Source organism: Schistocerca nitens, chromosome 6, assembly GCF_023898315.1.
Source record: "Schistocerca nitens isolate TAMUIC-IGC-003100 chromosome 6, iqSchNite1.1, whole genome shotgun sequence".
Lineage (NCBI taxonomy): Eukaryota > Metazoa > Arthropoda > Insecta > Orthoptera > Acrididae > Schistocerca > Schistocerca nitens.
The window spans coordinates 422,177,886-422,249,974 of record NC_064619.1 but is presented as its reverse complement, the minus strand read 5'-3'; positions in this window follow the sequence as shown (position 1 = coordinate 422,249,974).

The following is a 72,089-nucleotide window of genomic DNA, read 5'->3' as shown; positions in this document are numbered from 1 at the left end:
CACTCCTGGAAATTGAAATAAGAACACCGTGAATTCATTGTCCCAGGAAGGGGAAACTTTATTGACACATTCCTGGGGTCAGATACATCACATGATCACACTGACAGAACCACAGGCACATAGACACAGGCAACGGAGCATGCACAATGTCGGCACTAGTACAGTGTATATCCACCTTTCGCAGCAATGCAGGCTGCTATTCTCCCATGGAGACGATCGTAGAGATGCTGGATGTAGTCCTGTGGAACGGCTTGCCATGCCATTTCCACCTGGCGCCTCAGTTGGACCAGCGTTCGTGCTGGACGTGCAGACCGCGTGAGACGACGCTTCATCCAGTCCCAAACATGCTCAATGGGGGACAGATCCGGAGATCTTGCTGGCCAGGGTAGTTGACTTACACCTTCTAGAGCACGTTGGGTGGCACGGGATACATGCGGACGTGCATTGTCCTGTTGGAACAGCAAGTTCCCTTGCCGGTCTAGGAATGGTAGAACGATGGGTTCGATGACGGTTTGGATGTACCGTGCACTATTCAGTGTCCCCTCGACGATCACCAGTGGTGTACGGCCAGTGTAGGAGATCGCTCCCCCACCATGATGCCGGGTGTTGGCCCTGTGTGCCTCGGTCGTATGCAGTCCTGATTGTGGCACTCACCTGCACGGCGCCAAACACGCATACGACTATCATTGGCACCAAGGCAGAAGCGACTCTCATCGCTGAAGACGACACGTCTCCATTCGTCCCTCCATTCACGCCTGTCGCGACACCACTGGAGGCGGGCTGCACGATGTTGGGGCGTGAGCGGAAGACGGCCTAACGGTGTGCGGGACCGTAGCCCAGCTTCATGGAGACGGTTGCGAATGGTCCTCGCCGATACCCCAGGAGCAACAGTGCCCCTAATTTGCTGGGAAGTGGCGGTGCGGTCCCCTACGGCACTGCGTAGGATCCTACGGTCTTGGCGTGCATCCGTGCGTCGCTGCGGTCCGGTCCCAGGTCGACGGGCACGTGCACCTTCCGCCGACCACTGGCGACAACATCGATGTACTGTGGAGACCTCACGCCCCACGTGTTGAGCAATTCGGCGGTACGTCCACCCGGCCTCCCGCATGCCCACTATACGCCCTCGCTCAAAGTCCGTCAACTGCACATACGGTTCACGTCCACGCTGTCGCGGCATGCTACCAGTGTTAAAGACTGCGATGGAGCTCCGTATGCCACGGCAAACTGGCTGACACTGACGGCGGCGGTGCACAAATGCTGCGCAGCTAGCGCCATTCGACGGCCAACACCGCGGTTCCTGGTGTGTCAGCTGTGCCGTGCGTGTGATCATTGCTTGTACAGCCCTCTCGCAGTGTCCGGAGCAAGTATGGTGGGTCTGACACACCGGTGTCAATGTGTTCTTTTTTCCATTTCCAGGAGTGTAGTTTTGCGCCTCGAATACGCGGAGCTCGTACGACGAAGATTTGGTAGGTTTGGTCGGCTGGTCGAAGTGATCTGGAAATAAAAGACGGCAGAGGAAAAGTATGGTGCGAAGATTTGTTGATCACTATGTTTACTTGACGTTCCCATAATCGACCAATGTTGCAATACTGTCTCTGGTTGGTCATATAAACACTCCTCAAAAACGATTCTAAAAATCCGTTTCCACATGCCGATTTTAGCTCTCATATAAACCCACAGCCATGTTTCAAACGTGATAGGGTTGTCAAGTTACGTCATGTTTTCCAACATCCGGCTAATGCGGACGGAGTTACTCATTGTGCAATGAAAGAGAAGCAGGAACATTACACTCAGCATGAAGCTGTCTACCTCAATATTTAAGCGAAGAAAAATAGCGATTGTGCTGACTAAATCAGAAACTGGAACTGTTTTCCAGGCGGAATATTTGTTGAATTGGGCTAGAAAATCCGCTTCAGACCTTAACAAGTACCGACAGCGAAAAACTATTTACGAAATTAGGTTTCCGTCTTTAGGAAGAATTTCTAAGAATGGAGAAATACATCTGACCCTCGTATCACTCGTTAACAGTATTCATTAAAAAGCAGGATACAAGCGCGAGAGAAGCTACAATACCTCACGAAAGTCTGACAGCAAAATAGCGACTTCCTCGCTAGTTGAAGTGACTATACCAAATATACTGTACGCATCTATACACAACTAAAATAGGTATTGACGTACAGGGTGGCCACAAAGTCCCGTTACCCTCTACAATTAACAACATAAACCCCTACACTTAAATAACAGGAATAACAGGTCTTTAGAGGTGTTATCTTGTAATATGAACCATTATTTGTCCGAAATATCCGTCTACTCACCGTCATTCTCATGGCAAAGGATTATACGCCGCCAGGGTCTGTGCGACATTTTGCGGAGCATTGTTGGTGTAACTTAAGTGACAGCTTGTCTCACAGCATCTTTCTGGCCGTCAGCGGTATCGTAAGACTTTTGTGATACGATATCCTCTATGAACACCAATAGCGAATATCACATGTGGCGAGGTCCGGGCTTCGAGGTGGCCAGGCAAGGAGTTCATAAAGGGTATCGTTTCACAGAACCGTTACCAGACCACTGACGACCTGAAAGATGCTGTGAGACAAACTTTCACTCTACTGACACCAGCAATGCTCCGAAAAATGTCGCACACCTGGCGGCGTAACATCCTTGACCATGAGAGTGACGGTGCACAGGCTGATACCTCGAATAAGTAATGGTTCATATCTCAAGAAAACTCCTCTAAAGAACTGTTGTTCGCGTTATTTATTTAAGTTTAAGGGTTTATATTGGTTATTATCGGAGGTAATAGGACTTTGTGGCCACCCAGTTCTTTAAAAACACCTACCTTCTTTCCCCTCCTATAGCTGGTCCTGGGAAAATTTATATTTTTAATAACGGCATGCCTGTCTCTGGCAGGGTCTACAGCTTTGTATTTTGCTACGAATAATGTATTCAACATTGCTCTGTGGCTTACCGTCATTGGCTTCGGATTTCATGCTCTTAAAACAAGGCAGTTTTTTATCTGCTCGACTAACATTCTCCAGTAATTTGCAATTGTTTTGTCTGACATCGCTCGATATAGCGTCGCTACAAAGATTGTCCTTACAGCTGATGTTTTGCCTGTACAATCCTGCAGAAGCTCAGTACACATACTCAAGCATGTGGTATGTTGGTATGCTTGTAAAACTGAAAATCGATCAAGGCTGAAGCAGCTATACAACTTGCTTAAACGTAACATCAGGAGTACAAGATTTCGCCTACGTTGTCAAATTTAAAAGCAGCATGGGATTAACGACCACCCTGGGAATAAGTTTACAACAATCCTATGCCTGATAGACGGGCAATAAGGCTGAATGCTGCAGATCGTCGTGTAGACAGTGTCTACGGACAACTAGACTGAACGATATGAATGATGGACACCATCGAACTGATCGGATCTTACGAGCACGGTGTACTACCAACACATTACGACAGGAAACTATGGAGCGACTGGCTATTGGCTTTGTTTTTAACATCTACCCATAGGGAAAGAATTATTGTCGTAAGCCTCCATGTAAGCTCTAATTTCTCAGATTTTCTCGTTGTGTTTATTTCGCCAAGACGCATTTGACACTGCTCCTGCATGCGAGTAATATTGACCTGAAAATGCCGGTGCGCACATAGATCGTCTGGCGCAAATGGTGATTACTCTTCGTATTTGCCTGTATACTACTACTTTTCTCTCTTCATATACACGGTGATGAAACACACTTTTCACACACCTTGTATGTATGTCTAGTGTGTAATGACGCTCATTTTGGCATAAAATAAAACGAAGTAAATAGGTTGCCAAAGGGCCGAAGACGAAACGATAGCTAGTTCGAATTTTATGCGTACTATGTACGATCGACACTGGGATGGGCATTGGCTAGAATCTGATGTAAAGGTTAACTTTGCACAGGTATTCAACTAAAAATCCCAAATTAGTCACAGTGCAACAACTTCCTAATGCGAGAAACGCATTACCTTCTTAATCAGAATGAGAGTCTGACAATTTCCTGCTCATCTGTATAATATACTAATTAAAGGAGCCGCCCGAGCTGTACTAATGAAATGCTAGAATGCGATCTAGATAATTTAATATTGTGTTAAAAATGTAGAAAGTAGCAGAAAAGTTACGTCACACCAATAAATTGGAAACAACAAAATGTGTGTTACTCGCGCAAACGAAGTTGACACACGGTGTGGTGGCTGATGGGAACGTAAATAGAAAATGCTTTCACGGTCGCTCCCATCAGCCACCGCGTCGAGTGTCAGCATGGATGGCGCGAATTGTCATTGTTTAATTCATCAAAATGTAGAATATCTTCGTCACTGCTATTTTCGTTGCAAAAAATCAAATATTGTGATAAATATTGTTTATCAACACCTAACAGAGAATATATTAAGTGGTTTACTTTACATTGCTACAGATCCGTACGTTGTCAAAATCGTGATGTGTAAATGTAACAATTAATGTACTTGAAACACGTACTAGTATGTAATACATGTAGGCCCGTATATCATGGTAACAAATTAAACAGCTTCTTCCGCTATCCTTTACTGAATTGCAAATCGAAACGTCAAGAACAGAATAATAACTGTCTTGAGCACACAAACCGGCGGAACCCAAAATTTTACTGAATGCTATAACATGTTAGAATATAGAGATAAATCTGGAAGATGAATGATAAAGTTTTTCAGTATTTGACCTATAAAAAAAATACAATAGAGTTCCCAATATTACAAGTATTATAAGAAAAACAGCATAGCAACTTGAAATTTTCAAACTATACTTGAGACACAAATTTCCAAAGAGAGGGGACTGAATAACAAAATTTTCCACAGTTTTGTTATTGCCGAAAAAAATAGGGCTTTACAAATCTATTTTCGATGGTTCTCGCTTGCCAGTGTCGTAGTATGGTGGACGCCAACAGAATTATTTAAGAATGACTTTTACCTTTTTCGGTGCTGCGATCAGGTTTGAATTTATGACAGTAAATGTTCTGTCTCTCTAATATCGAAATTTGAGCAATTTCTAAGCTACGAGACTCACCTATGTATTTGAATGATGTTCTGTATCCTCTGCTTGCACTAACATTTTCCAGTATCTGACAAGGCTGGCAAGCACAAAGCGTTCCATTCGCCTTCGGGGATTAATATAACGGTGTAGTTTTCCCTCTTGAACAACCATACGGCTACTACGCAACTTGCGATCTTGCCAAAAGGAGATACCTGGCTTCTTTAACTTCCACCACCAAAAACCAAGGTTCTAAAAGGGGCTTTCCAAGAGAGTGTTGGAACTATCATATCGAAAACTGACAAACTCCGCTATGCTTTTAACAGTTGATAAAAAATACGGATGCCATTGTTCGTAAGAAATGTTTTATAGCAGTGACCATAATACTTCGACTTAATTTTTTTACAAGGAAACCTCCCATTTAAGTACATTACAAACATATAGCTAGCTAGTTGATGTTCATGGAGTGAAACCTCTCAAAGTATTGCCAGTCACTCACTTTCAGCCGACTGTCAAAGCGTTGACAAATGGCGGTAGGCAGCACTGATTTCAAGGCTGTTACGTGTCATGCGAGATAGATTATTGTTGGCATTAAATGTTCACTGAACAGGCTTACGAGCTATTGTAATGATGAACTGAAAACTTTTTAAACTATATATAAAATAGCAACTTACTGCGCCTGAACTTCATTGTGAAGAGGCTGGTGATGACTTCAGTTTTCAGGAGTCGAGTTTGCTGGAAGTAATTAACGCGCGCAACGTGTTTTCTGGGACGTACCGGTACCGATATCAGATATTCGAGCTACAAGAGTTCCGTTTTTTTCGCGAAAGACACTGTCAGTTCCACCAGAGGGTAAACAAAAACAAGGTGCAGTCTGTTCTGTCAACACAACAATTAAAGATAGTTATTAAATATGGTTCTCTTCCCGTTCAGCAACTGTCACTGAATCTGTTTCACAGTTTCTATCTGATTGGTAGACAATACTTCTCTCGAAGTGCGGAACTCAGGCGTGCAACAAACAAAGATTGTTTTCACATTGTGTTAGCATGATACAGGTGACACCTATTGAGCAAAAAGTCAAATTTCCGATGTTGCTGGTGATATGGAAAATGATTTGTTTAAGGGTGCTCTTATTAACTTTTTGAAAAGACTTTCTGGGGAACATTAAAAGTATTTTGTTACACCAGTTATAGTTATTATAGATTCTTTTTTGTGTTATTTCCATCTCACTGTTTGTAGCCTTTCAAGGGAAATGCCATAAGTCGTCGCTATTGCTGATCAAGAAATGACAGGCAGCCTGACTTTCCAAGGAGAGATTGAGACGCGAATACAAAAGCAAAAATAACATACTTTCCCCTGTTACTGAAACGTGCCCGTAAATTAGGTCATTTATATAAGGTCAGTGTAAAACAGATCAAAAATAATTTGCTCTAAAATTACATTGCATACAGAATGGAAAACGTTCTAGTGGGAAAGGTTTTATACAGCGTTACAGTTTATCGAAACATTTTGAGTTTTGTATGTTGCAGCGTCTAGATACTGAAGACTGCAGAACCCAACCATACAACTGTACGCGAAAATTCCGACGTATTTCATATATTTAATCACAATGTAGAAAGTGAGTTGATGAGAAATTTAAATTACTTTCTTCATCAGTATGAAACAGAAGTATGAAACTATATGATCGACAAATCGCCCAGTGATACAATTTACAATCTTTCTTCCTACTGCCAGTATATTTTACATTAAATAAATGCTTACACAACGATGTAATTAGTGAAAATTTCATCAGACTCGTTTTGATCCAAGGCATGTAGCATCCAGGCAAACCCAGTGACATATCATAATGATCTCAGTTATCATCTATCCGTAAGTGCTTCAAAGCACAGTCCTCTGGCTAATAAAAAAAGCAGTTAATTCGTCGTCCAAAATGTGTTTCTGGCCTTACTTGCCCCATCTTCACTACTTCTGTCACCTGAAGTCTCTCTCTCTCTCTCTCTCTGAATTGGTTCCGAGTAGTAGGTGCTTTTAATTATTATCAGCTGTAATTATTGCTACCAGCTTTGTACAATTAACATATACATGACACAATATTTCTTGGTGCTATCTTATTTTTGAGGTGTATCATGATGTGTGTTGCTGGAACTGAAGTCTTCGTTTGGGATGGTTTTGTCAAAATGACGGTTTTCTGTGGAAAGGTCACAGATGTTGAGATCCAAAGTAATAGTTTAGGATGACACAGTTTGTGTTTGATGGGACTAGGGTGATATAAATGAATACTGGGTAGTTTGGTCTTCCAAAATTCCTGTATCAATTTTGCATGTTGTATAAGTGGTTTGCGCATTTAATTCGTCTGATTGTTTTGTATGTTTGTATCTTTATTTCTAAATAGTTCTACTAGTTATCTGGACTTTGGTTCCTATTCTAATTTTCTGAACCATAATGTGGAATTTAAGCCTCTAATACATTCTGTGGTTTTCCACCAGTGCATGTGTGCCAAGTTTGATTTCCCGATTCTTAAATTGTCACAGGATATGCATCCTTTTTCAGTGTATAGTTGTCTGCAGTGCTTTTATAAATATCTCTTAAGTACTGAAGACTGATTCGTGGTATTTTAGGTTTCTGGTATTTTTTCCAATTAGTTGAATTTTGATATATGAGGGATGTTGCTCTCATATGTCTTGTACAATTCAAGTTTGTTCTGTGTTTGGATACACAAATGTGTCATGTTTTACACTTTGAAGAATTTTAATCAAATTCAACATATACATTTTGAGTTACTTTTATTATTGTTTCTTTAGTTTTTGTTCATTTATAAAAAGCAATATATATTGTCAATATCTATCAAAAAGATAAATGGAGCCTTCTGTCTACACCATTCCTTTCTTTTAACACAGAGTGATTTGAAGGCACATCACCAATTTAATATCTGTTGAATCACTTGAAATGAAATCACTATGTGAAGGTAGAAACATGTTCTATCAGTTAGATTTTTGGGAACTTTTTCAGAGAGTTGTGACTCCAAGTAGTATCACAGGCATGCTGAATATTGGAATACTTTCAGTGTAATGTGCCTGTAGGTAAGCCTGGTATCCTTATGCCTCCAGAAATATTACATTATCAAGAGTGCAGTGATGTTATTTGTAGTCACACTATTGCAAGTAGTAAGGCAGCTCCTCAGATAACCACCCTTCAAGAATGTCTCTAGGTTCATTCCAATGCATTTAATATTAGCACCATTGCAGCAATTACAGCAGAAGCTTATACCTCCCCTTTTTTTGGGAGTGTTTTAAGTAGCCTTCATCTTGTCTCTGGGTTATGTGGTGTCACTTATCAGTACCACCCCACGGGTGTCAAAGTTGGCAGTGGAATTGCAAATTTCCTTGAGACGCTGACGGCAATTGTCTAGGATCTGGTGAACCCAATGGTGCACATCCTCTTAGACACACTTCCAGTGGCTTTGGACTATGAGCATCCTTTGCCACCGCAATATAGGACAGCTGGTGGCAGCTACACAGTACGTGATGGTACAAGGACACTGCTTAGCCATGGCCTGTGACACCATCATTCGTTCCTTAGTTCAGAGAGCCTCTTCTATGTTAACATAGAGTGCTGGACTCTATGTCTTCCTGCACTATTTGTAATGGGTCTTTGTATGCTTGAATAAATACAAGTTAAGAAAATCTGTGTATTTTGTTAATGTGTTTGCTACTAATTTCTGCTCCTGTCCAGCTTTTCTAGTGTCAGTTGCCGCACCACTCTGTAGCCCACATGTTCTTAATGTTGTGTATGAAGTCGTACACAATGGGTTATGGCTATCTCGTGTCAACCATATATTTACATACCAAAAATCCAGCTGCACTTATCGCTGTTGGAATATAAGTTCTAACCTTTTTCATATAACAACACCAGTTCTTGGTGATGATTATAGGAATATTCTCAAACTTTCACTGGCTGAAAACTTGGTGACATCTCTTATGCCCCCAAACTACCCCTACTGGGTTTGCACAGCTTTTCAGAAGTGAGGGAACAGTTGGTTAAGTCTAAAATCAATCCATATAAACTCTTCCCTTCCTCTCTCTCTCTCTCTCTCTCTCTCTCTCTCTCTCTGTCTCTCTCTAGATCTCATTGTTGTTATGCATTGTTCAAATACCTAGAGAGAATATGAGTTTCCCTGTAAATTGCCAGTGCTATTTCTTTGTATTGTTTCATACCAGACTAAATGTGGAGTGACCGAATCTCATTTGTGCTACTTCATTGCCATGTTACAAGCTAGACTAATTATAGAGCAACAGATCTCATTTCACTGGATTGCCTCTCTAGTTGATTTGAGACTTGCATTGGATCAGTATGTCCCACACTCCCTTCCCTCTCCAAATCCCTATCCCTGAAGTCTCAAAACAAAGATTGGGCAAAGGCTTGGTGAATGATAACTTCCACAATGCGGTCTGGACACACATGCTGATGTCCACTCAAATGAATAACAAACCAAGATGGCCTCAACATTGGATAAGTTAATCAGTTCTGCCTGCTTTGCACTAAGAAATCTGTTTCAATGTGAAACTGCCTGGCAGACTAAAACAGTGTGCAGATCAGACTTTAGACATGGAACCTTTGACTTTTGCGGGCAAGTTGCTCTACCAACTAAGCTGTCCAAGCATGACTAATGACCCACTGTTACATTCCCGCTTCTGCCAGTACTTCAGCTCCTTCCTTCCAAGCTTCACAGAACTTCTGCTGCATACCTTGCAGGACTAGCAGTGCTGGAAGAAAGTTTCAGTCAGTGCATATTTTGCTGCGGAGTGAAAATTCATTCTGGAAACAATCTCGTAGGCTGTGGCTAAGCCATGTTCTTTCTTCTAGGAGTGCTAGTCCTACAAAGTATACTGGAGACTTATGGCAAATTTGGAAGGTAGGGAATGAGGTACTGCCTGAAGTAAAGCAGTGAGGGTGGATCATGAGTCAGACTTTGATAGCTCAATCAATGAGAACTTGCCTGCAAAAGGCAAAGGTCCCCTATTCAAATTTGGCCAAACACAATGTTTTAATATGTCAGAAAGTTTCAAATCACTGCACACACTGTTTCAGAGTGAAAATTCATTCTCTCTCATTGTCATGATTACTAGCATACTTTCACTTCACTCATTACTGCCCAACACACAATCTAGAATAACCCAGGTGATGGCAAGAAGTATTTATTGTACATACGTTTGCAGCAAGAATATTGTATAAAATTGATAGCCAAATATCTTACTAAAGCATCTTCAGGAACTTTGGGATTCTTACCTTACATTGATACCAACTATCTCTACAGATGATGAAGAAATTGGTGAAATGTATGATGAGATAAAAGAAATTATTCAGGTAGTGAATGGAGACGAAAATTTAATAGTCATGAGTGACTGGAATTCGACACTAGGAAAAGGAAGAGAAGGAAATGTAGTAGGTGAATACGGATTGGGGCTAAGAAATGAAAGAAAGCCGCCTGGTAGATTTTTGTACAGAGCATGACTTAATCATAGCTAACACTTGGTTCAAGAATCATGAAAGAAGGCTGTATACATGGAAGAACGCTGGAGATACTAGAAGGTTTCAGATAGATTATATAATGGTAAGACAGAGATTTAGGAACCAGGTTTTAAATCGTACGACATTTCCAGGGGCAGATGTGGACTCTGACCACAATTTATTGGTTATGAAGTGTAGATTAAAACTGAAGAAACTGCAAAAAGGTGGGAATTTAAGGAGATGGAACCTGGATAAACTGAAAGAACCAGAGGTTGTACAGAGTTTCAGGGAGAGCATAAGGGAACAATTGACAGGAATGGGGGAAAGAATTACAGTAGAAGAAGAATGGGTAGCTTTGAAGAATGAAATAGTGAAGGCAGCAGAGGATCAAGTAGGCAAAAAGATGAGAGCTCTTAGAAATCCTTGGGTAACAGAAGAGATACTGAATTTAATTGACGAAAGGAGAAAATACAAAAATGCAGTAAGTGAAGCAGTCAAAAAGGTATACAAACGTCTCAAAATTGAGATCGACAGGAAGTGCAAAATGAATAAGCAGGGATGGCTAGAGGACAAATGTAAGGATGTAGAGGCTTATCTCACGAGGGGTAAGATGGATACTGCCTACAGGAAAATTAAAGAGACCTTTGGAGAAAAGAGAACCACTTGTATGAACATCAAGAGCTCAGATGGAAACCCAGTTCTAGCAAAGAAAGGAAAGCAGAAAGGTGGAAGGAGTATATAGAGGGTCTATACAGGGGCGATGTTCTTGAGGACAATATTATGGAAATGGAAGAGGTTGTAGATGAAGATGAAATGGGAGATATGATATTGCGTGAAGAGTTTGAAAGAGCACTGAAAGACCTAAGTCGAAACAAGGCCCCGGGAATAGACAACATTCCATTAGAACTACTGACGGCCTTAGAAGAGCCAGTCCTGACAAAACTCTACCATCTGGTGAGCAAGATGTATGAGACAGGCAAAATTCCCTCAGACTTCAAGAAGAATATAATAATTCCAATCCCAAAGAAAGCAGGTGTTGACAGATGTGAAAATTACTGAACTATCAGTTTAATAAGTCACAGCTGCAAAATACTAATGTGAATTCTTTACAGACAAATGGAAAAACTGGTAGAAGCCGACCTCGGGGAAGATCAGTTTGGATTCCGTAGAAATGTTGAAACACGTGAGGCAATACTGACCCTACGACTTATCTTAGAAGAAAGATTAAGGAAAGGCAAACCTACGTTTCTAGCATTTGTAGACTTAGAGAAAGCTTTTGACAATGTTGACTGGAATACTCTCTTTCAAATTCTGAAGGTGGCAGGGGTAAAATACAGGGAGCAAAAGGCTATTTACAATTTGTACAGAAACCAGATGGCAGTTATTAGAGTCGAGGGACATGAAAGGGAAGCAGTGGTTGGGAAGGGAGTGAGACAGGGTTGTAGCCTCTCCCCGATACTATTAAATCTGTATATTGAGCAAGCAGTAAAGGAAACAAAAGAAAAGTTCGGAGTAGGTATTAAAATCCAGGGAGAAGAAATAAAAACTTTGAGGTTCACCGATGACGTTGTAATTCTGTCAGAGACAGCAAAGGACTTGGAAGAGCAGTTGAACGGAATGGACGGTGTCTCAAAAGGAGGGTATAAGATGAACATCAACAAAAGCAAAACGAGGATAATGGAATGTAGTCGAATTAAGTCAGGTGATGCTGAGGGAATTAGATTAGGAAATGAGACACTTAAAGCAGTAAAGGAGTTTTGCTATTTGGGGAGCAAAATAACTGATGATGGTTGAAGTAGAGAGGATGTAAAATGTAGACTGTCAATGGCAAGGAAAGAGTTTCTGAAGAAGAGAAATTTGTAAACATCGAGTATTGATTTAAGTGTCAGGAAGTCGTTTCTAAAAGTATTTGTATGGAGTGCAGCCATGTATGGAAGTGAAACATGGATGACAAATAGTTTAGACAAGAAGAGAATAGAAGCTTTCGAAATGTGGTGCTACAGAAGAATTCTGAAGATTAGATGGGTAGATCACATAACTAATGAGGAGGTATTGAATAGAATTGGGGAGAAGAGGAGTTTGTGGCACAACTTGACTAGAAGAAGGGATTGGTTGGTAGAACATGTTCTGAGGCATCAAGGGATCACCAATTTAGTACTGGAGGGCAGCGTGGAGGATAAAAATTGTAGAGGGAGACCAAGAGATGAATACACTAAGCTGATTCGGAAGGATGTAGGCTGCAGTAGGTACTGGGAGATGAAGAAGCTTGCACAGGATAGAGTAGCATGGAGAGCTCCATCAAGCCAGTCTCAGGACTGAAGACCACAACAACAACAACAACAACAACAACCTTACATTGCCAAAAAGTTTACTCCCTAATAGCACTTGTGGTTAATGATAAGAGTGAATTTAAGAGGAACTGCAAAATTCACCATCACAATACTAGAAGTAAAAATAATTTTCATGTAGACTGTGTGTTCTTGTCTGTACTTCAGTATGGAGTTTGATATTCTGGTGTCAAAGTGTAAAGCAGGTTTCCAGTAGACATCAGCCAAGAAACTGGAAATCCCCAGACAGAGCAATAGAAAATTTCATTAGCCACTATATTGATCCACCCCAGAGGATGCCTCCATATTATAATACTGACTGTACGGGCAGAGAGGTTTGTGTGCTTATATGGAGCTGAGAGGTACAGAGGCAATAGCTTATTCACTGGTGAGAGCTTCCAAGTCGGAAAGTTCACTATACATGAACCAGTTATTACTTGTTCCACAGCTATAAACCTATATGAGAGCAACACAGACAGTCTTCATTTTGGTAAACAGACATGAAAGGACAGCTCTCCAAGGCCACATAGAGTAGATGACTGCAACCTCCCAAACATACCACATTTCTTTCTGGCTGACTGACAATGATTAATTATAGCATAAAGACCTTCTGCCATCACGTGTTCATTGTGCAAACTGCTCATGTGGATGCCCATCCAAGACATTTACAAGCAATTGGAGATGGGCTAAAACTGCTGTGAGCCAAGGTCTACAGTGTGTTACCACCGGTAATGTGTATTATCAAAGTCACTTGTCCCGGCAGGATAATGTGCAGTGCATAGTACTGATTGCTACAAGCAAGTCCCTGGGTTAAAGCAGTTTAGTTTAATTTTTGTGTGTGTTTCTTTGATCATATATGTGACAGGTAGCCATAATATGGAACATCTCAGTAGTTTCACAAATGAGATACATTTTCTCTGTGAAAGCATGGCTTCATGCTGCCCCATTTACTAAACTGGATATTTTTTGTTTTCATCTTAATCTGCAGCAATATTTGCCGGCTGGAGTGGCTGTGCAGTTCTAGGCGCTACAGTCTGGAACCGGGCTACCGCTATGGTCACAGGTTCAAATCCTGCCTCAGGCATGGATGTGTGTGATGTCCTTAGGTTAGTTAGGTTTAATTAGTTCTAAGTTCTAGGCGACTGATAACCTCATAAGTTAAGTCGCATAGTGCTCAGAGCCATTTGAACCATTTTTACAGCAAAATTTGATCAAAGTAACCCAACCACATACCTACTGTCTACTCAGAAATTCATCTATGGAGTAGAAGAAGTTGCAACAGCATGATTTCAATGTGTTTTTAAAACTTTATTACCTGCCAGCACCTTTATTTCATAGTGAAGGTGGTCAAATATGTTTATGGCTCCATATTTTGATCCTTTCTGTGCAAGAGTAAGATTAAGTGGTGTATAGTGGAAGCTGTTTTTGTTTATGGTGTTGTATTTGTGAATTATACTATTATTTTTGAATGCTATTTGCTTCATTGCAACAAACTTCACAAAAAAGTACATTTATTGTGAGATCATTGTTAGAGTGCCTAAAGTTTTAAACTTTTGCCTGGATGCCAGATGATGTTTCTGTGCAATGAATACTTTGAGTCAGTGCGTGGAACTGCTCCGAAAAATGTTCCATATGTCATCAAAGTACGAAAGTATATAAAGAAAGCTGATTTTTTGATGCTTTCGTTACCAAAATCAGAAATTACATTAGAGCAAATGTTGTTGAACTCAACTGTTTGAGATCTACAATATATGATTCTGATTCAAGATCTGATCAGTATCCACATCGAGGAATTTTGAATGATCAGTTTTTTGTGTTACTTTTCTTCCGTGCTTCATTGTTATGGTGCTTGTGTAGAACAGGATGAACTGTGTTTTTTCAAAATTAAATGACAGACTATTTACTGAGAAATAGTAAATAATACTTCTGAATATTTCATTTACTGCTCATTCTTCTGTTGCAGCTCTGTTCTGCCTGATCATTACGCTTGTATCATCAGTAGAGAGCACTATTTCTATTTTATGGGAGTAAAATGGAGCCAGGCGGGGTAGCGGCACGGTCTGAGGCATCTTGTCACGGTCTGCATGGCTGTCCCCCATCGGAGGTTTGAGTCCTCCCTCGGACATGGGTGTGTGTGTTTTGTCCTTAGTGTAAGTTAGACTAAGTAGTGTGTAAGCTTAGTGACCAATGACCTCAGCAGTGTGGTCCCATAAGACCTTACCACAAATTTCCTCCAATTTGTAAAATGGAAGGCCATTTATGTATGGCAAGAATACTGTAGTAGTAGACTCAAGGAATTCAGACAGTGTGTTTGTACCATGTGGCACACACAGCTACTTCTGTACCTACCCCTTGCTAACGAAATTTGGCAAAACACAAACTATCATGTGAACTGCAGGATGCTTCAGACTGTGGATAAGCTATTAAAGCTGGAAATGAGTAATATTGTTTGGGACAGCATTAGGGTATTATAGAAAGAAAGGAAGATTATAAAATAGGGTTGTGATCAGGAAATGCCTTCAAAAATTAACAGACCATGGTGGGTACCCAGGTTTTATCATTGACAATAAAATTAAAGACTGAATTGTTAGTAATGAAGGAATTTTAGATACATCAGTGAGAATAGTATTCAAAATAAAAAGTACTTATTTCAAATGGTAAAAGTTTATACCTCAACAACTCTGATGAAGAAGTTGTGTTCTCTACAGGGGGATATAAGAAATATTAAACAAAAACAATTCAAATTATAGGATAGTAAAGGGTGACTATAATGTAAAGGTGGTGACAGTGTGTCTTTATTAGGGAATTACAGATTCAGTAGCAGACATTTGGCAAAGAAAGTGTCATGCTTAATCTTAGATTTAGTTGGGCACCATATTATTGAAACGAGCTATGGTTATCATATGTAACCTTGGCAGCCAGAGACAGTGGTCATGTGTGTGTGTGTTTGTGTGTGTGTGTGTGTGTGTGTGTGTGTGTGTGTTGTCTATTTCAGAAGAAGGCCTTTTGGCTGAAGCATTACCTGTTAAACAGTCTTCTTGTTGAGCCTGTCTGTGACTCAACATCTCCACTACTTGGTGAGTTACATACGGGGTGTTTCACAATTCATGTTACACACTGCTAGAGGTTGTAGAGGAGACTTAGTAGATCAAAGTTTTACATAGGAACCCCATGTCCAGATGTGTCATGCAGTGATGCTACAGAGTGTCGAACTTATAGGCGCCGGAACCTGTGAATGTTTATATAAACAGGCTGATTCTATAATGTTGCATACTTTCTAGGATGATGGAGAAGGATAAATATATCAATATGAGGTAAGGGTCACTGTACTGGAAACAAACGAGTTGAAAGTTATAAGCAAAAACCATTCTGATACCTCTGACAGTGGAGTACATGTATTAGTATGGTTGTTGCTAAGCTTGTAGGGTAGGCAACTTTCAGAGGTGGTAGTATGGACTGAAACAAGAAAAAAATTCTAGTTGCATGAGCTCTAAAATGCATTCCTTAAGAGCTATGAGCACTTATTCAGTAGAGGAGAGATGTGTTTCACAAAAGTGAAGATGAACAAGATTTCATAGCTCCTCAGTTATGATTTTAGAGTCCATGTTTACTGTATATGTTTTCCTTGATTTTATCCATACCACCGCCTCTGAAAGTTGCCTACCCTACCAATCTTGGCAACAACATTCCACTGTCAGAACTATCAGAACAGTTTTCGCTTATAATTTTCAACTGGTTTGTTTCCGGTACATGGACCCTTACCTCAAATTGATAAATTTATTCTTCTCCATCATCCTAGAAAGTTTGTAACAGCATCACAGAATCACCCTGTATATACACACATCAAAAATAGTTTTGCATAACCTTGGTTCCAAGAGTTCCAGAACCTGTACAGAAAATTGGAATAGACATCAACATAAACATCATTCCCGCCCTTTTTATTGCTCATGGAAACCACACATTGCATGTTGTACCACCATATTGTGAGACCTTCAGAGGTGGTGGTCCAGATTGCTGTACGCAGCAGTACCTCTAATACCCAGTAGCACATCCTCTTGCATCGATGTATGCCTGTATCCATCATGGCATACTATTCACAAGTTCATCAAGGCACTGTTGGTACAGCATGTCCCACTCCTCAATGGCGATTCAGCATAGATCCCTCAGAGTGATTGGTGGGTCACGTCATCCATAAACAGCCCTTTCCAATCTATCCCATTCATGTTCGATGCGGTTCATGTAGGGAGAACATGCTGGCCACTCTAGTCAAGCGATGTCATTGTCCTGAAGGAAGGCATTCGCAAGATGTGCACAATGGGGACAAGAATTGTCGTCCATGAAAACGAATGCCTCTCCAATATGTTGCCGATATGGCTGCACTATCGGTCAGAGGACGGCATTCACATATTGTACAGCTGTCACGGTGCCTTCCATGACCACCAGTGGCTTATGTCGGCCCCACATAATGCCACCCCAAAACAGCAGGGAGCCTCCACCTTGCTGCACTCACTGGACAGTGTGTCTAAGGTGTTCAACCTGACTGGGTTGCCTCCAAACACGTTTCCGATGATTGTCTAGTTGAAGGCATATGCAACACTTATCAGTAAAGGGAACATGATGCCAATCCTGAGTGGTCCATTCAGCATGTTGTTGGGCCCATCTGCACTGTGCTGCATGGTGTCATGGTTGCAAAGATTTACTTCGCCATGGACGTCGGGAGTGAAGTTGTGCATCATGCAGCCTATTGTGCACAGTTTGAGTAGTAACACGATGTCCTGTGGCTGCACAAAAAGCATTATTCATCATGGTGGCATTGCTGTCAGGGCTCCTCCGAGCCATAATCCGTAGGTAGCGGTCATCCACTGCAGTAGTAGCTCTGGAACGGCCTGAGCGTGGCATGTGAGTGACAGTTCTTGTTTCTCTGTATCTCTTCTATGTCCGAACAACATCGTTTTGGTTCACTCCAAGACGCATGGACATTTCCCTTGCTGAGAGTCCTTCCTGGCACAAAGTAACAATGTGGACGCGATTGAACTGCGGTATTGACCGTCTAGGCATGGTTGAACAACAGACAACACGAGCCATGTAACTCCTTCCTGGTTGAATGATTGGAACTGATCGGCTGTTGGATCCTCTCCATCTAATAGGCACTGCTCATGCATGGTTATTTACATCTTTGGGCGGGTTTAGGGACATCTCTGAACAGTCAAAGTGACTGTGTCTGTGATACAATATCCACAGTCAACGTCTATCTCCAGGAGTTATGGGAACCGGGGTAAGCAAAACTTTTTTTGATGTGTGTACATACATTTACAGGAGGTGGCGCATACAATTTTGATGCTGTGTAGCATTGTTGCATGATGTATCTGGACATGGGTTCCTATGTAAAATTTGATCTACTAAGCCCCCTCTACAACCTGTAGAAGTGTGTAACATGAATTGTGAAACGCCCTATATAGTAATAGCACATATGTTCATCTAGAAATAGAATTTACAGGTGAAGTATTTATGGATGAAATAAAATATATTCTTTGAAAAAATCATTGTAATCTAGCAAATCTAGTAAATAGAAAGCTGCCAACAGCAGATAAACAGCAGCTACATAATGAAAATGAGGTGGCAACACCTTTTTCTGTTGCAGCAGCTTTGTTTTCAATTTACATGATTAAATTTAGGTAGCATATGCCTGAATGACATTCAGCAATATAGTGACAGTTTATTGTAAATATTTAAAGATAACATTTCTATGACTTCTTTATATTTTATTATTGTATTTCTTGACTTGTTCTGTCTCCCTGATGGTTTTCCATCTTGATAGAATCTATGGATGAATGAATGAATACTTTCTTACTTTATTTTGACTGTTGTTGTGGACTTAAATCCAAAGACTTATGCAGCTATCCACACTATTCTATCCTGTGCATCCTGCATTAATTTGAACTTGCTTACTTTACTGACACAATTTGTACCTCCACGCCCCACCCCCCCGCCACTTCCCTCCATTTCTAAACTGACAGTTCCTTGATGCCTCAGTATGTGTCCTGTCATCTGATACCTTCTTTTACTCAAGATGTGCCATAAAGTTATTTTTTCCTCAATTGCATTCATTAATTATTCGATCCACCCATCTTATCTTCACCATCCTTCTATAGCACCATATTTCACAAGTTCTATTCTCTTCTTGTCTGAACTATTTAATGTTCATATTTTGCTTCCATACAAGGCTACACTTCAAAGAAGAAAAGAGAGAGAGAGAGAGAGGCTTACCAACATTGAAATTTATATTTGATGTTAGCAAATTCCTCTTTATCAGAAAGCTTCTCTGCATTTTATATTCCCACTACTTTCACCATCATCAGTTATTTTTCTACCCAAATAGCAAAACTTTTCAGCTGCTTTTAGTGTCATATTTCCCAATTAAATTTCCTCAGAAGTTCCTGATTTGTTTTGACTACCTTCAGTTATCCTTGCTTTATTTTTGTTGTTCATTTTATACCTCTTTTCAAGACACTGTTCATTCCATTCAACCTTTTAAGAGGGAAAATTGCAGTGTCACTGGCACCTCAAAGCTTTAATTTCTTCCTGCTCAAATTCAATTCCCCTTCAAAATTTCATCTTGATTTACTTTGCTGATTGTTCCATGTATAGATAGAAAAACATCAGGGATAGGAACAGTCCCATCTCCCCCTTTCTCATCTGCTGCATCCACAGCAATAATAAAGACACAAGATAAATTCAGGAAAGTAATTAAAGTTCAGGAAGAAGAAATTAAAACTTTGATGTTTGCTGATGGGATTGTAATAATGTCAGAGAGGTCAAAGAACCCAGAAGATCATTTGAATGGAATGGATAGGGTTTTGAAATGAGGCCGTAAGATGAACATGAGCAAAACTAAAGCAAGAGTTGTGGAATATAGTTAACTTAAATAAGGTGATGCTGAGGGAATTTGATTAGGAAATGAGACACTAAAAATAGTAGGTAAGTTTTGCTATTTGAATAGGAAAATAACTGATGAGAATCAAAGCAGAAAGGATATAAAGTGTAGACTGGCAATAGTAAGAAAAGCTGTTCTGAAGAAGAGAAATTTGTTAACATCAAATATAAATTAAAGTGCTAGGATATCTTTTTTGAAGATATTTGTCAGAGTGTAGCCTTGTACAAAAGTGAAACATGGCCATTACTTACAGACAAGAAGGGAATAGAAGTTTTTGAAATGTGTTGATACAGAAGAATACAAAGATTAGATGTGTAGAGCAGATAGGTAGTGAAGACATATTTAATCACTGTAGGAAGAAAAGAAATGTATGCCACAACTTGACTGAAAGAAGGAATCGCTTGAGTGGACAAATCAAGGAATTGTCAATTAGGTATTGGAGGGAAGAGTGTAGGGTGGTGGAGGCTAAAAAAGTGAAGAGTGACGCCAAGAGATTAAGGGTTTAGTACAGTGAACAAGTTCATATGGATGTACACTGAAGAGCCAAAGAAACTGGTACACCTGCCTAATATCGTATAGGGCCCCTGTGAGCACGCAGAAGTGCCGCCACATGAAGTGGCATGGACTCGACAAATGTCTGAAGTACTGCTGGAGGGAGCTGACACTATGAATCCTGCAGGGCTGTCCATAAATCCGTAAGAATATGTGGGGGTGGAGATCTCTTCTGAATAGCAAGCTGCAAGGCATCCTAGGTATGGTCAATAATGTTCATGTGTGGAGAGTTTGGTGGCCACCAGAAGTATTTAAATTCAGGAGGGTGTTCCTGGAGCCACTCCAGCGATTCTGGACATGTGGGGTGTCGCATTGTCCTGCTGGAATTGCCCAAGTCTGTCAGAATGCACATGGACCTGTATCCACAGGTGATCAGACACGATGTTTACGTACATGTTACCTGTCAGACTACTATCTAGGTGTATTGGGGGTCCCATATCACTCCAACTGCACATGCCTCACACCATCACAGAGCCTCCACCAGCTTGAACACACATGCAGGGTCCATGGATTCATGAGGTTGTCTCCATACCTGTACACACCCATACATGGACCCAGGCGAGACATCAAGTTTTGTGTCATGCAGTCATCAAAGGTACACGAGCAGGCCTTTGGCTCTGAAAGCCCATATCAGTTATGTTTCATTGAATGGTTCACATGCTGACACTTGTTGAAGGCCCAGCACTGACATTTGCAGCAGTTCGCTGAAGGGTTGCACTTCTGTCATAATGAAACATTCTCTTCAGTCGTCCTTGGTCCCATTCTTGCAGGATCTTTTTCTGGCCACAGCATGTCAGAGATTTGATGGTTTACCAGATTCCTGATATTCATGGTACGCTTGTGAAATGGTTGTACAGGAAAATCCCCACTTCATCACCACCTTGGAGATGCTGTGTCCCATTGCTCGTGTGCCGACTATAATACCACGTTCAAACTCTCTTAAATCTTGATAAACTGCATTTGTAGCAGCAGTAACTGATCTAACAATTGCATCAGACACTTGTTGGATTATAACAGCTTTGTCGACCACAGTGCCATATTCTGACTCTTTACATATCTCTGTATATGAATACGCACGTCTATACCAGTTTCTTTGGTGCTTCAGTGTATATTGCAGCAGTTATGCAGAGATGCAGAGACTTTCACAGAAAAGACTGGCATGAAAGCTGCATCAAACTAGTCTCTGAACTGAAAACAGCAATAACAAGGAGCAGCATGCAATCAGAAAACTGCTCTTCCAGTCACTGTCAGCTTTTCAGACATTGGAGCGCTACTTCTCACTCTATTAGTTGCTCATTTGGCCTCATGTGGCTGAGTACACCTGTAGCAATTACATTTTATGAATAGCAAGTAGAGTGAGTAATTTCCCAAGATGAGACTCTACAATTATTTCAAACCTTCTGATTTTGCATGAGCCTTAACAATCTTTAGACAAAGTACATGGCACCTTGGTGATGTTGGATACTTTCTAACAGTGGACTGTGTGATTATGTTAATTTCAGCTGTCTTCCACATCACTGCAAAATTATTATTCTCTGATACAGCCTGTAATTATTTTATAAATTTTACCCTGAAGATTTTTTATTTCCATTGTGTTCCCTTTCAGGTTACCAAATAGAAAGGATGTATTAATCCCTGGTACAATGTGGTATAAAACGATTTTATGTTATTAATGTAGTATCACTACCATATTTAGGGCAAACTCTGTGAGAAGGTCTGATTAAATGTTGCATTAGCCACTGGTGGCGGATGAGCATGACATGTCATCATTTGGTCTAAGGCAACAACAGTGTTGATTTATTGTGAGACAGGCTAGGATCACTCATTGTAACCTGGCAACACTCCAGTAAAACACAACAAAGGCAAGAGAATATCACCATCGTTGTGATTTCAGTGATCTTGCTGAGTCGTCGTAACTGCCGTCTGCTTCACATCTGGTGTGCAGCGAGCTACATTAATTTAAGTATTAACTGTATTTTTCTCACTTGTCACTTCTTCTTCCATGTGTTTTTGCTTTTAGGAAGCTTTAATTTCCGAGTACTAGTTACAGTGTTCCATAGATTTCCTGTTTGTTTTGAATACAGTCAGAGAGAGTCCCTTTAGTCAGCTGTAGTGCCAGTAGTGCTCGTGTTTGTTTTGAATACAGTCCAGAGACAGGTAGTGCTCATTTTCATTGTTTTCAACAAGAAGTGTCTAGTAACCACAGTTTAGTCAGCAATCAGCCTCCTTTAGTGAATTAGCAGTCTAGTTAAAAGTTGATTAACTCTCTACAGTAAATTGTTGATTTCTTAGGATGGATAGGATGTGTGACTGCTGTGTAAAGACGCAGGAGGAGTTGGCCACTGTTCGTGAACAGCTGAACGTGTTGATGGCCGCTGTCAGCCGTCTTCAGGCTGCTGCCTCAGAGTGTAGCAGCAGTGGGGAGTCTGGTGCGTCGCATGGTACACCCAAGGTGTTACATGCTTCACCCACAGTCCCTGCTGTCGAGACATCTCGGGTACCGGGCACGGTTGGGCCAGCCTCTCGCCAAGGGGAGTGGCGGGTTCAGCGGCGTTCGCGGCGCACAAGGCGGAGGGTCAATGTGGAGGCTGGCCGTTTGGCATTGCCCGCTCTGCCTGTGAGTGGACACGTGGCCGTTCCTTCAGCAAGGTCCGAGCAGGCACACGGGGGGGAGGGGTTTATTAGTGATCAGGAGCTCCAACGTTAGGCGGGTGATGGAGCCCCTTTGGGAATTAGCGGAAAGGTTGGGGAAGAAGGCCAGTGTTCACTCTGTCTGCTTGCCGGTGGGTCTCATCCGAGATGTGGAGGAGGCCCTGACAGCAGCGATAGAGAGCACTAGGTGCACCCGACTACAAATTGTTGCTCATGTCGACACCAATGACTCCTGCCATCTGGGTTCAGAGGTCATCCTCAGTTCATACAGGTGGTTGGCGGAGTTGGTGAAGGCAGAAAGCCTCGCTAGCGGGGTGGAATCTGAGCAATTTGTAGTATCGTTCCCAGAACCGATCGCGGTCCTCTGGTTTGAAGCCGAGTGGAAGGCTTAAACCAGAGGCTCAGACGATTCTGCGGATATCTGGGGTGCAAACTTCTCGACCTCCGCTATCGAGTGGAGAAGTGTAGGGTCCCCCTGAATAGGTCAGACGTGCACTACATGCAGGAAGTGGCTACAAGTGTAGTGGAATATGTGTGGAGTGCACATGTGGGTTTTTTAGGTTAGTGAATTCCCTCCCTAGACCCGACAAGACGCCTTCTGAGACATGACAAGGTAGTAGTAGGCAAAACGCAAAACACAAAAAGTGAAATAGTATCGAAGGAAACTGACGGGGATCCGAAATGTGAAATAATTTGGGTGAAGGTCATGGTTAAAGCAGGCTCAAACATGGTACTTGGATGTCACTATAGGCCCCCTGGTTCAGCAGCTGTTGTGGCAGAGCACCTAAAGGAAAATTTGGAAAATATTTCGTGTGGATTTCCCCACCATGTTATAGTTCTGGGTGGAGATTTTAATTTGCCGGATATAGACTGGGAGACTCAAACGTTTATAACGGGTAGCAGGGACAAAGAATCCAGTGAAATTTTTTAAAGTGCTTTGTCTGAAAACTACCTTGAGCAGTTAAACAAAGAACTGACTTGTGGCGATAACATATTAGACCTTCTGGTGACAAACAGACCCGAACTATTTGAAACAGTTAACGCAGAACAGGGAATCAGTGATCATAAAGTGGTTACTGTATAAATGATTTCAGCCGCAAATAGAAATATTAAAAAAAGTAGGAAGATTTTTCTGCTTAGCAAAAGTGACAAAAAGCAGATTTCAGAGTACTTGACGGCTCAACACAAAAGTTTAGTCTCAAGTACAGATAGTGTTGAGGATCAGTGGACAAAGTTCAAAACCATCTTACAATGTGCATTAGATGAGTATGTGCCAAGCAAGGTCGTAAGAGATGGAAAAGAGCCGCCGTGGTACAACAACCGAGTTAGAAAACTGCTGCGGAAGCAAAGGGAACTTCACAGCAAACATAAATATAGCCAAAGCCTTGCAGACAAACAAAAATTACGTGAAGCGAAATGTAGTGTGAGGAGGGCTATGCGAGAGGCATTCAATGACTTCGAAAGTAAAGTTCTATGTACTGACTTGGCAGAAAATCCTAAGAAATTTAGGTCTTATGTCAAAGCGGTAGGTGGATCAAAACAAAATGTCCAGACACTCTGTGACCAAAATGGTACTGAAATGGAGGACGACAGACTAAAGGCCGAAATACTAAATGTCTTTTTCCAAAGCTGTTTCACAGAGGAAGACTGTACTGTGGTTCCTTCTCTAGATTTTCGGACAGATGACAAAATGGTAGATATCGAAATAGATGACAGAGGGATAGAAAAACAATTAAAATCACTCAAAAGAGGAAAGGCCACTGGACCTGATGGGATACCAGTTCGATTTTACAGAGTACGCGAAGGAACTTGCCCCCCTTCTTGCAGCGGTGTACCGTAGGTCTCTAGATGAGTGTAGCATTCCAAAGGATTGGAATAGGGCACAGGTTACCCCAGTTTTCAAGAAGGGACGTCGAACAGATGTTTAGAACTATAGACCTATATCTCTAACGTTGATCAGTTGTAGAATTTTGGAACACGTATTATGTTCGAGTATAATGACTTTTCTGGAGACTAGAAATCTACTCTATAGGAATCAGCATGGGTTTCGAAAAAGACGATCGTGTGAAACCCAGCTTGTGCTATTCGTCCAAGAGACTCAGAGGGCCATAGACATGTGTTCCCAGGTAGATGCTGTGTTTCTTGACTTCCGTAAGGCGTTCGATACAGTTCCCCACAGTCGTTTAATGAACAAAGTAAGAGCATATGGACTATCAGACCAATTGTGTGATTGGATTGAAGAGTTCCTAGATAACAGAACGCAGCATGTCATTCTCAATGGAGAGAAGTCTTCCGAAGTAAGAGTGATTTCAAGTGTGCCGCGGGGGAGTGTATAAATGACCTTGTGGATAACATCAGAGGTTCACTGAGGCTTTTTGCGGATGATGCTGTAGTATATCAAGAGGTTGTAACAATGGAAAACTGTACTGAAATGTAGGAGGATCTGCAACAAATTGACGCATGGTGCAGGGAATGGCAATTGAATCTCAATGTAGACAAGTGTAATGTGCTGCGAATACATAGAAAGAAAGATCCTTTATCATTTAGCTCCAATATAGTAGGTCAGCGACTGGAAGCAGTTAATTCCACACATTAGGAGTGATTTAAAATGGAATGATCATATAAAGTTGATCATCGGTAAAGCAGATGACAGACTGAGATTCATTGGAAGAATCCTAAGGAAATGCAATCCGAAAACAAAGGAAGTAGGTTACAGTACACTTGTTCGCCCACTGCTGGAATATTGCTCACCAGTGTGGGACCTGTACCAGATAGGGTTGATAGAAGAGATAGAGAAGACCCAACGGAGAGCATCGTGCTTCGTTACAGGATCATTTAGTAATCACGAAAGCGTTACGGAGATGAGAGATAAACTCCAGTGGAAGTCTCTGCAGGAGAGACGCTCAGTAGCTCAGTACGGGCTTTTTTTGAAGTTTCAAGAACATGCCTTCACCGAGGAGTCAAGCAGTATATTGCTCCCTCCTACATATATCTCATGAAGAGACTGTGAGGATAAAATCAGAGAGATTAGAGCCCACACAGAGGCATACCGACAATCTTTCTTTCCACGAACAATGCGAGACTGGAATAGAAGGGAGAACCGATCGAGGTACTCAAAGTACCCTCCACCACACACCGTCAGGTGGCTTGTGGAGTATGGATGTAGATGTAGATGTAGATGTACTTGACCAGATACAGTGCATTGGCATAACAATGTTTGCTGCTATCTGAAATAGTAGCAGAATTACAGAGGGGTCGAGCAGATGACGCCCCTGCACGATGTCAGGAATCATCTGGAAGCGCTCATGGTGCTAAGAAAACATGATTATTCAGTGAATCATTTATTGTGACAACTTAACAAAGGGTGGTGCACTGTTGGCCATAGTTGCCTCCTGTCCTGGTCACGGACAGACTCTCAGAGTAGGACGCTGCGCCGGTCCTTGCTCCTGCATCCTAGCGAGATGTCATCCCTCTGGCATCGATACGGATGTTTAGCCCAGCCTGGTACAGCATGGATGGCTGTTACTGGCTGAGGGAGTGTACTCAATCCCACTCTGTGCCTCTTCTCCCCTGGACCACCCCATCCACGGTTTGCTGTAGGCGGCAGGCATTGAGCCTAGTACTGCCGGCCTGTTCGTCATCTTCCATCCCATACTCAGAGAGAACAGCACCTATACTGCATTGCTGCTGGTAGTTCATTAGCTGCTCTCCCATCAGTAGTGGTTGGTGTGTTACAGCACTAAGTTCCTCAGTGGAGTTCAGCTCTGCGGCACTCCATGGCTGGCTGGTACTGCGCTGGTTGATCTTTGACAAGACTTACTAAAAAACATGGTCAAGGAACGGAATGTTGTTGACATGAACTCCATCATTCCCATTGACCTGAACCGTTCTCTTCTGCTTGGAGCTGGGGCTCTGGTATTTAAAGAGCTCTCCGTAGTTCTGTGACATGCGCTTTTGCAGTAGCCACCAGAAAGATCGTGGGAGGCGCACGTCGGCACGGCGCGTCACGGATGGTAATTGCCGCAAATAAGAGTCCCAACCAACAGAGGGAACGCAAGAATTCGGCCGTGACCTCTGCCAGCGGAACAACAACAACAACTCAGGCAGCACGGGCCGTGCCCAGTCAGTTCACATCGGGCATGCCTATGAGACAGTTCCCGGTCTACTCTGAAGTGCGACGGAAAACGTGAACCGTGTTACTACACAGTTTTTTTTTAAAGTGATATTAAACATAAATTCAGAAAAGTAAAAATAACAAGCAGACTGACATAAGCAAATAAAGCTCTCTACATTAATATAATTATTGTAGTAACACGGTTCACGGTTCACGTTTTCCGTCGCACTTCAGAGTAGACCGGGAACTGTCTCATAGGCATGTGATGTGAACTGACTGGGCACGGCCCGTGCTGCCTGAGTTGTTGTTGTTGTTCCGCTGGCAGAAGTCGCGGCCGAATTCTCGCGTGCCCTCTGGTGGACGGGACTCTATTTGCGGCAACTACTGTCCGTAACGCGCCGTGTCGATGTGCGCCTCCCGCGATCTTTCTGGTGGCTACTGCAGGTTTACTAGCGATGACCACATGTGGCCTCATTATTCCGCTACCCTTGCTTTAATTCTCTCTTAGCAGCTAGGTAATTGGTCTATGAGTGTTTTCCCTAGCCATGGCTATTGCTTCTTGCGGCATTCCGCCACTTGAATGAGCATGCTTAGTTGCTGTCCTCTGTTTTCCCACTGCATGTGCTCTCTCTCACTCGGCTATTGCAGAGTAGCAGAGAGTGCTGCCCATCTGTCTTGCATCACCATGCTTCCTGGTCCACCGCTAATCATGGCACAACCAGCCTATCTCACTTCAAGGTGGTTGAACTCAGTTAAAAATTTTACGACTTGGGACCGATACTGCTCTGTGCCATAACACATCCCTCCCCTTTGTTAAAATTCGTCCCGAATTTTCAGCTTCACTTGTATTTAGTTAGCCTATACGTTCTTCTTAATTAGCCCATGCATTCTTAAATATTAATTTACATTTCTCCTTGTGCTAAGTTACAGTGGAATATTGAATCTAAGTTAATTCTGCTATCCTTATCTAATTACAGTGTTGTGTTTTCTGCTTCCATCTTATGACTAGGTTGTATCCATTTTACTGGCACTTGGTGGCTTGCTCTTTCACTTGACTGTACCATCTTACGTTTCAGAAAGAAGTAGATTGCATATATACAGTGATTGTATAAGTAATTCTGAACAAAAAATGTTATATGAACATAGGTCCGCAAATGCTTCGTTAAGGAGGTATGGGTATTGAAAGGAATTTTAATTCTGCAAAATTGATGTGCACAATGTGAATGTACGTGAAATACAACTGGACCATAACGTGATTTTCTTGCAAACAGTACATGGGAACATGCAATGTTTATGCTATTCAACCTTCCATGTATTATGTGACGAACATAGTAAGTAATACTAACACCCAGTTGTCCCGTGTAAGCCACATTGTTTAGGGTACCGGTGACAGATCGGTTATCTGTGTAGTGTATGGTGTTAACTGTGACCGTACAAGCTTTGCTAACAATGCCACACATATACAATAATGAGTAACACACACATATGGTGTATGTTTATGGCTTCTTTGACGGTTGTGCTACCGCTGCAAGAGAAGAATACCACAGGTGCTTTCTGACTCCACGATTACCCGATCGCATAGTGTGTACCAAAGTGTGTATCACTTCGTGTGCAACAGGCTCTCTTCCAAGCAGACATTTTTCATTTGAGCTTGCACGTCAACGAACTTTGCAAGCACAGGAACAAATTATCGCAAGTGTTGAGCAAAGACACAGTATGAGGATACGGAGAATGTCCCTGCTTATGAATGTCCCACAGACAAGTGTATGGGAAACATTACATGTGGAAACCCTGTATCAATTTCACATACAGTGTGTCCAAAAACTCCATGTTGGTGACAATGCATGACTACTTCAATTCTGTCATTCTCAATTGAGAATAGTCATTTGCTACACCTACTGTTCACTGATGAAGCCCAGTTTTCATGACATGGAATGAACAACACAGGCAATAATCATTGATGGTCATGGGAAAATATACATGCTTCAGTGCATAGCAATTTCCAAGTTCGTTTTGACATAAATGTTTGGTGCGGAATGATCGGTAACCTTTTGATAGGTCCATTTGCACACATCAGAAAAAGTTTTGCATCACTCCAGTTCTCAGAACTCCTGAAGATAGACATTGACTGTGGATATTGTATCACAGACACAGTCCCTTTTACTGTTAAGAGATGTCACTAAACCCTCCCAAAGATTTAAACAACCATGCATGAGCAGCACCTATTAGACAGAGAGGGTTAGACAGCCAACCAGTCATTCCACCAGGACGGAGGTACACGTCTCGTGTTCTCTGTAGTTAACCATGCTTTGACAGTCAATACCGAAGTTTGATCGTGTCTGCATTGTTACTTTGTGCCAGGAAGGACTCTCAGCAAGGGAAGTGTCCATACATCTCAGAGTGAACCAAAGTGATGTTGTTTGGACAGAGAAGAGATACAGAGAGACAGAAACTGTTGATGACATGCCACGCTCAGGCCGCCCAAGGGCTACTACTGCAGTACATGACCGCTACCTGTGGATTATGGCTCGGAGGAGCCCTGACAGCAATGCCACCATGTTGAATAATGCTTTTTGTGCAGCCACAGGACATCGTGTTACGACTCAAACTGTGCACAATAGGCTGCATGATGCACAACTTCACTCCCGACGTCCATGGCGAGGTAAATCTTTGCAACCATGACACCATGCAGCACAGTGCAGATGGGCCCAACAACATGCCGAATGGACCACTCAGGATTGGCATCATGTTCCCTTTACCGATAAGTGTTGCATATGCCTTCAACCAGACAATCATCAGAAACGTGTTTGGAGGCAACCCAGTCAGGTTGAACACCTTAGACACACTGTCCAGTGAGTGCAGCCAGGTGGAGGTTCCCTGCTGTTTTGGGGTAGCATTATGTGGAGCCAACGTATGCCACTGGTGGTCATGGAAGGCGCCGTGATGGCTGTACGATACGTGAATGCCGTCCTGTGACTGATAGTGCAACCATATCGGCAGCATATTGGGGAGGTATTCGTTTTCATGGACGACAATTCTTGCCCCCATTGTGCACATCTTGTGGATGACTTCCTTCAGGACAATGACATCGCTCAACTAGAGTGGCCAGCATGTTCTCCAGACATGAACTATATCAAACATGCCTGGGATAGATTGAAAAGGGCTGTTTATGGATGATGTGACCCATCAACCACTCTGAGGGATCTACGCTGAATTGCCATTGAGGAGTGGGACAATCTGGACTGGCAGTGCCTTGATGGACTTGTGGATAGTATGCCACAACAGATACAGGCATGCATCAATGCAAGAGGACATGTTACAGGGTATTAGAGGTACTGGTGTGTACAACAATCTGGACCCCCACCCCAAAAGGTCTTACAGTATGGTGATACAACATGCAATGCGTGGTTTTCATGAGCAATAAAAAGGGCGGAAATAATGTTTATGTTGATCTCTATTCCAATTTGCTGTACAGGTTCCGGAACTCTGAGAACCGAGATAATGCAAAAACTTTTTTTATTTTATTTTATTTTATTTTATTTTATTTTATTTTATTTTATTTTTTTTTTTGCACTATGGGACTCAACTGCTGTGGTCATAAGTCCCCTAGAACTTAGAACTACTTAAACCTAACTAACCTAAGGACATCACACACATCCATGCCCGAGGCAGGATTCGAACCTGCGACCGTAGCGGTCGTGCGGTTCCAGACTGTAGCGCCTTTAACCGCTCGGCCACTCCGGCCGGCGCAAAACTTTTTTTGATGTGTGTATTATCAATCAGCGAGTGACGGGAGAGAGATACCTGCATTTTTCGGAAAATTCATTTGTGGAACTATTGGAAGATGGTCCTTTAGCGAAACAAGCTGGAATATACTTTCAACATGACGGTGTCCCTTCACGTTACCTTACATGTGAGGGACCATCTCAACCACATCTACCCTAACTGCTGGACTGGCCGGTGGTGGTGATATTAACTGGCCCCCAAGATCACCTGACCGTACCCCTTTAGATTTCTGTTTATGGGACTGGATGAAATCAGAGGTGCACAAAGTGAAGGTAAATACACGAGATGAACTGCTCGTCACATCATGGATGGTACTGAATTGATTAGAAACCAACCACATGCAATTGAACAAGCAACACAACACGTTATCGCTAGAGCGCAAAAGTGAATTGACGTTCATGGTGGGATATTCGAACCTGTTCTGTGAACTGTCAACATCTGTACGATATGTGTTAAAGCTGTTTGTAAAAGACGTGGTGTGTCTTTTTGAACTGAATACATGTAACATGCATGTTGTAATGCATTATGTACTAACTGAAAAGTAAATAAATGTTTTGTAGAAATGTGTGAGCCCGCATCTCGTGGTCGTGCGGTAGCGTTCTCGCTTCCCACGCCCGGGGTCCCGGGTTCGATTCCCGGCGGGGTCAGGGATTTTCTCTGCCTCGTGATGGCTGGGTGTTGTGTGCTGTCCTTAGGTTAGTTAGGTTTAAGTAGTTCTAAGTTCTAGGGGACTTATGACCACAGCAGTTGAGTCCCATAGTGCTCAGAGCCATTTTTTTTAGAAATGTGTGACATATTGTACTCCTCTGTAACATTGTCTTCAAGAAAATCACGTTATGGTCCAGTTGTATTGCATATACACTCATGTCGTGCACATCAATTTTGCAGAATTAAAATTCCTTTCAATACTCATACCATTTTTGTTCAGAATCACTAATACTATCACTGTGACCCTGTGCCCTGTGTGTGTGTGTGTGTGTGTGTGTGTGTGTGTGTGTGTGTGTGTGTGTGTGTTCTGCCTATGCTTTTCATGATACCGTATCACATGCTGCAATATTTGGTTTACTGAGATTTGTTGGTTCTCGGAATTTATCAAGTTATCTGTTGTCTGTAATAAAGTTGAATCCAACGAGTTGTTGATAAATGTTAGGTTTTGGTGGGATAGAATGTGTAGAGGTTTCTCTGGCCAATACAATATCGGCCTGGACACATTGATTAGTGCTGTACCTGTACTGATAGCTGGAGGGTGAAACTGTCTTCCTGCTATATCACATCTAGTCCCATTTATTAGTAATCTGTTACCTTGTAATTCTAATTGCATAATTCCTGTAGGTTTTCCATTTTCGTAACAAGTACTGTTTCTGATGTAAATGTAGAATAAAGCCAGTAGTCTCCAATTTTAGGAATTCTGTTTGTAGCTTGTTAGTAGGACACCTGCTTTTCTAATGAACAGGATACCATTGTGCAGTGGTTGATTCTGCACTATATCTCCTTTGCAACAATATAGCAGCGCTATGCACAGAAGAATTTTTCTAGCCAGCATCTCGGCATGTAACCTGAGAGAAAGGGAAACATCATCACTCCCCTCCCTCCTCTATAGAAATAACTAAAGACAAAACAGTATAATATGAGGGCCGTTCAGAAAGTAACCTCCGGTTGATTTAAAAAAATACACCAAGTTAAATAAAAATATTTTAATATATACATCTTACAACTACATCTTTGCACTATTTTTCTACATAGTCTCCATAGCGATTGAGGCACTTATCGTATCTCTTCACAAGCTTTGAAATTCCTTCTGCATAAAAATCACCCGCTTGTGCCTGGAGCCAGCCTGTGACCGCATCTTTGAGCTCTTCGTCATCATCAAACCACTGTGACCCGAGCCATTTCTTCAAATGCATGAAGAGGTGATAATCACTTGGCGCCAGGTCTGGGCTGTAAGGTGGATGGTTGATAACGTCCCACTTGAAGGACTCAAGAAGGGCCGTTGTTCTGCGAGCAGAGTGAGGACAGGCGTTATCGTGCAAAAAAACGATACCGGAAGTCAGCATACCACGGCGTTTGTTCTGTATAGCCCGTCGTAACTTTTTTATTGTTTCACAGTACACGTCTTGATTAATGGTCGTACCACGTTCAATGAATTCAACCAACAACACCCCTTTGGCATCCCAAAACACCGTTGCCATCAGTTTTCTGGCAGAAAAATCTTGCGAGGCTTTTCTTGGTTTGGTAGGCGAATTTGAATGTGCCCACATCTTTGATTGTTCTTTTGTCTCAGGGTTCACGTACTTAATCCAGGTTTCGTCACCGGTCACGATTCTGTTTAACAATGGTTCTCCTTCGTCCTCATAACGTGACAGAAAGTCTAATGCAGAGGCCATTCTTTGAGTTTTGTGGTGGTCGGTAAGAATTTTGGGCACCCATCATGCACAGAACTTACGGTAACCCAATCTTGCTGTCACTATCTCGTACAAGAGAGTCTTAGAAATCTGTGGAAAACCAGTAGACAACTCCGACATTGAGAAACGTCGATTTTCACGAACTTTTGCATCAACTGTCTGAACGAGTTCGTCAGTCACCAATGATGGTCTCCCACTCCTCTCTTCATCATGAACGTTTTCTCGTCCACTTTTAAATAAACGTACCCATTCACGGACAACTCCTTCACTCATAACTCTTGGTCCGTACACGGCACAAAGCTCACGATGAATAGCTGCTGCAGAATATCCTTTGGCTGTAAAAAACCTTATGACAGCACGCACTTCACATTTGGCGGGGTTTTCTATTGCAGCACACATTTCAAACTGCCACAAAAACTAAACTAGCGCAGGTACGACGTTCACTCGACCACGGCTTGATGCCGACTGACCTGTTGAGTGCGTGAAAGCACAGATGGCGTCGCTACTCCCCCCACAACCCGCACTGTGACCAATTGGAGGTTACTTTCTGAACCGCCCTCGTAGAAGAAAAAAATGATAATAATGTAATAACAACAATCATGATACTTGGATTACACTGGAGAATCTTACTTTACTTACTCCCAGATCTAAGTGAATAAGGTATATCCTTCTTAGGTAGTTGCTTCTTTTGTCCTTCTGATCTTTCGGGGTTGGTTGAAGAGATTTGTGGCAATGTGTCAACTACACTGTTAAATGGTTTGACTTGACTGACATGCACTATTGCAGTCCTTGTTGGTAATTGCAATTTTATGTTGACCAGGGAAGTCATTTCAGCAACTTGCTATGGTCCTTGATACTTAGTCAAAAATTTTTTAGTTTTATTAAAATTATAAAGAATGTAGCAACCAGTCACAGAAACATAATTTATTTAGCTTGTTGCAAATTGATTTCGACTGATGTCAGTTATCATCGGTGCATTTTTCTAACCGATAAATGCCATAAGTAGAAGTACTGTCCTTGGCAGATTTCTATCATGAAGATAGTTTTGCCTATCAGAGTATAAGGATTAGTTAACAATATCCATTGTCCTCTTCTATATTGTGGTAGTTTACTTGCTCTTTGCCCAATATGCTCGTTTTTCTAATTCTTTTGTGTTGGCCCGTTTCACTGTTTTCCATTTTTTTTTAACTTCTTTGCAAATTCTTTCATTGGTTCACCTTGTGGCTCTAGTTTATGATGGAGCACATTGAAAGGTGATGGCATTTTCCTACCATATACAACTTCGTGTGGCGAGAGACCCATTCAGTAATGAACTTTCGCATATTAAGCACAGACGACTAGATTCAAATAGACATCCCAATTTAAATGCTGTGGGTCAACATAGTGGCTCAACATCTTAGATAACGTATGGTGAACTCATTCAGTTCACCCATTCTTGAGGATGAAATGGACTGGTACATAACTTCTTAATTTGTAATAACCAACATAGTTGTTTCAGTAATTCAGATACAGTTTTTTTTCTCTGGTCTGTAATAATAGTTTCAGGTATACAGTACTTCAATAACCAATTGCTCACCATTGCTTGTTCTACTGTACTAGCCTTCTGATCAGGAATAGCTACCATAACCAAATAACGTGAAAAATGGCCCAAAATTGTTAAAACATATTTGTTCCCAGCAGGTGTTTTGTTAAAAGGCCAGGGAATGTCTAGTCCTAAAAAAGAAAATGGTCTATCTGTTTCAGGCAGTCATTGTAACTCAATCTTTTGATGACTTAAATTTAACCGTTGCATGCACGGAACACAAGTTTTTTTACAAATTGCGCTACATCATTGTGACGTGTCTTCCACCAGAATCTTCCGGCTACTCAGCGATTTGTTGTACGTCTACCTCTGTGACCTGATAAAACATGGTCATGAGCCTGACGTAACACTTTCTGTCTCAACGCTGCAGGAATGACAACACATGGTTTGCACTTTGTAGCTCTGTATAGTATGCCTTCTTATGTTTCAAACTGTTGCTGCATGTGAAACAATGTGCACTGTCCATCAGCTAGTTGTGCCTTTTTCCAGTCTGGCTGATCAGAACCTACTACTTGTAAATCTGCCACCTTTCTGCTTAACAATCAGCATTTTTATTTGAAGCTCCTGATTTATGAATCACTTCATAATCAAATTCACTTAATTTTCATGCCCATATCACTATCAGCTCAATGGATCCTTTAACCCTAGTAACCATCCGAGAGAAGCTTGGTTTGTAACAACTTTGAATTTCCAACCATACAAATAACAATGAAAGTATGAAATTCCATAAAGGATAGCTAGCATTTCCTTTCCTGTTGTGGAATAATTTATTTGTGCTTTATTTAACTGCCTGGAGGCATATGTCACTGGATGTTCATTCCCATCTATATTTTGACTTAATACACAACCCAACACAATATTAGATGCATCACATGCCAATATGAATTCACATTCAAAATCAGGAAACACTAACACAGGATCTGACACTAAAATTTTCTCAAGTTTCTTGAAAGCCTCTTGACACTGTGGTTACCATTGGGAACCAACTCCTTTCTGAAGCAACCTGGTTAATGATCATGCGATTTCAGCAAAACCCTTTACAAATTTATGGTAGTAATTACATAAAGCAAGATAAGATTGCAGTTGCGTAGTAGTCTTTGGTACTGGAAAATCACATACAGCTGATGTAAGTCTAACATCTGTTTTGACTCCATCTCTTGTAATAATATGACTTAGATACGTTACTTATGCTTGTGCAAAATGACATTTCTCTACACTTATAGTAAAACATGCTGCTCGTAACCTAGTAAACACTTCATATAAACTTTTAATGTGTTCTTCCATTGTTTTCGAAAATACTATTACATCATCCAGGTAGACCAAACAAATTTTATGTTTTAAACCATGAAACCATCCAATAACCTTTGAAAAGTAGTAGGAGCATTCTTTAAACCAAACGGCATTCTCCGATATTGGTAATGTCAAGAATTTGATGTGAATGCAGTCTTATTTCTATCATCCAGAAACACTTCTACTTGGTGGTAACCATTTTGAATGTCTATCATTGAAAAATACTTACAATTTCCTAGGTTGTCTAATGTATCTGTAATGTTAGAAATTGGATATGCGTCCATTGTAGTTTGTGCATTTAAAAACCGATAGTCGCAACAAAATCTATATTGTTTTGTACAATCAACTGATTTTTTCGGGACCACAACAATATTGCTAGACTAAGCTCTATCACTATGCTCTATGATACCTTCATGCAGCTGCTGGTCAATGAACTCGTCTACTAGTGGTTGTAGATGCTTTGCAATCCTATATGGCTTCTTATACACTGGCAAATTTTCCCCCTTGGTATACAATGCTGTGTGATCGGTGTTACTGGTAGAGGCCCATTTGAATCAAATAAATCTATATACTGCAACAATAAAGCTTCCATGCCTTCCCGTTCTCCATCCTTCAAGTGACTAACCTTGTTGTGTAGTACACCTGCATTAACAGATTGTTTGATGCTGCGATCACCATGTGATCTGTTGATATCCTCTTCGTTGAGTACCTCTAAGCTCGCTACAAGTAAAATCTTCAGGAGATCCACTTCATCTGCCCCAAAATTATCCATGCTAACCGGAATCATCAGTTCCCTATTAACATCTGATATGTGTTAAAGACTACTCCTTATATAACAATGCATTTCATTCAATGTCTCATTGTTCTGCAGTGGCTCAACCACACATAATCTTCCCTATGGATCATCCGCGTCTACTGATACCCAAACTAACTTCCCTGTACCAGCAGGTACTTCATCATATGTAACTATCATTAATGCACATGTATGCAGTTCATTTGGTAACGCCTTAGCTAACGGTGCACCTTACGACATTGTAACATTTACAGCTGTTGAACCATTGGAAACAAGTTTCCGCCAAGTTCGACTGTGTGCTGCAAAAGATTAATTTAGCAGGATGCCTATCTAGAATCACAGAATAATCTTGTCCCACAGATGGCAATACTTCCATTTGCTCACAGAATTCTGTATTTCCAATATGAAAAACGAGTCATGTTATCCCTAATGATACCTCATCATTGTCTCCTACTCCATATAAATTATACCTTGGAGTTACCAATCTTGTCCTACCCACGAGGTGTAGATTAACCACAGAAATATTTGTGCCTGTATTGACCAAAAACTTATACTTCTTATTATTTATAATGCCCATGAAACAACAATCCATTTCTGCCTTAAATTCTGCAATATTTTGATTTACTGGGGATGCTTTCTGATGGACGAAACATTCCTGGTGTGGTTTATTGCATCCTGCCCTTTGTTTCCACCATTCTGCTTTCTACTCCTACATTCCTTTGCTTTATGGCCAAAATGCCCACATCCGTAACATTGTACCTGGTTGCATTGTGCTCTGACATGTCCCTAGTTCCCACAACGATAGCAAGTTTTCTCTGTAAGAAACAACTGTTTCTCTGTGCATCCTCGCGTCACGCTATCTACATCCTGCAAATGCATGGCAATACGCAATGCTGCAGCTAAATCATCCAGATCTTCCCTCCTAACTTGTGAAAATTCCACAGGAATACCCCTCAAAAACACATCTAAAACCCTGTTCTCAGATTCCCGCAGGACAACACGATCGGCGTCTGAGTGTTCACCTTACGTATTTGGTCCAAAACATTTTCTACTGTTTCATTTGCTTTCTGAGTTAACCCACTCAATTGTTCTCTAAAAAAACCTAGCACTATTTTGTTTATGGTACCTCTGTTGCAAACCTTCAGCTAATTGCATAAATGAAGTTGCTTTAACAAGTGTTTCGTGGTACATGATGTACGTCTTTGCTTCATTCACAAGGCATAACATAATCTCAACTGATCAATTTCACATTCTAGCTGTAGCCAAGACATCACTAATAAATACCATGACATCCTCAGTTGTCTTCCCAGAGAAAGGTATAATCAAGTGAGCTACAGAAGAATCTATTGCAAAGTGACTGCCCTACTGAAGATTTTGTTTCACCCGAGCTTGGGTGTGAATTTTGTGTGGCCTGCAAAGCCTCTAATTGTGCCATTAATTCCTCATGACACACTCTCTGCTGTGCATTCTCTTCTAGCAAATGTGATACCTGATCTGTTAATTCAGCTATTGCCTCACCGGTAGAAATTAACCTTGTGTGTGGCATTCTTGTGCAATTTAGTACTATCTTCTAAAACACAATACTTAACAGATATGCATGATACTGCACCAGAACAGACAACAAAACTTAATACTATAATACGTAAATGATGATAATTACCATCCACCCGACTCTTTAACCACCCTAGATCAAACTCCATGCACACCTTAAGGCTAACACTTACATGTGACCCAGTCACTGACACAACAACTCATATGACTTAAACCAGCTTAAAATATGCTAATGAACACAACTTACAAATACTATTACATAGAATTACTATTTCCTCTACATGCCTTCTACAAACTCAACCTGCGACGTAAACACCAGAATAGGCAAAATGTTATTATGAAGCCCACCGTGTCACAGTTGCTGTCACGAAGTCTGGTTTCTCGTTACAGTGACCTATTGCAAGCATTGAGGTGGAGCAGCTCTGATGCCCAACCCCCAGATGAAAATAGCTGAGTCGACACTTCTGACGCCAATTTACAGAGGGGGCGAATGGATGATGTCTTTGCACTAAGTCAGGAGTTGTCTGGAACTGTTCCTGGCACTAATAAAACGTGATTATTCAGGAATCATTTCTTGTGACAACTTTACATAGGTTGATGCACTGCTGGCCATAGTTGCCTCCTGCCCTGGTCACGGACAGATTCTGAGTCAGACGTTGCGCCAGTCCTTTCTCCTGTGTCCTAGCGAGTTGTTGTTCCTCTGGCATTGATATGGATGCTTAGCCCAGCCTGGTACAGCATGGATGGCTGCTACTGGCTGAGGAAGTGTACTAAATCCCACTCTGTGCCTCTTCTTCCCTGGACTACCCCATCTGCGGTGTGGTGTAGGCAGCAGGCATTGAACCCAGTACTGCGGGCCTGGTCGTCGTCTTCCATCCCACACTCAGAGAGAACAGCACCTGTACTGCATTTCTGCTGGTAGTTCATCAGCTCTCCCATCAGTAGTGGTTGGTGTGATACAGCACTAAGTCCCTCAGTGGAGTTCAGCTCTGCGGCACTCCACAGCTGGCTGGTACTGCGCTGGTTAATCTGTGGCAAGACTTACTGAAACAACATGGTCATGGAACGGAATATTGTTGACATGGACTCCATCATTTCCATTGACCTGAACCGTTCTCTTCTACTTGGAGCTGGGGCTCCGTTATTTAAAGAGCTCTCCATAGTTCTGTGACATGCGGTATACTTGTGATGACCACATGTGGCCTTGTTATTCTGCTACCCTTCTTTAATTCTCTCCTAGTAGCTAGTTAAATTGGTCTATGAGTGTTTTCCCTAGCCATGGCTATTGTTTCTTGTGGCATTCTGCCGCCCGAATGAGCATGCACGCTATTTTGCTTAGTCGCTGTCCTTCTCTGTTTTCCCGCTGTGTGTGCTCTCTCTCACTCAGCTATTGCAGAGTTTCAGAGAGTGCTGCCCATCTGTCTTGCATCACCGTGCTTCCTGGTCCGCCGCTTATCGTGGTGTAACAAGCCTATCTTACATCAACGTGGTTGAACTCCGCTAAAAATTTTATAACTTTGAACCCATACTACCCTGTGCCATAACAGAATTATTCACAGCCCAGCAGTGTGCTGGCTGAAGGGGCTACACCAGATGGCGGTACAACATGGAGCCAACAGCAGCAGCCATGAGTTCGAGTCTCCGTTGCAGTACCAGCTTGCTGCAGTAAGTTAGTTACAGTGCGGTGGGCCTTTGTGGCTCACTCCAGCATCAGCCAGCCTCCTGCTAAGTTGCATTGGATCATACTCTGGACACAGCTGCCGCCTTCCAATGATGTAGTGAGCATGTCTCCTCGCTGAATGCTTCAGCCACCCATGTGTGGTCATTCATTGCAGAGTTGGCTTTCTCTGCAAGATTCTGGTCTGTTTCTATACAACATTGATGCCAGTGCTGTGACTCTCACATGACTGGCTCCGGGTGCAGGCGTTAGCAAAGCAAGGTGAGAGCATGTGTCGCAGGCAGCTGGTTGGTTGCTAGCAGCCACCTGGCTGGCTACCGACCATCTTCCTGTGGGCAGGGACATGCTCACCTACTCATATCGATGCAGTGCTGATGTACAAGTAGAAAGTAAATTATTAATTTTGACAGCCACTTCCCTCTAGGCCTTCATCGGCCTGCCACCCAGCCTCAGCTTTCAGATCTCAGATGCTTGACATCCTGACAACATAGCTTTCTGGCCACCCCAGGGGTCAGCTGTAAATTGGTGTCAAAAGTGGTAGCTTCATCTTCAGTGGGCAACAGAGGGTGTGTCGTTCATGCAGCATGATGTCTGGACCACAGCCTGCAGTGTCAACATAATTGATTATTCTTAGTATGTGATAGACATGGGGTCTAAGAGAGTGTGTCATTGCAACTTTAGGGTTACTTTGTTTAGGCCACAGGAACCAGCTGAACTGTCTGAGTTTTGGGGCAACAGAAAGGATCAAATATTTGGAGACTGTTAGTATACTGAATCAGTATCTATAACTTGTTTTACATGCCCCACCATTTTGGTTGTGATGCAAGGCAGTGTAGGGAATCTAGATGGTTGATGATCAGGTACAAAGTATAATTCATTATTCATTTTTCACTTTAGTAATTGTTGTGTATTTACATTGTGTATGAATGAGTGGTAAATTTGTTGCAGTGGCAGAGTCAAAGATACAGTGTCTTATGGCCAGGAGGCAATTCAAGCATTGGTTAATGAAGTAGCTCAATAGAGAGCTTTTAGTACAGACTTGCAGAACAAGCTTGCAGCTAGGGGTGAGGAACTAGCATTGCTCTGTGCACTGAACATTGTAATAGATCTATCTGGCATTCACCTAGTTGTCCCTTTTCTGGAAGGACATCTAAGGAAGTGGTGTCATTCATGGAGGACCTGATAATGTTGGCAAGTATTGGTGGTTGATCCAATAGCAGTTGTGTCAGGTAGCAAAATTATGTGTAGCAAAAGAGGCAAAAACTTTTGTGAGATGCATGGAAGCACTGAGGAAGGGAGAAATGTTTGAGCAGCCATTAAAACAAGGGCTTTTGCAGACATACTGGAAGCAGAACACTGTGAGGTTCTTTTTGGAACAGACTTGTCACTGGATATGTCAAGAAGGGTGTGCACAGGATCTCCATCCGGCTGTTACATTTGTGAAGCGACTGATGTTTCACTGAGTGTGTGTGATAGGTGTGGCATATTCTCTGCGAATATGAAGTGCTACAGATGTAGACGTACGGGGCGTGTGCAGGGTCGTTGATCATCAGACCTCAATCCATAGTGAAACTCATCACTGAAGACAATTCTGTTACAGTCAATGAGATTCCAGGGTGAATATAGGATCCCTTTGATAGCCATCTGCAGCACCCTTACAGTACAGTGCTACATCGATGATATTCTGCGTCCTGTACATACGGCAAAAGTTTGTGCTGCTTGTCTTTGTGCTTGCCAAACCCTACCTTGGCCAGCTAGGTAACCAGATCTTTTCCTAGGTGAGAACGTTTGGAGCATTATATGAGAGGCGTTCAAAAAGAAATGAGCCAGAGGCATAATTACAGAAACCAGTACCTGTATGTTAGAAGTATTGATCCTGGCTGTTGAGACACTTGTCTCACTGTGACACACGGTGGTGAATGGCTGTCTCATAAAATTCCCAGGACCCCAATGTTAACCGGTTCTACACATACAGCTGGAGGGTGATGTCCGAGGTGAGTCATTTGCCCCTCAGAGCCTTTTTAAGGGGACCAAAAATGGCGTAATGTAAGGAGGGTGGCCAAGAACCTCCCATTTGAATTTCTGCAGGAGTGCCGCTACTGTGTCGGCCGTATGAAGCTTTGCGTTGTCGTGGAGCAGAAAGACACCATGGGTGAGATTGCCTGGTCGTTTTGATTTCATGGCTTGGTGAAGGGTGGTCAAGGTTTGTGAGTAACGCTGGGCATTCACAGTTGTCCCGTGCTGCAGGAAGTGAATCAGAATGGGGTCATCTTGGTCAAAGAACATCAGCATAACCTTTCCTGCACTTGTGTGGATGGTCTTGCCTTTTTTTGGTGGTGACCCTAGATGCTTCCACTGGAGACTGTTGTTTTGACTTTGGTTCAAAATGATGACACCATGACTCACCTCCAGCCACCACTCGTGCCAGGAATGCATTTCCTTCCCAAGCATAGTGCTGCAGATGAGCAAGACAGTGGGCCATTCAACATGCTTCCTGGTGTGCTTGAAGACTGTGGGGCACCCATTGGGCACACACTTTGCGCATATGCCGCCATTCCTTCATGTTGGTGTGAACACTTCCGACACTCGATCCGACCACGGCGGCTATGGCTTTCACTGTCACTCGGCGGTCCTGAGTAATGAGTGCATCCACCAGCTGGACGATGTCATTGGTAATGCAGTGTGGTGCTCCAGACCGTGCATCATCAGTTAACGACACCCGTCCTTCCCTGAAGCACTTGAGCCATGCCTTGACCCTTGCAAGAACGTGCAGTGTTTGTCGTACACTTGTGACATTCATCGAGGAATGTCCATTTCTCGTACTCCTTCCACTTTCAGAAAACGAACAACATCTCTTTGCTCGTCTTTTGAAGCCTCCATGTTGCTGTCTGCAGTGCGAATGGCAGCGTTGGATGATTGATGCATGCTGCTGCTAGCTCTGTATAGTCACGTGACGTGCACACGTGCCCCCAGCGACAGGCTGTGAACTTCCATGCTCTGGTTGGAGCTACACCTCGTTACACACACCACGATATTACCCTCCTGTCACTGGTTTGCGCATTCCAGACTCCAGCTCATTTCTTTTTGGACGCCCCTTAAAGACAGGGCCCTCCATCTAGCTCGGGAATTTGTTGATCTAACGCACCAGTTGGACAGACTTTGGCACGATATCCCTCAGGAGGTCATCCAAAAACTCTCTCAATCAATGCCAAGTTAAATAACTGCTTACATAAGGGCTAGAGGTGGACCAATGCATTGTTGACTTGCTCATTTTGCAAAGTTATTTTTCTGAAATTGTAATCATTTGATTTCTGTCCCATGCAGATAATTCCTTCATAGAGCATCATTTTTTTGTCTTAGAGTGTATTTCTGATGTTATATTTATGTAAATAAATTTAAAGTAGGACCAATCATACTGCTCTAAAATGGTTGAAGGTCACATTCAGCAGACTAACAAGATGGGCTTAAGAGACTCAGTGAGTTTGACTACAAAGTGGTTCACAAGCCAGGAAAGAAACATGGAAATGCAGATGCATTAAACAGGGAGGTAGGAGTAGTGCAAGCACTGGGTTAAAACCTTCCTGAATGATAAGCAGCACAGAAAGCTGACCAAGACTGTGAGCTATACAAGAAGCAAATACAGTTCAGCCTGTGCGATGATTTGTTGTGTAAGGTAACTAAGTTAAGGTTGCAGCTGGTGGCACTGACTAAGTTGAAGAACAAAGTCATGGGGGATGCAGAGCAGTGAACTGAAGGCTAGCTTAGAGGTACTAATGGAAGGGAGAAAGGGGAGATGTGGATCAATATGTAAGGAATTGTGTGCAGTGTGTGCAGCATTTGGACTTCAGTCATAAACGAATACTGTTACAGAGGGGGTGAGCTGGTTGGTCCTCGTCCTGCCCCTGGATTACTATTCAAGGTGTGAATAGTAAACTGAACGCCAGCACCTAGCGATGGCTGAACGCCTCTGTGCCTCCCGGCCTAGCCAGATATGCAAGGAGAAGAAGCGTAAGTGCGATCATCACCAAGAAAAGGTGAATCACACACTGATTGTGTGTCAAGTTAATATAGAAAGTTATAGTGGAGCGAAAGGAGATCTACTGTCCAAAATCATGAATGACAATAAAGTGGACGTCCTTGCATTGCAAGAAACCCACCTAACAGATGACAACATCTCCAAGATCAAAGTACATGGCTTCACGACAGTTACCTATGCTGGGCAAAAAAACACGACATATCCACCATGGTAAGGAACAACCTGTTGAGTAACACAACAAAAATAAAGAGTAGCCACGACTTCACTGTGGGAATCAAGGTGAACAACATGATGATATTTGATGTCTACAAGCCACCCTCCAGCTCTTGGTCTCCATCCATGCTCCCTGTGACACTCCACCCCTCTGTCTACATAGGAGACTTCAACTCTCCATCACTTCAAGTGGGGATATAACAAGAACAACAGTGATGGTGTCTGTCTGGCAGACTGGGCTGAAACCAACAACTACCACCTTCTGTACGATGCCAAAGATAAGCCCACTTTTCACTCGAGTGCATGGAAGACCAAAACTACTCCTGACTTATGTTTCGTGTCCAGCACAAATACAGGAGCAGCAATGCCAGCATCACGGACAGTATTAAACCGCCTGCCTAGAAGCCAACATTGCCAGTCTTAATAAAAATAGGCCTACAGCTACAAATTGTAACGAGCCCTCCCATCCCACATTGGAATCTGAGAAAATCCAACTGGGAAGCATATCGAGAAAGCGTTGAGAAAACAATAATGAGAATACCACTTACTGCTGCAAACTATGCACGCTTCTGTAAGTTACTCATCCATGCAGCTCATAAAAATATCCCCCGAGGAGCCAGAAAATACCACATCCCATGTTGGTCTGAAGAATGCAGTAACCTATTGGAAGAATTTAACAGAACAGAAGATGAGGGCACTACCCAGGCATTTACCAACCTACTGGATGAGGAACAAAAACAAAGATGGCACAAGCTGATGGAACAAATGGACTTCACACATTCAAGCCGTAAAAGCTGGAGTCTCATTCATGAGAAAGCTGGGAGGAGCCAACCACAGGAAGTCAGCAGAGGCCAGTATCCACCCAAACAAAATCAGCAAGAAACTCAGGGATAACACCAAGATAACAGTGACTCCTGAGCAAAGAAAAAACATAAAAGCTCAGATGGCTGTGGCAATGCAGGAGTGTGAAGAAAAAGCCGACATGTTCACGGCAGCAGTCCAAGAAGAAGAGGTGAAGATGGCACTCCAACACACACGGGCAGGGAAGGCAGCTGGACCAGACAACATCCTCCCTGAATTTTTGAGAAATCTTGGACCAAAAGCACTGAAATGGCTATGCAAACTATCCACGAGAATAATGGAAACCTGTGAAATCCCCAGAGAATGAAAACAGCCAAAATCATTGCCATACTTAAACCAGGGAAGAGTGGAACTGACGCAGGGAACTTCAGGCCAATCTCATTACTGTGCATAACCTACAAACTGTTTGAAAGGATACTGTTGGAAAGACTTAAACCACTACTGGAGGAACAACTACCAACGGAGCAAGCAGGTTTTAGACAAGGAAGAAGCTGCTGCGACCAGGTGCTGGCATTTATCACGCACATTGAACAAGGCTTTCAGGAAAAGAAGAAAACAGTGATAGTTCTCATTGACCTGACATCAGCGTATGACACTGTATGGCTAAATGGTCTCATGTTAAAACTGGCAAAGATAGCCAAATGCAAAACAACGATGAAGCTCATGAACAACACACTGATCAAAAGGAAGTTCAGGGTCAAATTAAATGGTGAAACCAGCAAGTGCCATACCCTAAAAAATGGTCTTCTGCAAGGATCAGTCTTAGCTCCCTGGCTCTTCAATAGCTATGTAGCAGATTTGCCTGATTTGCACTCACGTAAATTTGCCTACGCAGATGATTTAGCTATTACAGCGCAAAGTAACTCGTTTGAAAACCTGGAATCAACACTAAATGAAGATCTAGCTACACTGAAAAAATATTATGACACATGGCACCTAAAAATCAAGTGACAAAAACAGTAAGCACAGTCATGCATCTAAACAACAAGGAAGCGAGAAGGGAACTGCGCCTGGTTACCAATGTTGGCAAAGCTGTCAGCCACAAGAATTTCCCAAAATATCTCAGTATTAAGCTAGATCGCAGCATGACTTTCAGGCAACACCTAACTGATACTGCCCAAAAGCTAAAGACGAGAAATAACCTGCTCAACAGATTGGCAGGCACCACTTGGGGTTGTGATGCTGCCACTCTACGAACTGCTGCACTGGCACTGCTGTATAGCGCTGCAGAATACTGTGCCCCAGTCTGGAGCAGAAGCCCGCATGCCAAACAAGTGGATGTACTACTAAATGCCACTCTGAGAACCATCACCGGCACACTCAGGCCAACCCCCGTTGAGTGGCTTCCGGTGCTGGCAAACATCTCTCCTGCTTCCATACGTAGTGAGAAAGCAATCCAGGACATAGTAGAAAAAATTGAAGCAAACCCAAGGCTACCCATACATGCCGACATGGGAGGCCCCACGAGACTCAAGTCCAGGAAACCTATCGACTGGAGCAGAACATTAGGCTCAGAGGGTCCCGATGCTGAATGGAAGAATGCATGGCAGGGTCTGAGAAGAGGTGTCATGGAAAACCATAACCTAATCCACGACCCAACCAAAAGGGTTGAAGGCTTCAATCTCAACAGGAAACACTGGTTGGCTCTAAACAGGTTTCGCACGGGAGTTGGACGATGCAGACAGCAAACAACCAAATGGGGCTATACAGACAATTCGTGTTGTGACTGTGGTGAGGTACAAACAATGGACCATCTTCTGGTTTGTAACATTCATGGTTTCAGAGACGGCTCTCTGATGTCGCTCCACAAGTTAATGGACAATGCCAGGAATGGCTCCATAATCTTAATGTTACTGTGTAATTAATTGTCTTCAATTTATGTGATTTTTGTTCTATTTAATGTAATACTGTAGTTTCCCTGACATAATTGTAATGTAATAACTGATATAATTTGTTTCCACATTGCAAGTTCCAAACGTTTATTGTGATTTATATTAATCTTATCTGTTCTTTGTAAAATGTATCTGGCAGATCGAACGAGAAATAAATAACTGTTACAGAGACTGCCAGCCATCTGAAATGATTGGGGTGAATGTGTTAGGATCATTTAACCAGACTTCAGTGGGGAATTGTTTTTTGCTAATGATAATAGATCACATCTCCCATTATGTGGAGATGATTCCTATGCCAAACCAAAAGCAGTTACAGTCACACAAACGATAGTCTGCAGTTAGATACTTTAGATTGGGATACCAGAAATGATGAGTACATACCAAGGGATGAATTTTATGTTGGGCTTGATGAAGGAATTATGTCACTTCTTATGTGTGAAGAAATTAGGAACTAGTTCTCTCCACCCACAGTCAAATGATAGGATGGAACAGGTGCATCAGATGATCAGAAGGATGTTAAGTTACTATATGAACTCACACCATAATGATCAGGATACATATCTTTTGTTTGTTGGCGCCGATAGGAAAGTGTAGTGATGCTTCTCTCTCGCTAAAAAGGCAAAAAATGAACAGTTCTTCGTGTAGAGAATGTAAAAAGCCTGTGATGAAGGGTATTCTGTGTATCAAATGCAACTTCTGGTTACACGAAAAGTGCACGAAAGTAAATCTAAAGTTCGTCAGCGATTATTTTCCGTGGACATGTCACGGTTGTTTACGTGACGAAACGGCCGATCTTGTAAGTGCTGATGATACAAAAAACGAAATTATAAAGTTACTATGAAGTGACATTGAGGCATTAAAAACTGAACTTTCGACCATCAATAAAGAAAACGATACATTAATACAAGAAAAGAAGTCCTGTGTGTGTAAAAGCCATCAAACGGAAAAGCAAGAAGATCGCGAAAATACAAGTGACCGATCGTACTTTAAAAACAACATTTCAAGTGTTCTCGTTGATGTCTCGGTAAACTCAGTAAGCCAAAAACTGGAAGATAAATATAAATGGAAGGTGATGACATACAGCAAAAGGAAAAACAAGGCGACAGATACGCAACAAAAGGAAAATGATTTTTTATTAATTGGCGATTCGCTGCTGAAGAATGTCGCTGTCCCCAATTGCAAGATCGACGTACGACCTGGTATTAGAATGCATCAACTCGGTAAACATTTTAAAAATATGGTAAATGCAAGACAAGATACTACAGAACCAGATTCTGAAACCAGACATAACTATAATGGGGTGTTTATACATGTTGGAACGAATTCGTTAAGGAGCAGCAGTGAGGAAGAAATGGCAAGCGAAACATGAAACATGATTCGTTCTGCAAGAAATATGTTTGCAGGATCTCGTCTGATACTTAGCGGAATCATAAACAGAAGGTCGGTGAGTGAAAAATATATCGCCAAAATAAACTGTGCTCTTAAAGAACAATGTGATCGTCTTGGGGCAATTTTTATAGACCCAAACAAATTCCTATGTGAAAACTCACTAGCGAAGGATGGTTTGCATGTAAATAGACTGGGGTCTGTAACGTTCAGCAGAATGTTTGCAGATGTCTGCAAAATCATTAGATGCAAGGGAAACTAATATGGCCTGAAGGGGGTGAAAAATCATACACTCCAGCTGGAAAAGAAAAATATAAGCACCATACAAAAAAAGACTATACTAAAGAATTGGCCCCAGAATACAGCTCACAACATGTAAACCAACAAAACAAAACTTACATAAAAGTACTTCATCAAAATATTCAATACTTTGGTAACAAAAAATTAGAAGCCGAAGTACTCCTGAGTGAAGTAAGACCAGACATATTATGTATAAGTGAACATGGACTAACTGAAAGTAAAATAGATAATGTGGCAATAAAGGACTACAAACTAGCTAGTTACTTTTGCAGATCTAAATATAAGGGTGGTGGCGTTTGTATATATATTAAAACAGGTACTCTATCAAAGAATGTAAGCCGGCCGCGGTGGTCTAGTGGTTCTAGGCGCGCAGTCCGGAACTGCGTGACTGCTACGGTCGCAGGTTCGAATCCTGCCTCGGGCATGGATGTGTGTGATGTCCTTAGGTTAGTTAGGTTTAAGTAGTTCTAAGTTCTAGGGGACTGATGACCACAGAAGTTAAGTTCCATAGTGCTCGGAGCCATTTGAACCATTTGAAAGAATGTAAACAGTGAAGCTGCTACATTTGCCATAGCTAGAGAAAAAGACTTTGAAGTTACTGGTATAGTAGCAGAGGATTTTAGAGTGTTTTGTGTGTACAGGTCACCATGTGGCAATATTAGCATCTTTCTAAAAAAAAAAATTGCTAGCTTATTGAGAATTAATATGAATAGAAATCTTATTATATGTGGAGACTTCAACATTGACATGGAAAAAGACAAAAAAATAAGACAGGATTTTGAAGAATTGTTAATACAGCATAACATGAAAGTGACAACAACTGCACCTACAAGAGTGACTTCACAAAGTGAGGCAATTATTGACAATGTAATTACTAATATGTGTAACTATGAGTCACATGTAGTTCAGACAGCAATATCTGATCATCATGGACAACTAATCAGCTTTTGCAGAAGTAATGACACAGTATCAGAACTAAAACAAACAATCAAAGAAATTAGGATCATCAGTGAACAAAATATCAACATCTTTAGAACAATGTTAAGTAAGGAAACCTGGAATGAAACCCTACAGGCCCAGAGTGTAAATGAAAAATATGATGCATTTATTTCAACAATTAAGTACCATTTTAATGTAGCATTTCCCAAAGTAAAGAGACAAGAAAGGCAGCAAGATCAAACACAGTGGATTATCAGTGAAATGCTAGAACAGCGAAGGAAGCTTCAGGACGTGAGACGGATGGGCGAAGCTGAAAACTATAAAATGTTAAAAAAGAAGAATAGAAAAACGATAAGAGAAGCGAAAGCAAGAGCAACTGACACCACTGTAGCGAACTCAAAAGACACGGCAAAGGCAACTTGGAATGCAATCAATGCTGAAAGAAAGGAAAAAGATGGGTCAAACAAAGAAGAAGGTATTAGGTCAATTAAAATAGACAAGACAGTGGTCACAGATGGTATGGAAATAGCAAACATACTGAATAATAACTATATCAGTGTAGTAGAAAACCTAAAATTGGAAAGAAATAGTCAAAAACAGAAGGGTATTAACGTACCAAAAAGATCATGCAGTACTATGTTCCTAAGACCAGTCACGGAAGATGAATTGCGGAAAACTATACAGAAACTGAAGTCCAAGAAATCAGCTGGTGATGATGAAATAACAAATCATGTAATAAAGCTGGTATGTGAGGAGATAATAGCACCACTGCTGAACATAGCAAACTGTTCTTTCAGAGATGCAATTTTTCCAGAAAAACTGAAGATAACGAAGGTAGTGCCAGTGTACAAGAAAGGGTGTAAGGATGATCCCAACAACTACAGACCAGTTTCACTGATATCAGGTTTCTCAAAAATCCTAGAAATGCTTATGTATACCAGATTTGTTAACTATTTGGACAAACATAACATTCTCATGCCCTCACAACATGGTTTCAGAAAGGGTAAATCTACAGAATCAGCAATTGCCAGTCTAACAGAATACATTTTACAGTCCTTAGATGAGAAAAAGGTTGTCTCTGCAATGTTTCTGGATCTTTCAAAGGCATTTGACACCATTGACCATGATATGCTGATACAAAATTAAGCAACTATGGCATTCAGGGGCAACCAGGTGAATAGATAAAATCATACTTGTACAACCGCAAGCAGTATGTATCATTAGGAAACTCATACCAATCAGAAACCAAATCCATCAAATATGGAGTGCTGCAGGGTCCGGTAATGGGGCCATTGTTATTTAATGTATTTGTTAATGATATAGGTGTTGAGGAGGAAGAAAAGAAAATATTGTATGCTGATGACATGACAATACTAAATAGTGACCAAAATATGGAACAGCTTGAGAGAAGAGCATACATATCTGCAAATGTCACAGCTCAGTGGCTGTTGGAAAATGAACTGGTTATAAATCTAAAAAAAGACTATGTATGCAGTGTTTATAAACAAGGAAAAGGCTGTAGACATGGATTTAGAGGTTGATGGAACAAGGTTGGAAGAAGTAGAATCTGCTAGATTCTTAGGTATTCTTGTGGATAATGAACTGAAATGGAAAAAACATATTAATGATGTCTGTAAGAAACTGAGCTCTGTCATATTCTTAATGATGCAGCTATCACAGTATTCAGACAAGAACCTTCTGTGTACAGTGTATCATAGACTTTTCGAACCATACTTTATGGAGTGACTGTGTGGGGAAACTCAAACAAACAAGAGACAATACGAGTGTTCACATTACAAAAAAAAGCAGTTAGGGCCATTTTAAGAAGAAAGACCTCTGAAACATGCAGAAACTGTTTCAAGAATTTAGGTATCTTAACTTTTTCATCGTTGTATGTATACAAAACAATAATGTACATCACAAAAGGTAGTGAGGACTGGATTACAAATGCTAGTGTACACACCCACAATACAAGAAAGAAGAATGAAGTATGGAGCATACCCCGCCGACTGGCAATGCTAGAAAAAGTACCCGAGTACTCTGGTATCAGACTACTAAGAAGTCTGCCCAAAAACCTGCAAGATAGTGTACTTCACCATGACTTTCCAAAGAAACTTAAAGACTATCTCATTGAAAAAGAGTTTTACAGTGTTGCAGAATACTTATGCCATTAAATTTGTATATATTGTTACTCATTATCAGTGATGTAAAAATGTAAGCTAAAGGTGTAGAAAAATAAGTGATAAAGAATGTTAATGCTTTGACATGTCCTATATTACACGTACATTTACTGTACACAATGTAATCTTACAGGATCAAATAAAATTCAATTCAATTCAATTCAACTGCGTACAATTCAAAGGTCCACACCAGTACAGGGTTGTCTCTGTACAAGGTGGATGAAAAATGCCATTGCTATTTGATGTGATTAAAGTGAAAAGAGGCAAGGATGGAGAGTTGGTCTGCAAGTTTGCAAGATCAGTGAGAGAGGTGTGGAAGCGAGTGCATTGTAGCCAGAAAAAGAGGCAAAAAGGAATAAGTGGAAGAGTGCAGGTGAAAGTATAGAAACTGTTTGAGAAGTACCATATGCATTAAGATTGAGAAAACAACAGAGGTATTTTTTATTGTGCTTGTTGGAGATTATTTTGGGTATTACAGGCATTCTATCGAGTTATAATATGTTAAGAGTGAACAAATAAGTTTTGTGTTTGAACAAGGGTTTCTTTAGCTTTGTTTTTATGTGAAGTGCAGGTCAGTGACAGCAGCTTTGTGAGGGGGGGAGGGGAGGGAGGATTATGGTAGCTCTATCCTCAGGTTGCCGTACACTGAGGGCGAGGACGGGAAGGACGCTAGTCATGGCGGCGCTGTGCCTCTTCACCTGGGAGCCCTCCGGAACCAACATCTGGAGGGAAGCGTTTTGTTTGCCAGACAAGAAGATAAGATGATAAATGGCCATCAATGAACACTGAGTCTAGTTTTTAATGCGTGGGAATTCCAGAATGAAGTAAGGAATCTGGAAGAGGCGTTTTCTGGTTTTTGACAGGTACCCAAGAATAGAAGAGTACTAGGGAAAATTTTGAGGGAATGTGAGAAGTTACATAAACCATATGAGGAGTTGTGAGAACAGATGCAGGAAGCAGTGGATGTGCCGCATTTGCTATGTTGAAAGAGGAGAGATTGGATAGACTGGGGGAAGGATTTCGAAGACTGTCTTTAGAACAGTTGATGCCAATGACATAAGAGAACTGAATGGGATGATGGAGGCAGTGAAGGATTGTCAGAGGGCAGTAAGTCAGTGGTAAACAGGTATACCACGCAGATAGTGAGCTGAGTGTTAAGCAGTACATAAATGCTGTAGAAGCTGACGATCAGGGTGATGGACTACACAAGGCACCGGAAGACACTGTTAACCAAGATTTGGGGATCTTGCAGGCATGAGTAGATGTGCTAGATGCAAGAGTTACAATGACAAGACTGCTGCAATCACTAGCGGACAGTGTTTGGCAACACTGGACTAGCATTCGGGAGGACGACGGTTCACTCCTGCGTCCGGCCATCCTGATTTAGGTTTTCCGTGATTTCCCTAAATCACTGCAGGCAAATGCCGGGATGGTTCCTCTGAAAGGGGCACGGCTGACTTCCTTCCCCATCCTTCCCTAATCCGATGAGACCGATGACCACTCTGTCTGGTCTCCTTCCCCAAACCAACAAACCAATGTTTGGAATATGAGAGTGGAAATCATGAGCTTACAAGAAGCTATTCATCATGCACTACATGGGATACAGAGCCCCGTCTTTTTGTTACCAGAACGGTATCTGTCAGGGTTGAGGAAAGTGCAGGGGGAAATACCATCAGAGTTGATGTTGGAAGTGGTGCGTAGTCAGCAAAGTTTGCCTCTTTATTATCATACAACATCAATAGAGATGGAGACGGACCAGGCATGGTTGTACACACTGGTTAGAATCCCAGTAATGGCCAGGCATGCACATTTTAGGTGTCACACCATTCACCTATATCCAGTGAAATGGGGAGCCATCAGGAAATTTGCGCAGGCGAGTACAGGAGATGTGCTACCGATTTCTGAATGGGAAGATAAACTTGCAATGATGACAGAGGAGGAACTGTGACAGTGTCGGAGGAAGAGGATTACAACATGTTCAGGTTGAGTGATTCAAACTGGCACAAATACATCTGTGATGTGGGCACAACAAGGGTACAGAATTGCCTGAGGGATAGAGTGAAACCTAGACCTTATTTCCAGCCAGCAGAACTGCAATGGATTTATTATGTATATGACAGCATGGTGGTGACAATGAGCGAGGAAGGCTCACAAGAGCAAGACGATTAGAGCTGAGATGTAGTGGATTGTTGATTAACACGACAGTCCTCGACATCTACATCTACATCTACATGGATACTCTGCAAATCACATTTAAGTGCCTGGCAGAGGGTTCATTGAACCCCTTCACAATTCTCTATTATTCCAATCTCGTATAGCATGTGGAAATAACGAACACCTATATCTTTCCGTTTGAGCTCTCTGATTTCCCATATTTTATTGTGGTGATCATTTCTCCCTATGTTGGTTGGTGTCAACAAAATATTTTCACATTTGGAGGAGAAAGTTGATGACTGGAATTTCGTGAGAAGATTCCGTTGAAATGAAAAACGCCTTTGTTTTAATGATGTCCAGCCCATATCCTGTATCATTTCTGTGACACTCTGTCTCCCATAGTTCGCGATAATACAAAATGTGCTGCCCTTCTTTGAACTTTTTCGATGTACTCTGTCAATCCTATCTGGTAAGGATCCCACGCTGTGCAGCAGTATTCTAAAAGAGGACAGACAAGTGTAGTATAGGCAGTCTCCTTAGTAGATCTGTTACATTTTCTAAGTGTCCTGCCAATAAAACGATGTCTTTGGCTAGCCTTCCCCACAACATTTTCTATGTGTTCCTTCCAATTTAAGTTGTTCATAATTGTAATTCCTAAGTATTTAGTTGAATTTATGGTCTTTAGATTTGACTGATTTATCATGTAACCAAAGTTTAATGGATTCCTTTTTATCATTCATGTGGATGACTTCACACTTTTCGTTATTTAAGGTCAACTGCCAATGTTCACACCATTCAGTTATCTTTTCTAAATCATTTTGCAATTTGTTTTGATCTTCTGATGACTTTATTAGTCGATAATCGACAGCGTCATCTGCGAACAACCTATGACAGCTGCTCAGATTGTTTCCCAAATTGTTCATATAGGTAAGGAACAGCAAAGGGCCTATAACACTACCGTGGGGAGTACCAGAAATCACTTCTGTTTTACTCGATGACTTTCCATCAGTTACTACGAACTGTGGCCTCTCTGACAGGAAATCACGAATCCAGTCACATACTGAGACGATATTCCATAATCACACAATTTCAGTACAAGCCGTCTTGTGTGGTACAGTGTCAAAAGTCTTCCGGAAATCCAGAAATACAGAATCAATCTGAAATCTCTTGTCAATAGCACTCAAAACTTCATGCAAATAAAGAGCTAGTTGTGTTTCACAAGAACAATGTTTTCTAAATCCATGTTGACTGTGTGTCAATAGACCATTTTCTTCGAGGTAATCAATAATGTTTGAACCCAAGATATGTTCCAAAATCCTGCTCCATATTGATGTTAATGATAAGGGTCTGTAATTTAATGGATTACTCTTACTACCTTTCTTGAATATTGGTGTGACCTGTGCAACTTTTCAGTCTTTAGGTACGGATCTTTTGTCGAGCAAATGGTTGTACATGATTGTTAACTATGGAGCTAATGCATCAGCATACTCTGAAGAGAACCTAATTGGTATACAGTCTGGACCAGAAGACTTCCTTTTATTAAGTGATTTAAGTTGCTTCACTACTCTGAGAATATTTACTTCTACGTTTCTCGTTTTGGCAGCTACGCCAGACGTGGGGCAACATGGAGCAGCTAGCTGTAGCCATTGGTATGAGTCTCCCTCACAGTAGCAGCTTCCTGCACTAAGTCTGCCCATCAGACTTGGTGCCACTGTGCAGTGGACCTTCCTGGCTCACTTCACTGCATGTCTGAAGAAAGATTCAATCCTGCCTAGCACCAATTCTAATAAACATTTCGGAATAGTTTTGAGTCTGTCCAATAGTTGGCAGTTTCTGCTAGCTCATTTGTTTGAGTTATTCTGCTACTCACTAACTTGGATATTTTCTGCTAACAAAGTATGTACTACTGTATTTTTGAGGTAATGTTTGTCAAGAAAAAGTGGTATTTTGCTACCAGAAAACTACTTCAGCGGGAGGCAGATGACATTTAGGTACATGTAGAAATTAGTTACAGTCTAAATCACAACCTCAGACCCATAGTCAACATGTTACTTATCACTGCATGATCGAAAGCAGCCATGAAGGTTTTTTCTAGGAAAAATGAGTCGACTGTGTACCACTGACAAAGTGAATCAAAGTAGTTCCACACTATTTTCATTGCTTTCTTTTAGATCTGAATGTTATTATATTGAAAATGGATATTACTCAGAGATTAGTGTTAGTATAGTATGGTACAAGTACAAACAAGAGCTAGGATATCACCAATAGTCAGTTTACATCACTGAAAATCTGAAAGAATACCTGGAATCCATAAGAAATAGAACACTTCCTTGAAATGTCACAAAATGCTTCTAAACCAGTGCCAGGTACTAGTAAACAACGTAAGAAGAGAAAAATCCAGACAGTGCTTGTTTATTATGGTGATGAAAATTGTTAGAGGATCAAATTCTTGATGAAAGCTTGGAAAAGGATTGGGAATCATACAGAAGATTTCAAATGGAAGCGTTAGCAGCATCTACAAGGAATGGAGAGAGCCTATCAAAACAACAGGAAAAACAAACCAATCAGCTAGGAGGTGGTGTGTTAGTGGTAACACAGTATAAAAATAAATATTACTCTGGTATTATTGAAAGTTTTATCAACAACCGTGCAATCATAAAATGTACAATGATGCCATCTGTTGATAACTGGAAATGGCCTATAAACAAAGGTGCACTTTTTCACAAATAGGATGATATAGTTGAAGCTATAAACCCCTCAAAACAGTTAAGCAAAAGAGGCATTTTCTCAGTGCCAGGGTTGGTCGATGGTGATGAATCTGGGTAAAGTATTTTCCTAGTACAGTCATTCACATTTTTACATACCAACGGAAACATGGGCCTTTTGTTTGATGACAAACCAACACTAAATTTGTCCATGTTTGTTACTTGTTTTGCGTCTTAAATAAAAAATGTTCTACCGAAGCCTTTTATAATTTTTGTCCTTTTATTACATTAAAGTACATAAATGTTTGTTTATTGTGGCCACGTAAGGTAACACAATAAATTTTAAAGAGGGTAACATTGCCCCAAACTGTTATGCTGTCTTAAAATAATGTTTATATTAAGTGGAGCAAAGTAACATGCTCCAGGAGCAACACTGCTCCATTTTTAAAACATTAAAAAATTTGAAAAATAAATCTTTGGTGTCTATATGTTACTAGATGGTTTTTAGAATAGACTAAATTCATTTTCAAAAATCATTTTACAAAACTACAATGCATTACATGATTTTGTTTGAAAAACTATCCAAAAGCGGAGAGAATTAACTCCACTTTATGGTATTTTCACGTTTTATTTTCCACACTTACTATGTGACATGAAGTTGTGATTCTGGTCTAACCAATAACCCTTCCTTTTCTCTTCCCTTATCCCAATATGTTCATACTCCCAATCCTCATCTGTTACTTTTCTCCCACATGCTTAACATACTTGTGTGTGTTTGCTTATAATGTCACATAGAAGAAGGTGTAATTAGATGAACACTAACTTCACTCAGTGAAGATTTATTCAGCACTTGTACATACAAGAGCGCAGAGTGAACTGCCTCCAGCCAGAACACATACAGTATATATACAGCTACAGAACATTTCAGTACAATGATTCTTGACATTTGTGGATACTCCTAGAATGTACTTGCCAGCCGGTGTGGCCATGCGGTTCTAGGTGCTTCAGTTTGGAACTGCGTGACCGCTACGGTCGCAGGTTTGAATCCTGCCTCGGGCATGGATGTGTGTGATGTCCTTAGGTTAGTTAGGTTTAAGTAGTTCTAAGTACTAGGGGACTGATGACCACATATGTTAAGTCCCATAGTGCTCAGAGCCATTTGAACCATTTGCACTAGAACCGAATATAGAAATTAAAATTGTACAGTCCAGGTGAGTTTTGAACTCACGCCCCTTTATGCAAGAGTTTAGTATCATAAATACTACATTGTGGTGCTACTCGGCTTCTTCTGCGACACTGCTCCCTCCTTAAGAGATCAGTGTCTCGGTGTTACGTCCTCCTAGTCTGGGAACAAGTCATTGGTCCTGCTTACTCTGACTCCCGATGACTGATTCTTGCACTGGCGGTGATCTTCTTATAACTTCTTTTGCCGCTACGCTCTTCGTCACTTTTCCACTTGTTGCTGGGTTGCAGTTACCTTATAGGGCTTCATTCTGATCTTTCATTGTCTTGTGTCGGGGTCGAAATCTTCGTCTTCCTAAGTAACATCAGACAACTGTCTTACAACCTTATAAGGTCCAAAGAAGCGCCTGAGGATCTTCTCAGAGAGACCAACCTTCCGAACAGGAGTGAAGATCCAGATGAGGTCACCACGCTCTGGTTAACACCTGGCCGATGTAGTTGTTGTCCACGTCATCAGGATTTAACAGAAACCCAGTGTCCATCATCGTAGTCGCCTCACACCCATGCACCAGGAAAAATGGCGTAAATCCTGTGATGTCTTGTTTGGCAGTGTTGTAAGCAAACATCATGAAAGGTAGCACCTCATCCCAGTTTCTCTGCTCAACAGTGACGAACATTGATAGCATGTCGGCCAAGGTCTTATTAAGGCTTTCAGGAAGCCTGTTAGTTTGCGGATGGTAGGCAGTCGTCATGTGATGAGTAATGTTGCACCGATGGTTTATCTCTGTCACAAGATTCGATTGAAAAACTTTCCCTAGATCTGTAATTAATGACCTTGGGGCACCATGTTTTAATATAATGTCTTCCACAATGAATTTGGCTACCTCGGATGCTCCAGCTGTTTTCACAGCTTTTGTAATGGCATAGCGTGTCAGATAACCAGTGCAAACAATAATCCATCTATTGCCACTAGCTGACCTTGGAAATCATCCGAGGAGGTCAATGACAATACACTGGAAAGGCGTTTTGGCTGGTGGAATTGGTATGAGTCGGCCAGGTGGTTTCTGAGGAACTGCCTTTCTCCTCTGGCACTCTCGACAGTGCGACACATAGTGACGGACACTCCTAAATAAACCTGACCAGAAAAATTGCTTGCGGATTCTATCATATGCCTTAAATCCTAAATGTCCATCCTCAGGTGTGTCATGGAATTTCTGTAGAACATCTAAGCGCATGTGATTCCTGCAAAGTAATCTATTAACTACCTTAAATTGTCCTTTCACATCCTCTGACCGATTTAAGGCAAGCATAATTTGAGGCGCCTTGGCATCCTTCTGCTCAGCAGAGAGGTACTGAAGTAATGCAAGACAGTCACTATCTTCATCAAAATCTTGATGGTCTTGCTCAGGGTTTCTTAAGAGGCAGTCGGCATCTTGGTGTTTTCTTCCACTGTTGTACACTATGGTAATGTCATACTCTTGAAGATGCAGTGCCCACCTGGCGAGTCGTCCCTTTGGATCCTTAAGACCTGTCAGCCAACAAAGTTAATGATGGTCTGTAACAACTGTGAATGGCCTTCCATAGAGATACTGTTGAAATTTGCACATGGCCCAGATCACAGCAAGACATTCTATTTCTGTAGTTGAGTAGTTTCTCTCAGCTTTTGTAAGTGTCCTAGAAGGATAGGCTATAACCTTCTCTTTTCCATCCGAAATTTTCACCTGAACAGCACCGATCCCATACCCACTGGCATCTGTGTGTAGTTTTGTAGGTGATCTCTTATCATACAGACCAAGTACAGGGTCAGTCGTAAGAGCTTTTTGTAGCACATTGAAAGAATCTTGTTGAGCACCACCTCACATAAATTTAGCACCAGCTTTTAACAACTCTTGGAGTGGGCTGGCTTTGATACAAAAGTCTTTGATAAAATGATGGTAATAAGAACATAATCCGAGGAAGCTTCTCACATCTCTAATACTTTTAGGAATAGGGAATTCCGTTATAGATCTCACCTTTACTGGGTCTGGCCGCACACCTTCACTTGACACAAGGTGTCCAAGTATTTTGATTTCTTTTGCTCCAAAGAGACACTTTCTTGGATTAAGTTTCAGTTCGCCTTGTTGGAGACACTTAATAACGGCCCTCAGTCTTTTTGTATGTTCATCAGATGTCTCTGAGAACACTATAATGTCATCTAAATAACAAAGACCATCGTCCACTTCAGGTGACACAGAAGATTATCCATCATCCATTCAAAAGTTGCTGGTGCATTACAAAATCAAATGACATTACTTTAAACTCATACAGGCCCTCAGGGGTGATGAATGCAGTTTTCTCATGATCAGCCTCATCTACTTCGATGTGCCAGTATCCCAAGTACATGTCCATGGTTGAGAAAAACTTAGCCCCCTTCTGACAATCTAGTGTATCGTCAATTCATGGAAGAGGGTAATGTCCTTTTTAGTTATATTATTAAGCTTCCTGTAATCAACACAAAAGCCCCAACTGCCATCCTTCTTCCTGACGAGGACCACTGGTGACAACCATGGACTCTGTGAAGGCTGATTGATGTCATTCTTCATCATTTTCTCTACCTCGTCATGAATTATTCGATGTTCCCTTGCTCACACACGGTATGCTCTCTGGCTTATTGGTTGATGGTCTCCAGTGTTAATCTGTTGCTTCACCATTAATTTGTCTAATTTGCTCTTCACCTATGGATTGAGGCATTCAGAGAACTCTTGAAGAATGGCAAGTAGCTTCTTCTGTTGTTCCTTAGTGAGATCTGGTGATAGTCGAGCTAGAAGACCTTGTCTCATAGTGGTAGCGCTAATTTCGGCCACAGACTCAGCATGGGAGGTATCTATGATGCTCAGCTGTTCTTCAATTAATGGCTCAGCATTTGCTACACACAAGCATCTTGGAAGGATCTGCGGTTCTTGGTGACAGTTAACTATCCACAATTACCTGAATCCATTCTTAAACGAGATGACAGAGGCTGGGATGACCAAGTTATTCTTCAGTGGTATGCTTCTCTTACATTCCACTACAAGATCCATGGGTTGATGCGTAGTATGACACGTGACAGTTGCCTTTCTAGTGCTGACTGCAGGAATGATCACTTCATTCAGCACACATAGTCTCCACACACTCGGATGCGCATCTTCCTGTCCACAGCATCTCGTCTAACTTAATCTTCGAGTGACCAGGCAACGGTACTTCTCCGAAGTGACTGGTTATGATGCTCCAGAGTCCACAAGAGCTTGGGCTGGTCGGCCATCCATGAGGATATCAGCATAGTTTCCTATCATTTTTGCAGTGATCAACGGCGGAGGATTTTTCTCTTCGGCGGCCTCACCTCCAAGGAAGGTTGCACCCTTTAGTTTCCAGGTTGCAGTGGCTAGGTGATCAGCTAGAGCTTCCAAACAGTGATGGAGACCTTGATTGGCATGCTGGGGAGCATCCTGTCCAGCGGCTAGCTTGCGGCGATGGTGACCTACATCGTCCTGCACCCACACCTTCTTGTTCATCTTCATCTTCCCGGAGTTGGCGTCGGCTAAGATCGGTCTGCTGTCTTCTGGAATGGGTGTCATCAAATATCCACCGCCTTTCTCAATAATAGCGCACCACATGTCCTGGTTGTCTGCAGTGGAAACATACTGGTTGGTTATCCTGGGTCCTCCAGATGTCAGTCTTCCTTGGTGCCCAAACAGGTTCCTCATGCGGCATTGTAGAAACATAACTCTGGCTGGGTCTCGACTTTTTCACTGTTTTAAAGAGAAATGAAGGACGAGAGATTGGGTTCAATGTCTGTTCCACTTTGTCCCTTATGACCTCTTGAAGCGTCTTGGTTTTTTGCTCGCCGTGCATTCCAAGTGCCTTGTGAACGTCCTCTCTGACTATCTGACGAAGAACACTTGTGAAATCAGTTGCTCCCTCCATCGCAGACATCAATACGATATTCAGACTTCTTGCGTGTAATTCTGTTTTGATGCATTGTCTCGATATACTGGCACAATTTTATGAAGTCGTCTGCTGTCGAAACTTCCTTCAGGAGTAGGGCTTGATACATGTCCTCAGCAACACCCTTCATGAGATGTGCAACCTTGTCTTCCTCCTTCATTCTCGGACCCACTGTTTTACACATCTCCAAGATGTCTTGAATGTAGGATGCTGTAGTTTCTCTTGGGCGCTGTGCCCTGCACTTTAATTTATCTTCAGGCTTGCACTTCTGTCGTTGTGTGTCGCCGAAATATTTGCGCAGTTCCGACTGGAATACTAACCAGCTTGTGAAATTCTCCTTGTTGTTCTCATACCATTGCTTGGCAGTGCCCTCCTAGTACAAAAATACGTTAGCCAAACACACAGTGTCATCCCATTTGTTAAATTTGGCTATACACTCGTATACCTTCAGCCACGTAAACGACGGCTCTGTTGTGGCTTGATGGGAGCCACTGTCCTGTCGATAATGTGCGCTATCACAAGTTTCAATACCTAGCATCTCCACCAGAATAACGTCATATAGAAGAAAGTTTAATTAGATGAATGAAGAACACTAACTTCATGTAACGAAGGTTTATTCAGCACTTGCACGTGCAAGAGTGTGGAGTGAACTGCCTCTGGCCAGAACACATACAGTATATTTACAGCTACAGAACATTCCAGTACAGTGATTCTTGACATTTGTGAATAGTTCTAGAATGTACTCGAACCAAATATAGAAATTAAAATTGTACAGTCCAGGTGAGTTTTGAACTCATGACCCTCCATGCAAACAGTTTAGTATCCTAACCACTTTTAGTATCATAACCACTGCACCACAGTGCTGCTCAGCTTCTTCTGTGACAATATTTTTACATTGTTTCACATATTTTTACATGTCTGTGTGTATTTTTATGTATTTGTGCATATTTTTGCATATCTGTATGTATTTTTATGTATCTTTTCTGTTACTGAGCTCCCCTCAAAACCACCTAAAACCTCTATTTGTCCATTTCAGCATCAACTCATTTCTGCAACACCATCCTTGCCACAATGGACCCTTGCTCCATCTTTCTGCACCAGTTCAGAAAAGTATCCCTTTCCCTGGCTAAAACCCTTTTGTTTGCGTCCTTTGTCAATATACATGACTCATTATACCCTGATCAGAGTAACATAGTGGTAGACAGTCAAGAATATGAGTGAGTGACGTTTTTTGTTCACATTTTTCTGTGCATTAATATGCCTGCGACAGTAACAGCTACCCATTTCCATTCTGGATGCATTGAGATGCTGCCTGTCAATGTGCGGCATTGGATTTTCCTACCAAGGCGGTAATAATCTTATCACTTATATACACACTTTCACAACTAGTTTAGGACATTCTGTTGCATAGAATAAACATGGCACGCACATAAAGAATGCAAATTGCAAAACAAAAAATATTTTTGTTTCAGTACTGGCTGCAAGCATTGCATGCAAAAAAATCATTTGGCTCTGAGCACTATGGGACTTAACATCTGAGGTCATCAGTCCCTTAGACTTGGAACTACTTAAACCTAACTAACCCCAGGACATCACACACATTCATGCCCGAGGCAGGATTCGAACCTGCGACCGAAGCAGCTGCGCGGTTCCGGACTGAAGCGCCTAGAACCGCTCGGCCACAACGGCTGGCCATCACCTGCAACTCTGGCAGCTGCCATCTAAGGTAAAAGAGTGATATGACAATGGTAAGTAGAATAGAAGGTATGACCAAGCTCATTCTCTAAGGCTGTTGCTATGACAGCTGTGCTGTAAAAAAATTGCTGTCAATCAGTTTGTTATTGTGATCCAGGTATAGCAAACCGTATAGTTTTTGAAGTGTCTTTGATGTCTTGGGCAAGCCATTTAGGTGACAAATACAGGATTGGGTCATGAACCAAATCTTGTGGCACACCATATTTAATATTTCCTCACTAAGAATTTAATCTTATTCCTATCATATCATTTGCTAATGTGACCCTCTATTTTGTATGAAGATGTGACTCCATCTATGCATAGGGACTTGACGATTTGAACATGATTTTTTTGAAACTCTCATATTACAGAGATGAATTATTGTGCATGATGAAGGGTTTAAGTTTAATGGGCTACAGTGATTATGAGGCTCTGTCATTAACATCATTGATACAATAGTCCTACACAAAGAGAGAAAGGGTGCAAAACTCACTCAATCAGAAATTTTAGAAATTAAGTAACAGTTGTGTGTATCTCCACATTTATTATTGAATGAACAAATTCAGTTCAACTATTCACACCTTTTAGACAATATTGTAACTGCTACAAAGAAGAAAAACCTTGTTGCCTTCAATCATATAACAGAATCCTATTCCTGTGCATAGCTTTGCTCCATTGTATGTTTAGTCATAATGTCCTAATTAATTTTGTAAATATGTGTAGTCATAGTTATTGTAAACACTGATCTAATGAATTTTGTATGAATTTTGTAAATCTGTAAGTAATGTTTTGAAAATTGTCAGCAGATTTAACATTTACAGCTTAAGCCAAGAATCGGTATTAGGAAAAGTTAGTATGTTTTTCTTCTCCTCGTTGGATCTGTGATTGGTATGCTTGTGTCATCAGCAAACATTGGAATAACATTTATGTAAGTTAAGAATATGGACTCCATTATAACCTTTTCTCAGATATGACATTTTGTAATGAATAATTCCAGGTAAGCTGCTAATGGTTTAATTAGTAATCCTTCTTCTTTACGACAAGCTTGTTTCACCTATAACGCCATTATGAAGTAAATCTCTAGATGTACTATGCAGCAAGCCCAACTGAAAAGAAGACTTTTCTCACATGTTGTATTAAACTTTTATGTAAACCTTGACTTATCACTTGGGTTCTACACCTGGAATCTTCTGCTGTCCTGGCCAAGTTCCAATTCAGCTCAAATCATTCTTGCTTTTAGTGTAAAGTTTCTCTTTAGCTGACAGCAGGGTGAACCCAACTCTGCCAAGAAAATTCTGAGGCTGATTGCAGAATTGCAGAGGTAAGTCATTTAGTCATGTTAAAACTCTATTACAGTGACACGGAAAGAAAGAGAGATTCGTGTAATGATAGAATTTGTTTGTAAGTCAGCCTAGTACTGAGCAAAGTGGTGTTCTGGCTTTGAAGAAAAGGAAATTCTATTAATAATTGAAACTATGTTACATTGGGCTACGAGAGGTTATTTAGATGAGAGGCATAAGCTTAGCTTACACATTAGCAAAGAGCAATACTGAAGAAGTTTTGTTTTAAACCAAAGTCATAACGGTTAAAAGTTTCTATAGACATGAAATGCAGGTCCGGAATTCAGGCCAACAATAGCTGTTGCTGCATGTCACAAACAGAGAGCCACTACCCACCGCCAAAGTCACCCCACTACCATGTGGAGGACAAACAGCAGCCCACATGAAAGCAACTGCAGTTACATCGGTGAACATTGGACATTGGAACGACTCAAAGCCCTCACTGCATCATGACATACTGCACCGCCTTTGTCCATCCCTGCCAACAGTGTAACAGCATCACACTGTAAAAGTATACATAAAATGTAACATGTCTCACTCAACCAGTGATTCTACCACAGAAAGGCCCCAAGTAGGGTGACAAGTCAGTCTCACCGAAATTGTCAAATTGATACCAGAATTATTGTATGGAACTAAATCCCAGATGCATGAGTTTATTGACGATTGTAGCATTGCCTTTGAGCTTGCCAAAAATGAGGAAGAGAAGTATTTTTAAATTTTGGGAAGACAAAAATTATAGGATCAGCAAGAGGTAAACTACTCGTATGTGATTTGATTTCCACTTGGGAAGACATATATACATTCTTACTAGCGAAGTATGAATCTGAGTGAACAATAGGTTTCTCTGTGACAAAAATGTTTGCTATTAGGCAACAAAGGATTGGAGGGATAGCACAATGAGGGTCCAGAATTGATGCTATACAACATGAATTTTGAAACATAATATGGAGAGTATTGCAAGGAATGGTATTAGGAGGAATAACTCTCATTTGGAAATTAAGTCATGCTGTTTTTATGCAAGGTTTGTATGATTGTAGGATTAAAACTATAGTTCGATCCTGAGGAGAAGAATTAACATTGGCAGAAGCTACCGAAGTTGCTTTTACTGAAGATAGTGCAATGTTATTAAGTAAAGAAAAACTAAAGCAAATCAATAATTTTAAGAGCCCTAAAGGAATCAAATGTTTTTCATATGGACGAAACAGACACATTGTGAAGGTAATCTGTAGCATTCCATCTTGTAAAGTTTGCTGTTGCTGAGGACATGCAACAAGAGATTGTTGACATGAAAAACAAATTTTAACAGCTGTTGCAGTTTCAAGAGAAGTAAATCCAAATAAGGAAAAATGAGAGAAATATTTCCATGGATATGGGAAAAAGTTAGATTCACTTTGGGTAGAGAAGTACGAATCGTGCAAATTACTGGAACATTGGGATCTTTGCAATAAAATGCAAGAGTGAAATGTTTTGACTGCCATCAGCATGGGCACTACAAGAAGCAAAGTCCAGAAAATGCATTACCGGCAAGCCATAATTAAACCAAGAAGCAGCAGGGAAACTAAAGAGAGGTATGATACAGCAGTTGTATTATACTTTACCCAAAAGAATCTTTCAGGTAGACTGCATAAATCAGAATGAATCCATTCAAGCTAACAGTGTTGATCAATAATGTTTGATTAACAAAAAAAAAGAAAAAAAAGAAAAACTGCAAAATGGAACATGGTACAATCCACAAGAATCAACCTAGATAAAAGGAATTTCAGATGAAGCTGGAAATACAGAAGGTACAGTGTGCCTAAAACCACATAAATAGATAAGTTCAAGTGAACCACAAGTTTCCGATTGTAGGGGAGGAAGCGGACCTCCCATTTATGGGATTAATAGGATGAGATTTCTTCAGGGAAAATGATGCAGTAATTAACTTTGCTACCAAGATGATATAAATTCAGAAACAAAAGATCATCATGCACACTGAACATGAGGCTGAATGTCAAGAGGTGAAAAGTCAAATAGTACGGGGCAAGATAAGACCACTGACAGAGAATCATAAATGGTAGGACAAGTCATAGAGTTGCCATTTATAGGATCCAGGAAGGGAGGACAGGACAGTCTAAGTCAGAAGTGAAAATGAAAAAAATGTGTCAGTAACAGAAATTATCCACATGGTAACTCTACAACAGGAAGCTCATTGAAAGGGCATGCATTTAGTATCCAAGGAAATGAAAGACCACAACTTTACCATCATGCACAAGGTATCATACAGGAAATATGTCATTCAGAAATTTGTGTTGAGAGAGGATTTTTAGGTAAAAAGTTGAAGCAGAAGAATTATCAGAAGCACTGATTTACAGAGCAATAAACACATTTCATCAGCACACTGAACACCACAGAGAAACATGTGGAATTCCTACGTCCAACATTGAGAGCTGACCAAGTAACAAGTGCCATACCAAGAACAGCTAAAATTTAAAAAAATGAAGCTGCAACTAGGGGAAGAAAGTCATGTGTTAGTTTTCTTAAAGAAAATTTCACATTTGAATTGTGAAGAAAGAAATGCTATAATAGAATTGTGTATTGTCTGCAGTGACATATTCCATTTACCAGCAGGCAAATTAATGTATACTGATAAAAAAATAAAACATGAGATAAAACTGCAGCCAGAAGCAGAAAGAAATGTGATAAATCTCAACCCATATAGAATCCTGCAAGCACAAAAGAAAGTGTTGCAAGAGGAAGTAGATAGAATGTTAGAAGAAGACATAATAATTAATAGTAAGTGAATGGAACTTCCCATTTATCATGCTTTAAAAGGAGCAGGATGCAAGCAGAAAACACAGATGGAAAGTAGTTACAGACAACCAAAAACTGAATGATATTTTATGTAATTCAGTGTTTCCATTACAAAAAATTGATAAAATTTTGGTCAGACTAGGAAAAGCAAAGTACTACATTAGACCTCATGAAAGGTTCCTACCAAATATTATTTGATGAACAGTCTAGAGAAAAAAAAAAAAAAAACAGCATTCGGTACGATTTAGATAGAAAGCATTTCACAACACATGGAATGCATCTAAATAAATGGGGCAAATCACAACTCAGCCAGAAAATCAAAGTCTTAGTGAAAAGTGTTTTTTATGACTGCCAGAAACGTGATAAAATTTCATTGTCAACTGTAAAGGAATGTGCCAAACATCTTTCCTACAGATAAATCCTACTACAGCAGTACAAAAAGAATCAATTACAGTGGAAAGTGTTGAGAAAAAAGTTATAAGAACAGTGGTAGCAGCTAAATCAACACAGTCAGGACCAGAGAACAAAGAAACAGCAAGAGTGACAACGTATTCAGCTACAGAAACAACTACATTGTCAGATACAACAGTTAAAATATCCACAAGGACACAACCTGCTAGAGCAAGAAAACCACCATCAAGAAGTGAGGATTTTGACTGGCCACAGATGAAGATACTACCTCCATAGTTCATTCCAGAAGTGTCCTTCATATTAAAATGAAAGGAAGGCAAAGACAAATAAAGGTAAGTGATGAATCAAATATGCTAAGCAGAAACCCCAAGTTTATAATTGCCCATCAAAATGTGCAGTCATTGCAAAAAATAAAAAAAAAAAAAATAAAAAATAAAAAAAAATTAATGAGCTAGAAGTATTACTGTCAGATCAATTAAAAGAAGTATCTGTAATGTGTTTTAGTGAACATTGGCTAACTGATGAAATGTTAGCAATTACAAGTATACAGGGTTATGTTATGACATCTCATTTCTGCAGAAAAATATCTACACATGGAGGAACATGTATATTTGTGAATGACAGTATCAGCTATTGCTGCCTAAAATCTCTTGAAAAGTTAGGAAAAGAAGTTGATTTTGAAATTTCTGCTGTAGAACTAGCCTCAATAAAAGCAATCAACATTTGCCTGTACAGAAGTCCAAACTCAAACATAAAAATGTTCTTTAACTCTTTCGCTGCGGCATCGGTGCAGGCGAGCAACTCTCCAGTGTGGCCCGGCAATGTGCGAGTGCCCTAGATCCCTCTTTTGTATTTTCGCTCAGCAATATATTGACTGTGTTATCATTCGTTTCATCAACTACAAGTTGCAACAATTCGTCTGTTACCAATAAACTGAAGGCATCCATAGGAGAATTGCCAGCAGGATGAATTTGCAAAACTACTTTCTTCGTAAATGGGTGATACTGCATATTATGTGGTTCTTTATGCAGGGACTCACCTGGATTATCTCTGTGTGACAGGTAGAATTCTTTTTCATCGTCTATTTCCACACAATCGTCGTGATCAGTATCGTCAGATTCGGAACTGTCACGAAACAGATTCGAAAGCTGTGCTTCCACACTGTCATCACTCTGCAATTCTTCTACAGCCTCTGAATGACAATCTCCGTGGTATGCCTCGTCCTCACTACACAAAAAAATCACCGTTGTCTGGTACACTACGTCACTGTTCCTCTGTCAATTTAACACTTTTTCTGCTCCTTTTCACATTGGAAGGTCCAGATGTCGGATCATTAGCCACCATTACGAACAATATATGTTCGATAACTGACCACACAAAAAAAAATTTACACGCTTAGATGCTAGCTTAGACGCTGCAACTAGACTGAGTAATCTGACAGTGAGAGCGGACGCTTATAAGCGTCAACCGCACTGGCTCGTGGCTTGTTGTGACACTTATAAGCGTCAGCCAGAGCAAAAGTGTTAACCAACTTCAAGGTAGTCTTGACAGTATCAGGGACCTAAGCAAAAGTTATAATATGTGGAGACTTTAACAAAGTTTCAAAAGCTAGAGATGATCATGTGGCTATTTGTGCAACATACAACCTGCTCCCAATTATAAATTCCCCTACCAGAGTTACAAGTGTATCCAGCACCACTATTGATATGATACTGATAAACAAGGAAAGCCTTGAATATGCAGCTACAAACTTCAACACAGGTTTCAGTGACCACTGTGCACAGCTTCTTGAAATATCTTCAACGCTGAACTTAATTAAACAAACAGAAACAATAAAAATAGGAAGAACCTTCAGCCATCAAAACATTGAATACTTTAGGAACTTACTAAAGAAGGAAACATGGACTGAAATGTACAGATACAAAAACACAGATGAGAAGTTCAACATATTTATGAATATATTTACACATTATTTTAACATGTCATTTCCATTAACAGAAATAACTGCTGGTTGACAACAGGTATAAAAAAAACTCATGCTGAAAAATGAAGATTATATGAGGTCTCCAAGTCTCCCATAGTATCCAATGAATTCCTTGAAAATTTCAAGAATTATAAAATGATACTTTAAAAAGTGATCAAAAAAGCTAAAGTAATGGCAAATGACTTATGTAAATAACTCCAATAACAAAATGAAAGCTGTATGGAGACAGTGAAACAGCAAACTGATAATGTTTCTCCTCAAAATTCCAATATTAAATTGGATTGTAACAGCAAAGAAATTAATGATCCTAAAGCAATAGCAAATGTGTTTAATAGCTATTTTAGCAATATAAGTGAGCAATTAATTGCTGAAATGAAACCTTGCAATACAAACTGCCCAGTATCATCTGTAAGTATCAACATAAATCCTGCTTCACTGTTTCTCTTTCCAACAATGCAGAAAGAAGTCCTGTCAGTTATCAGAACTTTAAAAGTGAATAATTCAACTGGAATAGATGGCACCTCAGACAGTCTTATTAAAAAATGTGGAGATCTCATTATTGTACCATTAACTCACCTTTATAATAGCTCGTTTCAAACTGGAATTTCCCCATCATGCCCAAAAACGACTAAGCTCAAACTATTATTCAAAAAAGGATTAAGTGGCTATCTATAGGCCCATTGCTCTACTCTCTGTATTCTCAAAAAATCATAGAAAAACTTCTTTAAAGAAGAGTAATAGATTTTCTGGAAGAGCACAAAACACTATCCACAGCACAACATGGTTTCAGGAAAGGCTGGTTAACTGATACAGCAATTTTTGAACTATGAAGTGAAGTACTTCAGAAAGTAGATAATGGCGAAAATGCCATTGGGATATGCCTAGATCTCTCTAAGGCTTTTGATATCATACATCACACAAAACTATTGCCTAAGCTTGACAACATGGGGATTAGAGGAACATCTAACACCTGGATAAAGTCATACCTAAGCGGTCGAAAACAAGTGGTTGAAGTGCAACATCAAAATTTCATCAAAATCACTCAACACTATTCAAACTATGAAACCATTAAATATGGAGTGCTACAAGGCTCAGTTCTTGGACCTCTTATATGTGAATGACCTAAACAAATTCTCCGAGAACATCTTCCAGTTTCCTGGCGATACAAGTATGCTAGTAAGTGGGAAAGAAATGGAAATGCTTCAAAAGTCTACAACAGAGACACTGAACAATATTGAAAACTGGTTCAGTCACAACAAATTGGTAATAAATGCAAGTAAGACAGTGCCACTAAATTTCTATAATGTGAAAAAAGGTGATCAAACTGTTCAGATTCAGATATCTGACAAAGACCTTCAGTATGTAAACAACATTAAGTTCTTGGGAGTATGGCTCCAAGATAATCTTAAATGGGGGGCGCATATTGAAAAGTCTGTAAGAAATTAAGCACTAAATGCTACTTAATGAGAATATTAGAGGGATGCTGCAACAAAGATTCTCTGAAAACTGTGTATTATCCCCATATATACTCACAACCGAAATATGGAATTATTTTCTGGGGTAACTCTTCTCTTAGCCAAAAGCTCTTTAGGCTACAAAAAAGAATTATAAGAATAATAGAAGGTGTAAAATGGAACAAAACTTGTAGACCACTCTTTAAAAAGTTAGAAATACTTCCACTTCCATGTATAATATATGTGCATGCAATAACAGTATTTGTGAAAAAATATTCAATGGAAAATCCCACTCTCTTCCAGAAAAATGAATTATCCACTCCTATAACACCAGGCAAAAAGGAAACTTTCATTTAGAGCCCAC